This window comes from Diadema antillarum, unplaced genomic scaffold (genome assembly GCF_040938485.1).
Source record: "Diadema antillarum isolate AM-2024a unplaced genomic scaffold, OU_Dant_1.0 seq00000927_RagTag, whole genome shotgun sequence".
Classification (NCBI taxonomy): domain Eukaryota; kingdom Metazoa; phylum Echinodermata; class Echinoidea; order Diadematoida; family Diadematidae; genus Diadema; species Diadema antillarum.
The window spans coordinates 1325018-1397106 of NW_027271778.1; the positions used below are offsets into that span (position 1 = coordinate 1325018).

Sequence of the window (72089 nt, forward strand, 5' to 3'; positions counted from 1 at the left end):
TTTATCGCGTAATCAGAAAGTTGGTGGCATCGAACCCCGATCACAAATGCACCTGTGGAATTATTTTATGCATCCATAGAAAACTGACAATCGTGACCAGTTTTACCAGGAACTCCATCTCTTCCGTGAGCCTCCGTGGTAATCACATACTTCCTTGCTCTTACCCACACTTTTCTTTTCTTTTCTTTTCTTTTCTTTTTTCATTCCCTTTTTCTTTTTTCTTTTTCTGATTTTTTTCTTCTTTCAACTGTACTCACGCAGTAATCGAGGTCCAGAGAATGAGAATTTCAGGGCTGTGGTCCGGAAGTACGTGCTCTAGACACTAGCAACCCATACCCTCGCACCTTACACACACGTTGTTTCGCAGTACGTACACACACACGTCGTTTATATGCGGAAGTACTCCAGTACAGTGTATACTACGCTCGTGAGGTTGGAGTTTCGCTGCTGTTACCAGTGCAATCCTCCCAGGAAACACGCTTCAACAGTCTCCTTTCGTCTCACCCCATTTTAATCATCATGCCGGTAAGAATGTGAAAATATATGTTGTAGCAAAATTAATTGATTGATGTATAATACGATGAAATATAGACCCGTTATATCTGTTTAAACATAACTGCTTCCTCTTCATTTGTTACATAGTGCATGGTCCCACCTGCTTAGAATTGAGTGTGTTGGCCATGACAAGTCTCTACAGTGCAGAGTGGACGGAGCTGAGAGAGGCGGAGCCGAGGCAGCAGCTAGGCTATCCGTTTCCACGAAATGAGAGTGCAATTTGATGACTGACATTCTTAAGTTAAAGTTAGATACTTATCATCACCAGTTTCTATAAAGGGAGATTATTTGTATCGAGATAAACTTCTTTGGATTAGAAAAATCTATCACCAGGGCCAGGCAGGGGTGTAAGGTTTTATAGAAAGAAGGTGACAAGGAAATCAAAAATTCCAGAGGGAGTCATGACCATGATGTGAGTGAGAAATGACAGATTGGATTTTCTTGGAAAAAGGAAGAAAATTCGTCTAAATTTTAGTGGTATTGCAGACTGCATACGTTTAAAGAAATACTGGTACTTATACGCTCACATGTACCACATGTTACCTTTAACTGGTGAAATGATTACTACATTTTTTCTTTTTTTCCCCTGTGATATGTTTTATGACTTCTTTGCTGCAGTGCAGTGTAGACTCTAGATGCATGGTAGACTTGTAGTCCAGGTATAGTGGTAGTAAATGAAAATCTCTTTAAATTTTATCTGGTCGATCAGTTGATATTTTGTTTTGTCTTCGACTTTGCAAACGAGTGAATTAGTGTCAACATCGCTTTATATTTACTGCCCATAGTATTGCTATTACATGTTTCATTCATTGTGCTCAATGTTGTAATCAGTTGATGCTTGACAATAAAAGAAATGACACTCTCTTATTTTCACAGAAGTATTGTGCAAATCATAATTTGATACCTTTCAAAGAATTCATGTAATAGAAAATATATCAGTTGGAGTCACTTTATGCTGCCAGCTGTTATAAAGAATAAGCTTGACCAGTGTAAGTATTCCTCAGGTCTCATACTTGTCTTCTTTTTTTTTTTGTCCCCCAGGCATATCATTCACAAATCCCTCCAGCTGACCTCTCTCTTGGGAATATGTCATTGCTGCCACTGAGGACACAATTCAGAGGTCCAGCCCCAAAGTGTAAGTCCATAATTACAGCTGATAAAGGTTTTCTTGAGAGGTAACACCACAGTGTGGCAAACAAATGCCGCACTGTGGTTTTATCTCTCAAGAAAACCTTTATACTCTATACGAATAAATATCTAAGATTTGATGAACAGAAAATGCTGGATTTTTATTCAAAATGGTAACAAAGGAATAAACTTTTAATGCTTTTTCCCCCCCAAAAATATAAAAAAATATATATACAGCTGTATATATATATATATATATATATATATATATATATATATTAGCATCATTTGTGTGTGTTCATTCCAGGCTTGAGATTTTATATATTCATATTCCAGGCAACTGTTCAAACTTCTATCTTCGTTGCATGGGATTTACTCAGCTGGTTGATGCACGTCTGTTTCTCGTATTGATACAAGCATGAATATTATCATATCAATTAAAACATTGTTTTTTTTAAAGGTAGCAATGAGTGGAACAACAGAAAATTTAGAGCTGAATCCCCCCATGTACCAGATACAATAAAACTTTTTGTATCAGCCAGCCATCTGGTCAATTATGGCCACAAGCCACAACAAGCTCCCCTGAAGAGAAGTTATGTATGTTGAACACATGGCACATATTATACTGACCACCCAATTTATCTCCTGTGTTCAAAATATTATTATAGCAGCCAGAAAAGAAAGGTGCAGCTCTTCACTCTCTCTCTCTCTCTGTGCACTTTGTATAACTACTTTTAATTTGGCATGAGTTTCTTTGCTTCACATATAGACCCTTTGTAAGGGTCAACCAGATTGTTAACTGAGAATTAGAGAAGATGAAAGTGATACAATTTCTTTCTTTCATTTTTTTTACTCAGTTGTATCTGTAATGTGACAAATAAAAATCTCTAGTGACATTCAGCATGAAGTTTGTATGTACACAGGAAACATGAAAGAGAAACGTAAGAACAGATGTCACATGATGAAATTGAATCACAGCATTTACTGAATTTCTGTTGTTTGAGCCATATGGGAGAAAATTCCCAGTAACTTTATGTGTGTTTGTTTGTTTTTGTTTACCTATAGGTGATGGCAATGACATTATAGATGAGGCTCTCTACTTCTTCAAGGCAAATGTCTTTTTCAAGAACTATGAAATCAAGGTGAGTCACAACATGTTTAAAACAGGAATCATGAGTGGAGTGCATATGATTGAGCCAGGAATGATCATTTCTTGTGGCTTTTAATCTGTCACACACATTTGTCGTGGCAGGAAATTATCTTTCATACACATTACAAGTCTACACATTTTGTTTCTTTTGTAAGATACAAGTCTTGTGCTGTGTTTGTAACATGCCAAACTGTATGGCACCTAACTATGACAACAGACTAGAGAACTAAGTGTACAATGCCTGTCATATTTATAGGCTGATACCTGTTAAAACTCTGATGATGTTGCATACAGCATGTGTACATGTATTGCTGCTTTCTCATACTGTATGTCACACAGAATCAATGTGACAGGGTCTTGATCTACATCACACTGTACATCACTGAGTGTCTCAAGAAACTACAAAGGGTAAGTTCCTCTGTTTACAATACATTTTCTTTTTATCTTACTCCCTCTTTCTCTCTCTGTTTTTCTCTCTCTCTCTCTCCTTCCATTACTCCTCCTTTTCTTCTCATTAAGCTGAATAAAGGAGTCAAATGAATAAATACCAGTGATTGCACTGTATATTTTCTGAGACTGGATGTTGTGGCATATCAAAACCGAAAGATTTTAATTTTCCATGATTTGATGCTAGGGATGATGTAATAGCTAGCCGCACTTTGTTGCATGTTTAGTGGGAAGGAAAGCTGGAACCCTGTAAAACATTCCTCTGATCCCCAGTGCGACTTGTTTGTGTCTCTGCTATGAAGTGGTACCTTTGTACCTATAATGTGTTCATAACTGTAGGTTTGTTTGGTTTCTGCTTCGATGTACAACCTTTCAGCAGTCAGAAACACGGCCTCACAACTCTTATACAGTAACAGGTTTGGTCATACACATAATGACATCTTGGTAAGAGAACAAACTGCTAGAAACATCTGTTTGCGCCAAAGAGCTTGTATTATATGAGTAGATACAAGAGTGCTTACTCACCATACACCCTGTATGATTGCTCTGTGATTGCCCAGAGATAGACGTGAGGCGCTAGACTTACCCCTCATGGCTAGCATGCTAGCATATGAGTGACCAAGGAGCAGCCATATCAAGGAGTGTGCATAAAAGTTCAAAAGTTCAAGTATGCCCTGTAAAAAATGTTGCTTGATCTCATGGAGAGCACATGCTCGGAGTGAAGTCTGCCATTACTGAGTAGGTAACATGTGCGGCTCTTTGTGATCACAGACGTAATTGTATAGTTCTCCCTCTACAGGTTGTGAGAAAAAAAATCTCTTTGGTGAGCATTAACTCATGTATATTCATTATGTGTGTTTGTTTGTGTGATGTTAACCGTGCAGTGCTCTTCCAAGAATGCTGGTCAGAAGGAGATGACATCCCTTGCCATTGCCAAGTTCTGTGTACCAGGAGAGGCAGGATTCCCACTCAATGCCCTGTATGCAAAACCTGCAGACAGGGGAGAAGAGGGTAGGAAATGCTATTGGAAACACAAAAATATTTGCGATATATTAATTTTCATGATTTTGTGCTACTTTTGGCTAGTGTGAACTCTATAACCCGGGTAAATATCTTCACGATTTTCTCTGCCCATTTTGAAGGGGTTGAATTGTGCGCTTTGTCAGTGATCCCTCGCGGGTATGAGTGTGTGCCCTAATACTGTTATTAATATTCATTTGAGCGCATGTGTGTATGCAGTAGTTTCTATGCAGGCCATACATTCAAATGGCTCAGGGCAGCACTTCAGTCTACATACATTTTCTTTGAACTGGATGAAAACATACATGCACAAGTATGAAACAATTATGCAGTGTGAATTCAAGAACCAGTCAGTATGTTTTTAAGCCACAAAGCACAAAAAGTTAATTGCGTGAAAATATTGACATTTACAGTACTCGGCAAACTTTCTCCTTTTCTCTGTCCCATCCAGCCTAGTAAATGGAAATTTGAAATTTGGGTAAGGAAGGTTGGAGAAAAGAAATCTTATGTAATGATGGAATGAACTACAAAAGGAAGAAGTTATGAATGGGTTCTCTGTGAAAGATGCAGGTGGAGGCAAGAACTTGTAGATGTTTTGTGACTGCTTTGGTTACATGAGAAATATAGGAAAAAGCAGAATTTAATCTATGTCTAAAGTTGTATGATAGAGTGAGAGATGTTCTCTACAATCAGAGGAAAACACTTTATGCAGGGGCAGATCCAGGAATTCTGTAAAGGGGAGGGGGGGGGGGCGCAACTAAATTTCTGGTGCCACTTCCGGGTTTCATTTCATTTTCTGTTTTAATTTCTTTTGTTTTTAATGAAAAATAAAGGGGGCGTGCACCGGTTGTGCCCCCCTCTGGATCCGCCACTGTGATGTAATCATTTCCCAATTACATCTGTCATTTTTAGTTTCAGAGTGAAAATGAATGTGTTGTGTGCCGGTGTCCATAGCATTGTGCATGGCTATTCATTCTTGTACCAATGTTGTTTAAAAATAAACCAGAAAAGGAAAATAGCCTTATGTCTTGCTGAAGTGTATTTGAATTATAAAGTCAGAGAGGAAATTACATGGTTAGAAAATGTTTGGATGTACTGAAGGATTCACTTTCTTCTCATGATGGTATGACCTCCGCCCTCAAGAATATGTTTCTCTCCTTCTCCAACATCTCATCGTCATCTCCCTCCAATTCCTCAGAGCAAATGCGATCCTACCTGCAGCAGATCCGGCAGGAGACTGGACAGCGTCTGGTGGAGAAAGTCTTTGATCCAGCCACGGACAAGCCCACCAAGTTCTGGATGTGCTTCGTGAAGAGAAAATTCATGGACAAGAGCCTATCAGCTTTCGGCCAATGAACAAGATGTAGCCTAACTCTTCCTCGTCTTTTCTATGCCCACACCGTATGTAGTTGCGTAGTCAAGATTCCATAAGTCAGGAAAACTGTTTTTGGAATACTGGTTAGTCAGGTATTACCCTCTCTGATAGCTTTTTTTTTTGCTTTTTGTAATATGGGGCAGTACATGTCATAGCAATTTGATATCACTCAGTTCATTAGAATGACAAAGGAAAGTGTTAGAGTAAGCTTATCTTCCAAAACCCACTTTTTCTTTACATATTGACACATTTGCATGTAGTCATGATATCTCAAAATTTTGATAGGATGAAGTAATATGATTAGATATGAGATGTTCTGATGATGAGAAGCATTTTTTATTATTAGATATGTGGTAAACTTAAAAAAACAACAACAACAAAAACATAATGGATATTAATTGACCTATCCTTGGACTCAGGTACTTTGCTGTTGCCTCTCATGAATTCAGAGAGATATTCCTTTCTGTGGGAAAAATATTCTCAAATTTGTCATCCAATTATCGCCATGCAATTGTCTCAAAATGTTGCATTAGGCCTTGTGAGAAGGACATGTACTCCAGGAAGGTGTTTCTACGAAGTCCATGAAAATGCAAATAAGACAAATGGCTAGGAACTGTAATGTCACAGTCCCATTTGATGTGGCATAGTATTGGGTGCCATGATGTCTAGCCATGATGTGTGCGATAAAGTACTTTTTCATGTACTTTAATATGCAAAATGATCAAGCTACAGTATATGGTATATATCGTTGTTTAGTTAAACAAAAGTTATTATACATGTATCGGTCTCATGTAGAGCTTGTTTAAACATAATGCCAAATGAAAAAAAAAAATGATATTAAGCAGAATAACGGAGAAAAAAAAAGTTTCTCTTGAGCAGAATAGACAAAAAGTAAACTTTAGTGACATTCCATGTAAAATGAGAGGGGAAAACTCCAGATGAGGACCGTCATGCAAGCATATTCAGGGTCTCATGACCATGGGTGTTGATTTAGCATATTTCTAGGACTCTTCTATAATCACCACTGCACCACCATATCATATCACTTTTAACACAAAATTGTACTCATCTTTGCTTTCATGATTAAACGTCTAGAACACCATGACAACTTGTGCCTCATTATTTATGCAAGTTGAAAACATTTCTTGCTGTCTGTCCAGCTCTCTGTTTTTTCTGTGTAATCCGTATGTATACCCCATTCATCTTTATATTCCATTCTTCTGTTCAGCCCATTCATCTGTCAATCCTATCATCTATGTGTATTGATCCTTTACTCGAATCTTATCTGTCACAGACACATACAAAGATACACAGTCACAAGGAGGGAGCTCCTAATTTACCCTTTACGGAATTGTCCATTTGACATCGTTCATTCTGTCTGTCATGGAGAGTGAAAGATTCTGGACTCAATTTACAACATGTGTACAGTATGTCAAATGCAATCATGTTTTATGTATTTACTTAATAGCTGGGGTTCAACAGGCTTACCAAGTACATTATGTGTACTGCAGTGCTGTTTGTACACATGCCCAAGTTCTTATATAATAGATGTAAATTAGTATGTGTTTCATGTAAGAGAGGACTTCCTATGAAGCATACAATACAGTATTTACATGTTGACATATGATTCCCCAGTCATAGAGAGAGAGAGTGAGATAGCGAGTTATGTAAATACAATTTTGTATAGTTGAAGATGTTTTCTTTCAGATTTTTTTTTTTCTGTATGTAAAACTCACTATATGCTTGTTTCAAGCGTATTTGTAATGATTCTTTCTAATGACAGATCACAGATGCTTATTAAATTCACAAAGTGCAAACCATGAAACTGTGTACTCTGCTGTGCTACTCTGTGTGTGTCATTGTTTTAACCCATGTGTCTGGCCAAGTACACAAAGAATGAGGAGACCCAATTTACAGTTTTCAAATGCCAGATTACAAACACAGCTATGCATATGTGGGAAATTACGTGTCTCATTTGACAACATGTGTGATGATGTCCCACAATTCATGTACCAGGATTTCTTATGATGAGTTGTTCCTGTGCAGAACAACAATATTTTATGAAAGCATGAGAATATTAAGCAGAGGTCACCCAGGTTGAGGTATAAGCTTTTCTTCAATTTGTCATCCTCTATGACTGAAATTTGTAAGATTGCATTTGTACAGGGAGACAAATTGAAGAAAAACTCACACCTCAACAATATTTTAAGTAATAAATCTTGTGTATTGTAATACATGTAGTATGGTGCTAGTCAGGTGTGCACATGAAGTCATGATAATGATGATGATAAGGATTATTCACAGTACATGTGTATTTGTATGGTGTCATATATCTATTAAAAGAAAGATCAAAGGTGCTGCAGACTCCCCTCCAAGACAGACTTCCCAACTGACTGCTGAGAAATGTGAATCTTGAATGAAGCTTTGCAGCACACCAAATTGCCCCTATGAATTGATACCATTGAATGGCTGCTTGTTAGATTGCTTGATTGCTTGCTTGATTGCTTGCTTGGTTGATTGATTGATTGATTGATTGATTGATTGATTGATTGATTTTCTTTAGCACTTGATTGAAAAAGTTTACCAATCAAATGATGAAATCCAGGTGCTGCCAAATTAGCGAGTTTGATTTTTCTCTTCATAACAAGCACATCACCATGGTTACCAAAAACTCTTTGAAAAATCTGCCCACAAATGTTATACATAATTGTATTTTAACACTAATCTGTTTTTTTCTCATTGAATGTATAACAGGGATAGAAGGAACAATTTAGAGATGGTCAAATGTTTTGTCTCGATCAGACACCCCTCAGTACAAGTTCTGTGTACTGCTCTAGGGTGCCTTTTAAACTAGTAATTGCATGACCTCAGCTTCCACAAAAATGTAACTACATGCTAAGTACTCATTTCATGAAGATGAAGCTTGAAATGTGCCAATAAAGGGTAGATCTTGTGCTGGATCTTCTTTGTATATGTCTCTTTTATTTTGCAATTCAGTTGTAAAAACTTTTGGATATAAAATAACATTTTATTTTTATGATGCACATGACTCAGTTGACCCCTTTCCTGCAAAGATATTCTGCTACATTGTACAGTCTGCTATGCCACATCAGCAAATTTTGGAGAGCCAGTGCTTTGCAAGAATAAGACACACTGCACACAATATCATCCCCGCTAAAAAATTAATCAAGCTCAGATCAAATCAATCAATCAGTCAATCAGTTCAATGATCACACATGCATGCAAAGATATGTACATACAGACTTGTGGAGAACCCCTACCCCTCCTCCCCCAAAAAAGACAAAATCAATACATATAAAAATATAAGAAAATTGATTGATATTTAAAAAAAAAAAAAAAAAAATGATCGGCATTGGAGATATCGGGGATCGAACCCGAGGCCTCTCGCATGCAAAGCGAGCGCTCTACCACTGAGCTATATCCCCTTTGCACGGCGGAGGAAGACAATAATAATTTATAAAGTCTAGTACAGAATGTGGTGCTCCTACGCAGTGCGTGGAAAGGATTATCGTGTAGCACACAGGCGAAGTGTTATTTCCGTGCGATCGGAGCCACCTTATTGCCTTGGATCGCCGTGTGGCTGGCTGGGAAGACCGCCCGGTCGGTGTCACGTCTGGCTCCGGAGCCGGCGGCCCGGCTGCTATGCGCATACACACTGCTGGCGAGCTTAGGTAGGTAGCTAGTGAGGCAGAGCCTGCCGGTACGAGGCCTCGGGGATACGGTGTGTGCGCTGCTGCTGCTGCTGCCCAGCTAGCAGAATTAGGCAACGGAGGTTAGCTCAGCTCAGCATGCAGGCAGGCCGGCCTGGCAGTGAGGGCTGCAGCGGTCTGCGGAGCGCGCTGATTTGAAAAAGGAGAGTTGTAACTGAAAGTGTAATCCAGATTTTACATCGACGAGATCAAACGGAAGACTACTACGAGTACTATACTACCGTACTGTCTTCATATCATTGCTGAGCTGATTGGTGGGTAGCTGATAGTCCGAACAAACGAGTATGCAGCGTGACCTTCACAGTTTTCCTATTCCCCCTTCGTACAGAACGAAGTTGAAGGCTGCAGGATTCAGTGCAGTCTCTGATGTTCTAGAATTAAAACCATCTGAACTGAGCAAAGGTCAGTGTACGATGCGAATAAGACCACTTTCATAGTATTATAAGATGCATGTTTTAGTTGTGACAGTAGCACCATTGCAAAATGATGTCAATAATTGTTAATTGTGCCACTAGCAAACTAGACTACTTAAACATCAGGTAATTATGAATATAATATTCAACTTCAAGATCTGTATTCAACAAGGTTGAGGTCATCCACTGGCACTGGACGGGTGTATGCATGCTCCCTGAACTGTGCACAGATGGTATCTGTAATTTCACGGTGGACTTCTTATCTGATGATGTTGGAACATGTAGGCCCTACGGTCAGCCCTCCGTGAAAAGACTGATACCATCGCCGATCGGTCTAAACAGTAACACAGTTTCTAGACAGAAATATCCGTCTGTCCGGAGGAGTCTTTTATATTTTTTGATGTTATCGCTCTCCTCCGTAGGGGCGTAGACAAAAACTATAGGAGGGGATCCGTGAAGCCAGACGCAGTCTCTGTGGAACATTTCCCCAACAGGAACATTTCCCCGACGACCAGATACAGACCGATCTTTTGGTCAACACAGTTTCATATTCCCAAACCCCCCTGTACAGTGTCAGTAGATCTATATAAACTGTTAAATATGTAATGTACCAGTACATATATTGTGTGATAAAATGTATGTTAGACTGTTAAGCCAGATTGCCACACAGACAGAAAGATCCATCTGTCTGGAGGAATCTTTTATGATTTTTGACATTTAGGATTCCGTGAAGCCAGACGCAGTCTCCGCGGAACGTATCACCGACAAGATAACAGACCAATTAATCTTTTGGTCAACTCAATGGCCTGCATAAAGTGTACCAAGTTTGAACTTCGAAGTCTGAATAAATTATGAATCCAGGAGGCAATAATGCACTCCCTGTTTTTCGTGTAGGCCTAAAGGCTATCATTTCAGATGGACTCTCTAGTTCATATTGAATCGCCTCGCGTATTCAAACCCTCTATAAAATAGTATAATTTTGATTAAAAAATGTACCGGTAGTCTCTATATTGCTGTAAATTGATGGTACAGTACCGGTTGAGATGAGTATATTTCAGGTTTCAACTTTTTGTGAGATAATTGGAAACCACTTAAATGAAATGTTTTGGTGAAAATCTGTTAAAATGGCTGAGATATCCAAAAACAAAGTATTTTCAAAGTGGTCCTTATAAAAGATGAGACCCACCGCCTTTTATTAGCCCTGGCCTCTTTGTATTTGATTATCTCAGACATTTCAAACTGATATTCACCAAACAAACTTTATACTGACTAAGGATCATATGCTATCCAATATTTCACTTAAGTGATTTCCAACAGTCTCACAAAAATTAAAACCTGATTCCGACATCTCAACCAGAACTATACCATCCCTTTATTAAGTTCAACTAAGAGCAATGCTGAAATGAGAAGGATGATCTGTGGTGTCCAGTTGTGTTCAAGACTGAAAACTTTAATGGACTAATTTTCTACTAAAAAGAGCAAAGAATTCCTTTGGTGCCTCCATTAGGATGGAAAGAAAAAAACAAAACATGAACACTGCATGTTTTGTAATTAATTTCCAAGTACGTTTCCCATCTTCCAGGTGATGAAATATCTAGATATCAGCCTTCCTCCTAGCTCTGTTTAGGGTGAGGAAGTGCATTTATTGCCAAATATCTATGTATGGGACTAGCTAGCAGATATACACAGCACATCATGAGTGTTGTGACTGATATGCACAGCACAGTGCAGTTGTAAAAGAAACAAAATGCACTACCAGGTATTGACTATTATTGGGCATATAATGTATATTGATATGCAATAAGTTTTGCTTGTGCAATTGCTTGTGCAGGTTTAGTTTTTGTCTTTTAACCCCTTGATGGTGAGAAATAAACTTAGTAATTTTAAAAGAAATGTTTTTTTTTTTTTTTTCTCAGTTTTATTGAAAGGGTGTCAAAGCCACAGATGCCATTTTATCTCATTCATGAATGGACACAGAAGATTTTGTAAAATTTGGCATTCAAACATTGATATTTTGCATTGTACAGAATTAGGCATAAGTAAAGAAGATGCTCTGGAATTACTGAGAACCTTCAAGTCTGGTAGAAATTCTGCTGAACAACATGAGCCGCCTGTCTCTTCAACCACAAGCTGCCAAGCAGCAGCATCTGGCACCAGTACTTCAGGAGAAACGCCAAGCCAGCCACGACTACATGCATGCAGTCCAGGTACCGGTAACAAGACAGTTTGTGCATTTGGCTGTGATACCAAAATACATTGCATAACTTAGGCTTGACCTCGCAATGGGTATCAAATTCTGATGTGGCTACAACTTTTTCCATAATACTTATACATAATATAAGTGAAAAATGATGTAGTACAGTTTTCCCCCACCTGTCTAAAATTGACAAGGAGATGTGAAGAATGTTGATGTCATTCATTAAACAATGTTCAAACCAATTTGATAACGAATGAAAAGGAAACTGAAACATCAGTAATGGTCGTCCTAATTGTCAAAGTGTAAAGAAATGTGTAAGATTATATCATTCTTGTAATGTGTTTGTAACTATGCAGAAGCTGAACAAATTTGATTACTCAGTATTGTTTCTCACCTTTGTATGAAGACTTTGAAACTGTAAAGTGTCAAACTTGTGGTTGATTTCCTGCAGCTTGGTATAACGATAAGAGTCAGAGAACGGTTACAGCCTTTGAAATGCTGCGACAGGACCAGTCAAAGCCACCGATCATCACATTCTGTGAGGAGCTAGATGACATACTTGGGGGTGGGGTGCCCATGGGAAAGATCACAGAGATATGCGGTGCCCCCGGGGTGGGCAAGACACAGCTATGGTGAGTATTGCAGTATCTCTTTGATAGTTGCTGATGTATCCACGGCCGGTGCCACATTTTTTAAAGTGGGGAGTGGGTAGTTTATATTTCTCGTGCCGCTTTCAGGTTTCATTAGCTAACAAGTGAAAAAAGAAAAAGGCCTTCAGTGCAATTTTATGGTGCCACTTCCAGGTTTCTTCAGCTGACAAGCAAAAAAAAAAAATAATAATAATAAAAAGTAAAATAAAATAAAATAAAACCTCTGGTATGACTTCTAATCAGCTTCCAATCGACATCCACTAAAACAAGCAAAACAAACTGGTGCCACTTCCGGATAAAAAAAAAAAAAGAAGGGGGGGGGGGGCAAGTGGTTAGACCCTATGTACTCCTCTGTATTATGCAAAAAAAAAAAAAAAAAAAGTGGCAGGGGGAGGGGGGGGGGGGTGGGATTGCACCTGCCCTGGTATCGGTAGTGTTTGATAACTGGCAGAGCTAGGGAACAGAATTCCTGTGTTGCACATTTATTTTATCACAAAGTGATATAATATTTGTTTGTTTTCATGTGGAATCATGAAACATGTTATTTTCTAGTAGAGAGGTGTGTGTGTGTGTGTGTGTGTGTGTGGGGGGGGGGGGGGATAAACAAAAAACACACTCTCTAAATGTTGTCTGGTTCCAAGAATGTCTAGACATTGTTTTATAGCAGAATACTTCCTTAAAACTTGAGGGATAAAGCATGTACTTTGTATTCAAAATTTTTATGGGTTTCGCAGAAATTTGTAAACTTTCTTCTCTCTGATAGGCTTTTCTCATAGGATTATGTTCCATCAAAGCCCACGTTGTGTTCTGTTGTGTTCTATTGTGTATGTGAACCTCATTCACAAACTTGAGCCTTTGACCTCTATGTTGACCCCTAGTATTCAGCTGTCTGTGGATGCACAGATCCCTGTGTGTCTAGGAGGTGCTGGAGGGGAGGCCATCTACATTGACACTGAGGGCAGCTTCATTCCACAGCGGGCCTGGGAAATTGGGCAAGCCGCAGCGGAGCACTGTCAGCGATTGCTGGATGCGGGGAGTGCAGCAGGTCTGTGTTTTTTTTTACTGTGTTTGTGTATGTGTTTGTGTGTGTGTGTGTGAGTGTTTGTGTGAATAATGTCCAGTTTCTCGTGATATATCTAGTTTATACAGTTGTGTTTGTAAATTTGTGATACAGTACTATTGTCCATTTTCTCAAAACATATCTTTTTGCGCATAATCTTTTCTTGTTGTTTTATAGTTTTATTTGTCCTTTGTATATGTGTAATGTTTCGGTATTGCACTTTGATTTGCATGTCAATGTATATATCGCTGTCATCTATTTTCTGATAGAATTCCAGTTGTGTTTACAGTAGTGTGCATGTACATGGCTGTTGTTCATCTTTGTTGTTGTTGTTATTTTTTACTCAGCATTACAATATATTATGCCTTGATGCATCAAAATGCAGAAATGCTGATGTAAATCAAAATGTACCACAGAAGATATCACAATGAAACAGAAGAGACAAGTCCATGAGAGTTTGAGACACAGCAGGGAAATGAATGAAGGGGATATGTATTTTTGAAAGAATGTAGTTTCAAGGGCTTTTTTTTTTTTTTTTGCTCTTACTCTTCGTAATATGTGCTTTTATGAACACCAAGTGAAAAAGAAGGAACAAGCCTCGGATTTGCTGAGTAACAGCTATAGCAACAAAATTCCTGTGGGTAACAGTGAAGAAGAAAACCTGATCAGCAGGCAAGTGATTAAGAAATGTCATTGGTTATCTATACATACTGGTCAGTGGGCAATAGCAGAGACTCAACCACAAGCACCTTCTGATCTGGAGATTCTCCCGCCTGAAACCCCTAACAAACAAGACTCCAACTTGATGTGTGCGAGGCACACATCACGAGCGCAAAGTCCCTTGCGGTCTAGGGTTCTAGATGCTCTCTCGTGCTATTTAAGGCTTATTTTTCAACATACAATGAAATTAAGTAAGAAATCATTTCAAGCGGGAGAAATTAAATCTCAAGCGGGAGAACAGGAGATTCTGCAAAAATGGCCTTTCGGCGGGAGATCTCCCGTCGAAAGCGGGAGAGTTGGAGTCTCTGCAATAGCTTGGTTGTGTAACTGGGTAGTTGCACAGTACTTGGGCAGTACTCAATATTGTGTTGTGCTTGCTGTGCCATTTCTTTCATACTTTTTTCAGGAAAGCAGCTTTGAATCTGGTGGAGAGATGTGAATCTGACATTGTAACAAATGTGTACCATGCTTGTTTCTGACTTCATTTCCTTCCCACCCTTTGCAGATGCAGACGAGTTGAAAGCTGTCACTGTTGAGAAGATTCTGTCTGGTATTCATTATTTCCGCTGTCACAATCACGTGGAGCTCCTTGCCCTCGTCAACCTTTTACCTGACTTCCTGTCTCAGCATAACACAGTAGGTACCAGGACTTGGGTATAAAGTTGATACAGTTTTTGAGTATGAATGTAGTATGTTATTACCAGTGCCCAATCAAATACCCAAGTAATGATTAATTTAATAAGTGAAGAAAGAATGGGGGGGGGGGGGGATCTGCCCCCTGAGATCTTGGCTATGGAGCATGTGACAGCCATCAATTTTGCGTGCATATTGCCTTGGAAATAATCTACAATGCTGTATAATTGGATTTCTGAAATGAATTCATTTAAAATCAAGTTAATTAATGATACAATACTGTTGCGTCGATATGAAACATGTAAATAAAAGTGATGTAATATTGTTGGATTGAGAGAAAAATAAGTATTTCAACCTTTTAGGTTGTGCTGGTATACATCTGTTCACACAGGGAAGTATGCTTGTTTTAATCCATTGATTGCTTTTAGGTAAAGCTCATCGTGGTGGACAGCATCGCCTTCCATTTCAGACACGACTTTGATGACATGTCTCTACGCACCAGGCTGCTGAATGGCCTCGCGCAGAGCCTGATCCGGATTGCAACTCAAAACAGCTTGGCTGTAAGTCTAATGTGACCCCAGGGTGCAGTCAGCACTCCAAGGTGGACATGGTGTAGTCACTGTATCAGAGTAGAAAGGAATAAGGAGTCTTGATTACATTTACAGCATCTTTTAAAACCAGAGATATGACATGCCCCATATGCATACCACGTATTGACCAAAAGATTGAATGCTTCCATGAAAAATTGCATAATTCAGAGGACAAATTTGGAGTTGTAGTTGTCTTGCTCCTTTTTGTCGAGCCCACCGGAGGTGTGGGGAGACTAAGGGATCGTCCATCCATCCGTCCGTCCGTCCGTCCGTCCGTCCGTGCTAACGAGAGTATGCTTGTGTGGCTAGGAGAACAATAGTGCACAATAGATGGCCTTTATTCCGTCAGGCTTGTGTGGCTAAAATTTTTGCTTGTGTGTCTATTTTAACAAAAGGGAGAACAAAGGGGTAGACACACAAGTATATCACCGTGAGGTTGTACGTCCGTCCGTCCGTCGTCTGTCCGTAATGCTACAAAAACTTCAATAACTCTTTACTCTGGACTTCAATTGCAATCAAACTTTGAGGGAAGAGGGGTCATACAAAGTTTCACATTTTATAATTATGAAGGTCACCTCAAAGTCAAAGCTCACAGGCAGGGGTCAACGAACTTTTAGAGCCCACTGTTAAGTTTTTATGGCGCGTTATGGGTCATAACTTTTGATCCATAACTCCATTTGTGACTAAACCTGGATGGTAGATGTTCCTTGGGGAGTGGATGATCACCACAAGGTCAAAGGTCACAAGCAGGGGTCAACGAACTTTTAGAGCCCAATGTTAAGTTTTTATGGCGCGTTTCTATTATGGGTCATAACTTTTGATCCATAACTCCATTTGTGACTAAACTTGGATGGTAGATGTCCCTTGGGGAGTAGATGTCCCTTGGGGAGTGGATGGTCACCACAAGGTCAAAGGTCACAAGCAGGGGTCAACGAACTTTTAGAGCCCAATGTTAAGTTTTTATGGCGCGTTTCTATTATGGGTCATAACTTTTGATCCATAACTCCATTTGTGACTAAACTTGGATGGTAGATGTCCCTTGGGGAGTGGATGATCACCACGAGGTCAAAGGTCACAAGCAGGGGTCAACGAACTTTTAGAGCCCAATGTTAAGTTTTTATGGCGCGTTTCTATTATGGGTCATAACTTTTGATCCATAACTCCATTTGTGACTAAACTTGGATGGTAGATGTCCCTTGGGGAGTGGATGGTCACCACAAGGTCAATGGTCACAAGCATATGGTCAACAAACTTTTAGAGCCCAATGTTAAGTTTTTATGGCGCATTTCTATTATGGGTCATAACTTTTGATCCATAGGTCTGTTTGTGACCAAACTTGGATGGTAGATGTCCCTTGGGGAGTGGATGGTCACCGCAAGGTCAAAGGTCACAGGCAGGGGTCAATGAACTTTAAGGGCCCAATGTTAAGTTTTTATGGCACATTTCTTTTTTGCCATAAATTTTTACCCTCTCATATCTCTTTTTATCTGTTATATCTCTTTTCTTTATCTGTTATATCCCATTCGCGTACAATTTTCTGTACGCGAATGGGCGAGACACATTATGGCACCTGCCTTGTTATACCCCCGCCAAACGAAGTTTGAAGGGGGTATATAGGAATCAGCGGACGGTCGGGCGGTCGGGCGGTCGGGCGGTCGGTCCGTTGCAAATCTTGCGTCGCGAACTACTTCCTCAGTTTTCAACCGATTCCCATAAAACTTGGCACAGATGTGTGCCTTGGGTTGTAGATGTGCAAGACGTATTTTTTGACAGTACCCAAAAGTACGTTGCCATGGTAACGGCATATTATGGGCAAAAATGGGTACAAATCTTGCGTCGCGAACTCCTCCCACAGTTTTTGATCAATTTTTATGAAATTAGGTACAGATGTTCATCTGAATATGTTAATGTGCAAGACACATATTTCTGCAGTGGCAAAAAGTGCGTTGCCATGGTAACGGCATGTTATTGGTAAAATATAGGGCAAAATGCTTCATGGCAAAACTGCTTCATCAGTGTTCTTCCAATTCTCATGGAATTCATATTGAATGTTTGTCTTAGGATATAGGTCAGCATGACACATTTCTTGACAGTGACAAAAAGTATGTTGCCATGGTAACAGCTCACATATTATGAGCCAAAATGATGGAAAATTTTGTGTTGCAAACTACTTCCTCAGTTTTTGCCCAATTTCCATGAAACTTGGTACAGATGTGTGCCTTTGGTTGTAGATGTGCAAGACGCATTTTTTGACAGTACCCGAAAGTATGTTGCCATGGTAACAGCATATTAATGGCAGAAGATCAAGGAAAGATCTTGCGGATTTAACTACTTCCTCAGTTTTTTGACCAAAGCATATGAAATGTTGTTTTGACCAAAGCTTATGAAATGTTGTTTGGCGGGGGTATAACCAGTCGCTGTAGCGACATTTCTAGTTATATTAAGGGGGTAGAATGGAAGATAATTTAGAATATTTTATATTACATGGCAAGACACCACTGTCGTGCCTAAAGAGAATCATTTTTTGGAACTGTAGCAATAAAGCCTACATATTATAGGCAGATAAATATCTGTATTTGTACACTTGTGTTAGGATGTCAGAAGCTTCAACACATTTCTTTTGATTTGTTCTCTCACACTCTGTTCATTACAGAAAGCTCAACAGCTCAAGGAATATGAATTACTGATTAATCATGTTAATCATGTATGGCTTTTCCTTGTCTTGCAATGACCAGGTTGTCTTGACCAATCAGATGACGACCAAGATTGGGGATGGGACGTCCCACCTCGTCCCTGCCTTGGGAGAGAGTTGGGGTCATGCCTGTACCATTCGACTGATTCTCTACTGGAAGGAGGCTCAGAGGTAAGGGTTTGTAGCTTAGATGATGGGGAAAGGCAAGAGGGGCTTAACATGGCTAGACTTACAGAAAAAAAAAATCCAGTCTGGAAGGAAAATTGTTTTGGATAGCTGTGATTAAAAATTGTCACAGAAAAGCATAACATCTCTGAAAGTTTGAAGGAACATTGACAGTGTTTGTTGCGACCACTGAAATGCTAAACAGTTACATTTATATAGTAAAATTATCAGGTTTTAAGATTGAGTACTTCGTGATGTTATTCATTGATATTCTCTTTGGAAACAAAAGGTGCAGTCTGAGAGCCTAGTCTACCTATGAACATTTCTAATCATCAAATGTGACATTATTTTGGTGCTTCAAAATTTAATGTCTTTTTCATGGTACTGTAATGCCACTTGCACTAATCACCTTATTGTGTGGTAAACAAGTTTCCTATTCATTCATTCATCTTTTCATTTAGTTCCCATTGTTCTTCTTGTGTATGAGGCATCCTGCTACACTGATTCACAAGGTTGCCATGATCACTTCATTCATTTTCATAGGACAGCAGATTGAGATTTATGGATTAAAATGATGGAAGAGTGTGGAGTACAATTATTCAAGGTTCTCTTCCCCCATTTTCTTCTCTAGGTACGCCAATTTGTACAAGTCTCCTTCCAAGAGAGAGGCCACAATCCCCTACCAGATTACAGTAAGTTCTGCACTTCTGTGTTGTCAGTTTCTCTCCATATATTTCTTGCAGCCAAAATGATTTTCAATGAATTATTCCAGATGGTACCATAATTACCTCTGACGAATTCAGATGATGATTTTGCCCAAATGTTTTGTACTGTTGCTGTTTTGTAGTTTTGCATGTCAAGACTAAAAATTTCCCACGAATAAAAAAAGAAAAAAAAATCGAGAGAAAATGCCACCATTGAAAAACCCTAATCCAATGAGAAAACCCAGAATTTTATTGTAGTACTATTCTAATAACAAGTGTATGCGTGTGAGTGTGTGAGTTTTTCTAACAAATGCAACTTCAAAATCTCATGGAAAGGAACAGTTTCTGGTTTCTATTTTTATATTCATTTTTTTCCCCAAAGTGATAATATAGCTCATGACTTTTGGCTGGGAGTCAGTTATCAAGAGAATATTCGTCGCAGAAATAGCATTTAATTACTAGGCTTTTTGTTTTTTTTTTGTTTTGACAGCTGGCTGGAGTTCGAAGCATTGGGAGGCCATCCTCTCCTTGTAGAACTGTGCAGGCCTCATCCATGGGACCTGCTGGAGAGAGTCATGTACTGGCTCATCAAAATGAGAATACTGAGAGTGTGGCGGCCAATCAGCATCCAGTGGAGGATGCAGGAAATCCTAGGAAGAGACCTCGTCAGGACAATTATGTAACTTGAAGCACAAGATACATGATATTGATGCGTAATCAAGCGTGTTGCCTTTCAACGAATCAGGCAGTACTCGGAGGGAAGAACTAAATTTGTTGCCATGTCCCTGTTTATGGTACAGGTGAATTTTATGATGCTTCCATTCCATGAAAGCAGCTGGTAAATGTTTGAAAAGTACTATACTTCATGCCAGTATTATTTGCCAGGGCATCTTTGATAACTACACTTCCTGTTCAAACAAGCCCAGTTTTACATACAGAGCTATCACAACAGTGCCTTCAATGCTTCACTATGCTGGTTTGAGTCCACTGTCTCCCACATGGCTTAAAGTGATTCTTCATCATGAAACCAAATCCTAGCATGTTGTTTGTGGCCATGGTGTGAGATATCTGAGAAGTGAGTTGTCTCTTTAGCTTGTGCATGCAACAGGAGCTGGTAAGTTATTATCAACTAATTAGTAAAGGTCAAAGTGCACAGTATAAATACAACCACAAAACAAGGAGAACTTACGCTCTATGTCTTGCCAGTGTTAGACAATCTTGTGTAGTGGTAAGCCAACTTCTAGTGGACCGTAGGAAGGTTTGTATGTAAGCAGTGTTGAACTCATATGTGCAGTCATATATTGATTCAGAGTAAAGCCAAGACATTTCTGGAAGTGTTTGTGGGCAAGCTAGAGTGTATTCAGATTTTATGCCTACAGTGCTACGTTTATCTAGGGCAATATTGCTGAAGTTTTCCAGGGGCTCACTGACTTGGCAAGAACCAATGTATTCCACCACTACAATAGCTATAAATCAATAAAATGGAAAGAAATGGGCAAAATTGAAAGCTTGTCACCAGACATTTGGAACAGAAACAGCCATAACTTACTCTTAGACTACAGTGTAAAACCCACTTGAAACTTGTGTATTTGACATATGAGCCACAGACCATAACTTTGAAATGAATTAAATACAGATTGATGCACTGTACCTTCAGAAACATTGGTGTGTGTTTATTTACAGAGTATTTGCCAGCACATTCTTTGTACAAAGAGAGGAATAACTGATATTAATGGATACATTAATAAACTTTATGATAGTCTACCGGTACATACAACTTGATCAGCTTGGAGAAAGTAGTCAGTAGATATTTCCACAACTGGGTATATCCACAGGTGATGGGGGAAAAAAGGCTGTGGAAAGTGAAATTGCTCTGCATTGTGATAAAGTATGCTTCACTCAATTTGTGTATGTTTGTGTGTGACAGTGTCTACAGTCAAGGCACCCCTGCTTCTTGTTCAGTTTGTGTTTGATTCTCCACATTAACTAGGGATAAAAAAAAAACAAAAAACAAAAAACAAACAAACAGAGAGGCACAGCATGGAAATGCCTGGAAACATATTGTAACTGAATAAGATGTAGGGTTTGGAAAAGCAGTACAATGTTGACAATAATGAATAATTTAAAGTACAGTACCTGGTACCTGTAGATACATACTGATACTAGACTTGTTCCAGCTGTCCCCGAAAAAGGAAACAACTGCAAAGAGGAGATGCAAGCAAATTGAGATTTGACAAAGTGAAGTAAATAATTGCAGAGAGAATCACAGTCACAATGCTGACTGGCATGCTTCCACAGACATTGTTGTATAAAAGAACTGGTAATTTTAAGTGCACATCACATAAACCTGTAAATCATTTTGCCCTAAATCTGTTGAGGCAATGGCCTTGCAATAGTGTTAAGTCTGCAGAAGCAGAGGGGGAAAAACCTTCCTGAGGATAGACGAAGTTCTGCGACGTCAAATGACGCGTCGCCTGAGGGGTAAAAGCAAATCGTGTGTATTAGGCACATAGTTCTAGGGCGCGGTATGCGAACTGTATACCTGCGTGCCTATCATGGGACGTGGGATGTAATGCTTAGACACTTGCCCACATGTATGTGTGCCCCCATATGCAGTTTTTGCCCCTCAAGCATGGCTTAATAACATCATTGGAACCTTGTCTATGGATACAAATAGAAAAAACTGTCATTAAGTGCATGCTTCCATAATGTAAGATAATCATTCAGGGCCTAGCATCTGCACATTTAAGTGTTTTAAAACTTTCTGCCAAAGATGTTCCAGGATGAACTAGAAAAGCACTCTGAGAGCGCAGACCTCCGCCAAGCATGCAGCTCATTTCCACCACTGATCTTGTTCTTCTATTATTTCCATCCATACATACTGCATTGTGTGCAGAGTCGCCCGAATCCCAATATAGAAGCCTTATGTTGCGTCGTAAACCCTCAGCTGCACGACGCGCCTCGCCCTAACAGAAACTAGAGCACGCACTTTAATACGCGCATGCAAACCTCAAATGCGCGCAGCCTGAACTTGCAAGTTCATTGACCCTACCTGCTAAAATATCAAAAATCCTTCATAAATTCCCCCAAAATTCTCAGATCACTACCAAAAGTTAATCGCTTGGTACTTGTGTCATTCTCAACCTTTCCTGCAAGTTTCATCCCAATCCGTTAGCCACTTTTTGAGTTATTTTGCGCACGGACAAACGAACGAACGAACGAACAAACCAATAGTAACGAAAACATTAACGTCCCCCCTTGGCGGAGGTAACTAGGGGTGTACTGACCCATCTATTAAGATGGAACCTGCCACTGGATGGATTCTGACAATATACAGGTCGTCTGATATCAATCGTGTACTACAAGCAAATGCATGATATTGTAAGAAGCCTACTAGTTTTGATGTCATGAGGCAATGTTGTATGACACGTATTGACAATTTATCAAGGGTTTCCATGGGTTAAACAAACACACCATCCTTATCGAATCTGCTACACACATGCCTTAAGGTCTAAACCCAGTCAACCCTTTGAGATCAATCTTTTCGTCATCCAAACCGCCAGTCATGTAATTCACAAGTCCAAATCCAAGAATCAAAGCTGACGTTACTGTATCCCATTGCTGATCCTCAATAATGTTCTCAAGAAAGTAGTTTCTGCAGTAGTGGGTGCCATCTACTTTTTCTTGCCCTTGCTAGACGTCCGCCCCTTGCCGCTGCCAGGGACATCAGCCAGGGATAGCTTCTTCTGGAGGGACTCGTTGTTTTGCTGGATCTGATCTGACAGGGAGATGCGGAGCTTGGAGAGCTCTTCGTTCAGCTGTGCTGTGATCAACTTTCGAAGCTCTTTGGTGGTCTCTGACTCTTCCTCTGCAAATTGAAAAACAAACAAAAGAATAAGATTAAGCTTTCTCACAATCATTTCATTTTGTAGATACCGGTAGGTCTAATGTTCATTTCAGTATGAAAAAAAACAAAAAAAATCATTGACGAAGTTAGCCTTTACTTCAAATTTTGGCATTTCACATTTGAATCCTGCTTCTCTTTACATTATATGCCAACTATATACTCAAGGACAAATCTGCAAGCACTGAGTCATTGTTACATCGAAAAGACCTGTTTGATAACTTTTCACTGCACTAGCAATAGTAATTATGATGAGGATTACCATTATCATCACTTATCAATACTACCACCATCATCATCATCATCATCATCATCATCATCATCATCATCATCATCATAATAGGGACAAGGATGCACTAGGATGGATGGACAGTACTAGTGGGGAGACACTTCAATGATAGTCATACCTTCAGGGGATGGTGGCTTCTCTGGATCTCCTCCCTCTGTAACAGGCTGTTCCTGGTCTTGCTGTACACCCCCTTCTGTTTCTTCCGCAATCAAATTGAGCTCTTCCTCTGTGAAAAGCAGAAAGACAGATTATACATGTAAATGGCATTGCGACCCAAAGCTTACATATGGTCAGTTTCACGGTAAAGGGTGTAACTTTCAATTTTTAGCCTTTTGGCCCACCCTGAACACATAGATTTACAGATCTCAAAGATTTTTTCCCATGTGAGTCACCTTATGAGTAGCCACCTTGGGTAGCATAATCAGGTCCAGGTATTGATGTGTTTTGTTTTGACAGTCACATATGTACCCTAAAAATGACTATTTTGTTGCATTGAAATTTATATAACATTTTTGAAATGTTAATAATTTTCTACAGCAACTGCAGAGATCTAATTTTTTATGTTAAAAGCATAGTTGTATGGTCAATTGAAATGACCAAATTAGTTTGGTTTGTATCTGGCCCTTTGTTTTAGAATACTATGACTTCAAATTTGAGGTTTCGGAGGCTTCATTTTCCGTTAACAATTGTTTACAAACTTTGATGGACAGTAATGATCAGTGGATGTGTTTTGGTTACTTTCTTTTATGCTGAAAATAGTAAGGTACAGCTACAACTTTAGACTTACATCAAATTTTACTTGATTCTAGGGCTATTTGAAATTTTGTGATAATTTAATTCCCTCAAGTGAAATTTCCGTTAGCAGTTTTGAAGCCTCCGAAACAAAGTGTTTAGTCAAATAATATGAATATAGATAAGAGAAGCGACCTAATCTATATGTCAAAATGTAGGATATGGGGCCCTAACCTAATAGACCAAAAATAGTTAAGATCCGCCAAACTCTCAGAAAATAGAAGACAATACAAATTTTCCGTTAACACATGAAGCCTCCGAGACGCATTGAAGCCTCCGAAACAGCAAAAACATCTAATTTGACATTTCTGATAAATTCTTTGAGTGTCTGCCCCAAATTATGCCATGAAATCATCAACAGACATGGACAGACAACAAAAATAATAAAAACATTATGATACTGCAATAATTTTTTGAGCTGATACACTTTATAGAGAAAAAGTGGTTTCGGAGGCTTCAAAAGGATGTTAACACTGCATTTTTGTGATTTTCTCTGGACAAAATCAAATTAGATTTATTGTTCACCCACCCAATGATCGCTTATGACATATCTAAAGATATTTAATCACATTCAGTTTTCTGGCGGCTTTGTTTACTCACCAATATAGATTTACTATACGATTTACCTATTTTTCTTAAACAGTGCAGACGTGTCACACATAACTCACCTTTTCATTCAGCAATAAAATATTGGCAGATGAGGATGTTGCCCCACAAATATGTTTAAACAGTGTGTATCAACCAAAAAAGACACAATTTACCCATCACTTTCTACATAACATACATGATTTTCATAAAAACATACGGCATACCAAATTAATTTTCCAGATGTTTCGGAGGCTTCATTTTATGTTAACAGCATGTAAATGGAATGTTTTGATTACAATTTTGTAATTTTAAGTCTATCAAATAACTGTTTGGACTGAATGAGACTTAATGATTCCCCAAGCAAGGTGTAGATAGTTGTTTAAATGTATGAAAAACATTTATTTTGTAGGTTTCCTTTTGAAACAATGGAACAGGCTAGATATTGTGAGTAATGAAAGTGACTTCCAGCTTGCGTGCATGCCCACATCATGCAACAGTAGTGCAACAAAGCAAGTAGTTGTGGATACATCAATGTTCTTAAGTTGGATAACTCATTTTAACTCTTGAGAGAAGTTGAAGCGTTGTGACCATATTTGTATCACTCTTTTGACTGGTTAGACTTTTTTAATGAAGACCAAACAATTACTTGATTATTTAGTGTTAAATACACTTTTTTAAAAGAACTGAACACTATTCCTGTCCTGAAGATTCCAGGACTTTAATAGATGGTTATTCAAGAGGGAAGCATACACTTAACTAAGAAATATATTACTTTTGAATTTAAGGTTGTATCTTTTATGCATGATCAAGAGCAAATGGTGGAATATACTTTTTGGATTTTACACTTTCGACTCACTATCATCTGAGTGTAATACATTGTAGTTTCGAAACACAATCTTTTACATGTCCATTTATAACCCATTGACAAATCCATTCCATTGTTACTCACATGGCATTTGTTTTTGCCACACTAAAATCTTGACTTTTTCAGCTTTCCATTTCTTAACAAGTTCTTTGGCTTTCATTTCCAATACTTATTTGGAGGAAAGTAATTAATCAATAAATTTGTGATTGGATTTGAAAATAGCTAACATCTTGCAGATTATCATTTCTGTGGTGTGACTTGGATCACAGGGTACTGTTTTGGAATTTTGACATTTGATTACTTCATTCAGACAGTTTTTCATGTCAATCTGTATGTCAGATTTGATGCATGCTACGTAGGTGCAACACAATCTTGATACTATACCCTATTTTCCATACTTTATTATGCTGGCAGTGACCACTTGACTATTTTTGATTAAACAAAATGTAACTTGTGTTACGAAACATCTCTTCACAAACATGTTAGAGACTCTATGACATGTTTGCGGATGTAGTTCTCAGTGCAGTAAATGGACAGTAATGGTTGGGATAGGATTGTTTATAAATGACATATAGACCTCTACTTATAAATAGCCTGTTGCCATGGGGTACATGTAGTTTACATGGGTGGGTGACTGGAGAAGTTATGTTCATGAAGAACAATATTGAAATAATTGAAATCTTTATAATCTGTTTAGTCCTGGCTTTTCTGGAAAAAGTTACAAGCCCCTAACTATTTTGAAATTCAAAGGGTTAAAACTGTAGTCTGTGGGTTTACTATTTAAAACAAACTTGTGGGTTTCTAACAAACTTTTTAATTTTTTGCCAAAAAGGTTGTCATTTTTAGAAACAGTAAAAGTTCTGTTAGCAATTTCTCAATGCGTACCTTCAAAAACAGGCCTCCTAGCTGTCACAGGAGTCACACAAACTGGAATTTTATAAAAATAACTATAAAAAAAGAAGCCTTTGAAGAATTAAAAAAAAAATAAATAAAATGATATGAAACAGGGGTGACTTGTATACCACAGAAAAAGAAAGTAAAATTCTAACTATCATATATTATAGGGAACTATACATTTGGTGAACATTTTTTTTTTTTTTTAATTCAAATTCATACACAGTCATGGGTAGGGTATGTACATTTATCTTTTCCACAGGCAATTCAAAAAGATGAATGGGATCTTGACCATTTCAATTTCTATTGAGCTCCATGATAATATCACCAATATATTGATTATTCCAACTCCATTTTGATGATGACAGTTTGATGATGACCCTTAAATGGAATGGCTGATCAGTGTTTAAGATTGCTGTTCAATGACCATGATCACTGCATTTGATATAGTAGGGGATATCAGGCATGGTCCATATGCAAAAGAATGTTTATAAGCCTTTTTTCCCCTTTCTATATTTTACAATGCTATGTTGTAATCTAACGGTCATGCCATCACATAGTCTATTTTCTATCCCTTTCTCATCAACAGTTGAAATTGATTTCACATGTATATAAAACAATTATGATGGGTGGTTTATGTCGATATACATCCCACAAACTGCACTTATAAAGCAAGCAAACATAATCTTTGCATTAAGTCTAAAGCTACAGTTCTACAATGTGTAACTCATTGAAAGTAATTCTTACTGCATTATGATGAAAAGTTTGACAAATGCATACAGCTGTACATGTGTGTAGCCTAATCATGTTCTGCATTGCCAAAGTCATGGATATGCAAATACAGTGTATGTAATACTATACAACTGAGCATAAAGATTTAAATATATTCTTTGTCTCTTAAAGGTACTAGCCCACATTTGTAAACCTGCAGCAATTGGTCTCATAGTTAGCATGGAGTTTGGGTATGATTGCAGTAACACCTGTGCAAAATTTGTTCCAATTAGTCCATTACTTTCATAAAAATAAATGAAAATGCACCGTATGCATGCGTATAACGCTCGCTATAGCTCCAGTCCGCGTACGTACTACATGCATGCGATACAAGTGTAAGTTACATGTACGTAGCTAGCCGGCGCTTGTAATTCGATTTTGGGTCGGGTTGACCCGGTTTGAAAATTGATTTTAAAACAATAAATTTCTCTCTTTTATCGAATGGTATAGACAAAGAGCAACAGGTGAGGTATGTTACTGTTATAACTTGTACTTGAAGTCATATTGGACCTATTTTATGCAGTTTCGATTTTCGTGGGTTTGCAAATGTGGGCTAATACCTTTAACATATATGTTGGAAAGTCTTTTTTCTGCATACAAATAAATACTATTTTACGTGTTTACAACATTGTTAGTTATTTGGAAACAATCAGCTGCATTAATGTACTTCATATCACCTTAAAATGGACCATTTTTGCATGTTAACAGTCATGATGAAGCCTCCGAAACATGCTTTGCTGCTAACTTTAAGCCACAAAAAAAAAGATGTTCCTCATCAGTGTACTTTTATTGCTACTGTTGCAGTTTCCTTTAGAATCATATTGCCTCATGTAATGTCATAAATTCGAACTGAGCATTGCTCACAGTGTACACAGTTTGTTATTCACTTTTGTGGAAGCCAATTTCCTAATGATAATAAGTATGAAGAGTTAACATTATGTACTGCCATAAAATGTACATCTGTATACTGTTATTCACATTTTATTGATGCCCTGTTGTTATTCTAGCATGTAGTGATAGTTGCTTACTGTGGTTTTATTATTTTAAGTGAATACAGGACTAGAACTTTGTGTTAGCAGTTTTGAAGCCTCCGAAACACACTAGTTTGTTAACTGAAGCCTCCGAAACTCACAAGTCTGAAAATTTCAACTTTGTCAAAAATAATCCAATTTCTTTGGGATTTGGGTTGATAAATGTTTGTTACCAAGAGATAATTTAGGGCTATGTTTAGAGTGGCTCTTGCTTCTAGAACATTCTTTTAACTTAAAAATAGTTTGTCAGGTACCATTTTTACCTTGGAATTTGAAGTTCACATCCAAATAATTGCAAGAGCGAATATCTGTTGGGGGAAAAGTGTTTTGATATTTCAAATATATGTTCACAGCAAATGAAAAGTTGCATTACATTCACCATTTATCTTCATTTGGTTGCTGTGGGTGACCAAAACATTCTTGTTGTGTTTACCTAAATTTATCTAAAATTCCATAATAGTCACTTCATTTTTTATATTTAGCCTAAGAATTAAGCTCTGGAATGGCAAAATATTGAAAATATAGACATTCCTATATAAAATAAAGGCAAAGATAGAAATGGAAACACAATTTCAATTTTTGACCCTTGCCACATCAAAGTTACACCCTTTACTGTAAAACTGACCATATAACAAATATCACCTACATAATACACAAAGCTTTTGTCACAACTGTTACAATTTAGATTTGAACCAAACCAGTTGAGCAATTCATTAACTAAACAGTAAACAGACTACTAGTAATTTAATGCCTTTGGCAGTCTATGGACCCCCCCCCCCCCCCCCCGAAATTTAGAGATTTGCAAAATGAAGGAATGCTACAGTGAAAGTCTTTACATAATGTGGCAATACATTTGTGCATGTATTCATGTGCCCACATGTGCTTGCTGCCACCTTATGTAGGTTTAGAAGTCTTTACCTTGTGCCTGGGGCTCTTCTTCTGGCATCCCGTCATAGGTCATGGAGAGGTCAAGTCGCACTAGTGGTGTGAAGACGTATTTGTACAGCTTGAAGTGACGAAAGTATGTGTTCACCACATAGTCGATGATCAGCCGAACGTGCTCATGTGTGAAAATGTTCACACTCCAAGGTGGTCTCTACATATTGAGGAAGTTAACAGTTCATATTTTCTTAAAATTTATAGAACTGCACCTATAATGTACTCTTGTACAAATATTGACTTGTACACACAATAGATAATCAAATCACTACCACAAGTATAGTAAACTTTGCATTGAAAATCATAAAATGAAGGCCACATGCTCAATGAACAACTCATATAAATTTAGAGTGCTGCTATCGTATTAATAAGAAAAGAAGATTGTCCCATCAGTAGACACAACCTTTCATTATGTAACTTGTAGCCATTCATTGTTAGAATGTACATCTCCTTGATTTCCTACATTATACGTAATTATATGTATATGGGTTGTCCGATATAGTACATACATGAATCACAGGACACATTGAAGACTTACCAGCACAGCATGGCATAGCACCAGTTCCCTGAAGTAGTCATAACACTGCTCCACATTGCCGAATGGGGTTTCTGCAGGATAAGTGAAATGCAATCATCTAAGGACAAAAGTTACTTATAAGCCAGCCACATAATGCCTAAAGTGCTCGTTGGCTTTAATGAATAGAGTGCCGGGTATATCAAAGCATGCAGGATGAAAGAAGTTTCATCAAATTAGGGTATCAAATAAAGTCAGAGAACTGTTGACAATTCCAATGTCACCATAAAAGAGTGATATTAGTTGCAACCACATATTCAAATCAGATACTGTATACGCCATATATTTAGCGAGTCTAATTTTTTGCGAATCGGGACTTCCCGACAATTTTGCAAGTGGTAATATTCGCGATAAAGGAGTATATTACTGAACGAAGAATGTATACGGCATGTCACATTCATGTCGGGATCGGAGTGCCTCTTTAAAGGACAAGTTCACCTTCATAGACATGTGAGTTGAGTGAATGCAGCAATGTTAGTAGAACACATCAGTGAGAGTTTGAGGAAAATCGGACAATCCATTCAAAAGTTATGAATTTTTGAAGTTTCTGCTCAGTCACGGCTGGATGAAAAGACTAAGTAAGCTTGTGATGTCACATGAGTACAACGATATAAAGAAAGAATAAAGAAAATTCAACATATTTCCATTTTTCTCGCATAACAAAAGAACACTCGACTTCTCTCTTTCAGAAGGCAGGGGGAATAATATTACCCTTAACATACGTCAGTATCAAGTCGAAGAAATGTGCTCTTTATTCAAAAAGTAAAGTTTTGTGAAATTCTCTTTTTATTTTCCGTATATAGTTGTACACATGTGACATCATACACTGTAGTAGTCTTCTCATCCAGCAGTGACTGCGCAGATACTTAAAATATTCATAACTTTTGAACGGATTGTCCGATTTTCCTCAAACTTTCACTGATGTGTTCTACTAATATTGCTGCATTCTCTCAATCTTAATTTATATGAAGGTGGACTTGTCCTTTAAATTCATGAACAGCACCTGACTTGTGAAATTCGCGAAAATATAAACCTCGCGAAATATTCAGCATACACAGTAGGTGATGATGCTATCCCCTCACACCTCTCCCACAAGCCTGCAAAAATTTTTCATTAAATTTCATTTCTTGAAATGAAATCACAAAGAAAAACTGGTGTCCTTCACATAATGGTGAGATAATCTACCTGTGATGACTGTTCAGGGGGAAGGGGCTGATGTTATTTAATCATTGACCAAAAACTTACACTATTTTGTGTACAAACCAATGGGAGTCATGAGGTGGAGTACCACTGCATCCCAATTTTAGACAATACTTAGAGGTAAAGCTTGCTTTACATGGCAAAACTAGAGAAGCACTTTGAGAGCGCAGACCTCCGCCAAGCAGCTAATTTCCACCAATGATCTTGTTCTTCCATAGAGATCAGTGATTTTCACCCAGATTATGCATGCTGGAAATCACCCGATTTCCCAATATAGAAGCTCTTTGTTACATCATTGACTTCCAGCCGCACCGTGCGCGTGCGTGCCTCGCCCTAGCAGAAACTAGAGCATGCACTTTAGTGCGCGTATGAAAACCTCCAAAATGCGCAGCTTGAACTCCTAAGTTCATGAAGTTCGTTGACCCAACCTGCCAAAATATTGAAAATCCTTCATAAAATCCATAGAAGTTCCTGGATCACTACCAAAATTTAATCATCTGTTCCTTGTGTCATTTTCAACCTTTCCTTTAAGTTTCATCCAAATCCATTCACAACCTTTTGAGTTATTTTGCACATGGACAAAGAAACCACCGGTAATGAAAACATAACCTCCTACCTCGGCGGAGGTAATAACCCAAATTCATAGGTCTGTTAAACTAGTCAACAGCAAACATGATACACACAAAATTATACTTTTCCAAAGAATCATGATGAGCAAATTACTGAGTTAAAGCTTGTCTTTGATGACAATACTCACCCACACAAACCATGTGAGTTTTCTTCACAATGGAAAAGAACGCAGATAGCTGCTCTTTGGAGAAGTTGTGGTTGAGTGCATGCTGTGTGGCGTAGAAGTACAAGTCCAGCAAGGCAGCTGACCGGGGGTTTTCTTTGTAGTCGCTCAGACTGAAGTGATTTGCTAAGATGCTAGGAAAAAAAGAAGAAACAGTACATTGTCATAAGGTTCATCTTCTTGGCTAAGCTTTATACTCACATATATGCTTGTTTGTTTACTACTTTGTTTTGGCCACGTGATTCATTACTGCTGCAACAACTTTTTTCTTCGATCGGAGCAATTAGTTTTTGTGGAGAAAGTGGTTATATAATGTAGATGTTTAACTTGCTGTCACTGAAGTACAAACTTAACAAGTTGAGTTGTATGAGTGCTTGTCTAATGCATCACACATCCAGATAAAACAATTTCTTCAAACAAATGCCAAAAAAAAAGAAAAAAAAAAGATCAGGTACAGTGTATTAAAAAAAAAACGAAATATGAAGGTAAAGGCAAGAAGGTAAATCTAAGAGATTTAACATTTCTTTCTTTGTTAGTGTGCTGAAATGTTATGCAAAATATTTAAATCTGATGATTTCTAGTTGATAATAAATTGTAAGTACAAATTTTGTCAAGATAAAACATTCCTGCTTTGACCCACTTAATGTCCAACAGCTAGCAGTGTATGGATTAGAGTCACCATTTCTGTTGAGGCAGACACCAATATCACTGGAAGAATTCATGTTTGCAATCTGACATTGAGAAATTCTTACATCTTGACTTCTTCCATGCTGGCAGCTTCCTTGATCTCCTCTGATTTGTGGACATCCAAATCCGCCCTGTCAATCAAAGCACAAAGTTTTAGGAAATGAATACCCTGATCTATGTTCAGTGAATTAATCAGATATTCTGTACCACTACCACAGATGACTGCAAAATTGCTAACAGGTCAGAGGATGGCTAGGCTTGTACTTTATTTGAACCATTAATATAGCAGATGTGTAGACAGTCAGTAATCCATTAATGAACATGTACACGATGTATATCATCGACATCAAGAAGTCACAAGAAAGGAAATAACATTTTAGTATTGTATTATTACTAAAGTATTAGTCTGCATACTGGCACTGAAAATTGCACACACATACACCCATGCAAACACAAACTCCTTTTTATGAGATGCCTCAACTGGGGATATGATGGTTTGCTTAAGGTAATCGGACATATTCCATTATTTGTTTCTAACACTTTATTCTAGTTCTTTATTCCAATAAAATGATTAATTGAAATTGAACACCATCAGAAAATAATACCTAAATCAAGTTTAGCTGCTAAAAAAAAGAGATTAGGCTTCATGTGGTGTATAGGTGTATACACAACAAAGATTTGTATTACATTTTTATAATTCTAATAGAAATTCCCAAATTGGCAACTGAATAATGTGAAGTACTAGTTGCCAACATGCAGGCACTAGATATGCAGAACGGACAGGTGCATTATGAACCACGAAGGTGCCACAAGGGCCTAAACAGGGCACTTTTTCACTTGTTTTGAATATTCTGAACAAATGGGCATATGCCTGGTATAAAATATATGTCCAGTTGCCTGAAGAGACACATGAAAATATCCCAATTCAAGCCTCTCACAAGAACAAGGTAAACACACACACACACGCACACATAAACATTACAAAAACAAACAAGCTAAACTTACTACATCTGTAACAACTTACAACTCTTGTCTTCTTGTCTAAGGTTAGATATTATCAGACATATAAAGGTTTAGATATCTTTAGTATCAACAACAGAAGCAACAACCACAACAACCACAACAACAACAACAACAACAACAACATCAACAACAACTTTAGGTGCCTACTGGTAATAGGTATACAGCTGTATTATATGGATAATGATGATAATTAAACAGTAATATTTTCCTTCATATGAAACTCACCAAAGACAAATCTTTGCCTTGTGATCTCTGGGCTAAAGTGGAAAAGTGGAAGAAAATGAAAGAGCATTAATGTCATCACAATATCTTCACTATGGAAAATGGCATTCCAATCATATGTTTGGAGAGTCTAGGTCCTCCCATTATCTCTCATTTCCACACATAAGCCTCCCTATATACTTAGGTAAAATGACTAAAGTTTTTATCTAGGTTGTCGTTGCTTTGATTTTTAAGGCGCGTTTCAATTGTGAATATTTACGCCTAAGTCTACATAATCCTGTTTTCATTAAAAGAAAACAAATTCAAATCAATAAGCAGGGCTGCACACTAACCCATTTTTTCTGCCGGTCCGACCTGTCTCTGTCGGACCAGTAAATGCTCCGTTTTACCATTTTTTACTGGTCCGAACAGAAAATTTACCGGTCAACAACAACCTAAAAAACCCCAAACAAACATTAAATGACTTGCAAACTTATTTTCTTGTTTTTGATGGACTACTATTACCCCCCCCCCCCCAAAAAAAAAAAAAAAAAAATTACATTTTACAGATTAATATTTTGTAATCTTGCATTGCTGAAAAAGATTGAAATTGAAAAAGAATAAGAAAAAAAAAAGAATTGAATGTTTGTTTGTGAATTACAGCGTAAAATGATAATGATCAAAATCAGGTGTGACTTTTTCTAAACATCGGCGCACGTATGCGTTACTTTAACTTGCTGCGTAATTCACACTCTTGGTGCTCAGTTGGATTGCGATGATTTCATGAATTATTTTAGCTGTGATATTTTCTGATGCACGCGCCACAAGGGGTTCTTTATTTTTCTCCCGATAATCTCTTTGCATTTGTGCATGCGTTCTTGAAAGCTACACGCATACATGCAGGGCCTCAAATACCTCAAATACCTCAAATATTAGCGGGATTGTGACGATGTCATGAATTACTTCGGTAATATTTTATGATGCACGCGCCAAAAGGGGTTGAAAATGTGTCCTTTATTTTTCCCGATAAGTACTCTTCGAATTTCGTACGTGCGTTCTTAAAAGATGTACCACACGGCCGAATTCATGATACTTTTTGCGCCTATTTCTACCTCAAATATCAGCGGGATTGTGACGATTTCATGAATGACTTCGGCTGTAATCTTTTATGATGCACGCGCCAAAAGGGGTTGAAAATGTGTCCTTTATTTTTTCCCGATAAACTCTTCGAATTTCGTAAATGCGTTCTTAAAAGATGTACGACACGGCCGAATTCATGATACTCTTTGCGCCTATTTTTACCTCAAATATCAGCGGGATTGTGACGATTTCATGAATTACTTCGGATGTAATCTTTTGTGATGCACGCACCAGCTAGAATGGTTGAAAATTCGTTCTTTATTTTTCTTCCAATAATCTCTTCGCATTGCGTACATGCGTTCCTAAAAGGTACACGACACGGCCGAATTCACGATCCTTTTTTTGCGCCTATTTCTACCTCAAATATCAGCGAGATTGCGATGATTTCATGAATTACTTCGGCTGTAATCTTTTATGATGCACGCGCCAAAGGGGGTTGAAAATGTGTTCTTTATTTTTTCCCGATAAACTCTTCGCATTTCGTAAATGCGTTCTAAAAAGATATACGACACGGCCCAAAATCATGATTCTTTTTGCGCCTATTGTTTCCTCAAACTTCAACGGGATTGCGATGATCTCATGAATTATTATTTGGCTGTAATCTATATGATGCACGCGCAAAAAGGGGTTGAAAATGTGTCCTGTATTTTTCTCCCAATAGTCTCTTCGCATTTCGTACATATGTTCTTAAAAGGTATGCCTATACGACACGGCCGAATTCACGATCTTTGTAGCGCCTATTTCTATATCAAATATCAGCGGGATTGTGATTATTTCATTAATTATTTCGGCTGTAATCTTTTGTGATACACGCACCAGAAGGGTTGAAAATGCGTTCTTTATTTTTCTTCCCGTAATCTCTTCGCATTTGTGCATGCGTTTTTAAAATTGTACACTGCATGCACGACCGAATTCGAGATTCTTACTGCGCCTATTATTGTTTGCTCAAGTTTCATCGGGATTACGATAATTTTATGAATTACTATTCGGCTGTAATCTTTATGATGCAAGTGCCAAAAGGCGTTGAAAATGTGTCCTTTATTTTTCTTCCAATATTATCTCTTCGCATTTCGTACATGCGTTCTTAAAAGGTACGTATACGACACGGCCGAATTCACGATCCTCTTTGCGCCTATTTCTACCTCAAATATAAGTGGGATTGTGACGATTTCATGAATTTATTCGGCTGTAATCTTTTGTAATGCACGCACCAGAAGGGTAAAAATGTGTTCTTTATTTTTCTCCCGATAATCTCGTCGCATTTGTGCATGCCTTTTTGATAACCAACACGGCATGCAGGACTGAATTCAAGATCCTTTTTGCGCCTATAGTTTCCTCAAATTTCAACGGGATTGCGTTGATATCATGAATTGTTATTTGGCTGTAATCTTTTATGATGCACGCACCAAATGTGTCCTTTATTTTTTTTTCCTCCTCTATAATCTCTTCGCATTTCGTATATACATGAGCTTTTGAAAGGTGTACGACGCGGCCGAATTCATGATCCTTTTTTGGACGATTTCTACCTCAAATATGTCAGCGGGACTGCGATGATTTCATTATTTTTTTTTCTCCCGGTTATCACTTCACATTTTGTGCATGCGTTCTTAAAAAGTACACGGAAGGGCCGATTTGGGGATCCTTTTTGCGCCTATCTTCATTATGAGACCATTCTGAATGAATGAAAACATTCATTAGTGAAATGACTGTGTAAAATGAAAATGAACCCAATCAGATCTATTTACTGTATTGCTGAATATGTTGTCACTTTTTCTAAAAATCGGCACAAGTAAATTAGTAATAACATGTCAACTGCCACGCTGCTGCGAAGCCGGAATCGGATCGATCTTGCGTTAAAAAAATCATGAGTAAATTGACCCAGAAATGCGTGCGCTTCTTTCAATGCTCCTTGTCTGGCATGACTGCCGATCGCAAGCAAACGAAACGGGGGTCGGGGAATTACATGCATTTCAGCAGCTAAATTGTACAAGCTTTGCATGTATTGCATGGCATGGCAGTGCCTGAGCAGCGCCAATGTGCAAGCAAGCATGAATAACCATCTGGTCGACTGCTAGTGCTCAAAACTACTGAGTAATATGTTTACTGTACAAATTGCACCGGTAGACATGAACGAAAACTTGCGTAAAACTTGTTGAACAATGCGATATATTGCATTCTGTTTCTCATTGATCGGGACTGCTCTTTTTCTTTCTACTGACCCCTCCGATGCTATTTTTTTCCGGTCATATCGGACCGGTAACTTGTGGATTTCCTGAAAAGTTACGGGTCCGACAGTGACTTTTACAGGTCTGGGACCGTCGGACCGGCGCCAGTGTGCAGCCCTGCAATAAGGGAGAAAAAAAAAATAACTATGTTGCATTATTGCCTTAGATCTAATACATGTTAAACTGGTCTTGTCTGTTTAGATTGGGTAAGCGGCACCTTAACCCCTCTAGTGCTCTAGTGGAATATGCCTCCTCTGACACTGTGGTGTATGGGATCCATCAACTGCAAGGAATATCAGCAAGATTGAGATGATCCAATGCTAATGGAGGGTAGCTAGATATGCCCTGTACTGACACCGGAATACATCAAGTGTATCACCAATGCCGCAGGAGCTCGGATGGACATCACTACAAGTACAAGAGTGACGTAAACATCTCCGTCTTGTGATGTTCTACAAGATCCACATACACACCCAGTTTGTTTGTAGTTGTATGGTTGGGTGTTCATAATACCGGCCACCTAACGTTTTGCTATCAATAGAAACGTGAAAAATCTCACAATTTGCCTGAGATTTTACTCATGTGTGGAGAAAATACTCCGCCGATTCACAAGCGCGCACTGAAAATGCGATCTGAGGTACGCGTTCTTAGATGGCGGCTTCGAACGCGTGGGGTGTCATTTTTTCCACACTCAGTTGCCCTGCTCATTTCAACCGACCACCCTGACAATACGTATAAAGGGCACTTAAATGCGTTTTTTTCGACAGGCCGCTGTTTTTTTTCTAGCCGTCATTTTTCCCCAAATAATATTTGAATATATTTTGAATCCTTCGATATTACTTTTGAAGGACTGTTTGATGAATTTGAATTGATTTTCATTAGGAAACTTTTCATCGTAATTGAAATAAATTAGATGAGGCGGTTTGTTTTTTCACATTCATTTCTCGTTTCTGCATCAACTCGTACGGTCATATGGTAGCAAGCGACAAAATGTTTATGTTATGTGTATGTGTAACATGTGTGCACGATCGTACAAGCGGCGGTGACAATTTTGCGGTCAAAATCGTCAAATTTATTACGGAAGGATACTCTACATCTAACAACGAGTCAGCAATGGTAGGCCTAGTTATATGTAGTTACACGATAAACCTTATTCGATTTTGCTAAATTTCGGTAATTTAGAGGGAATACTTAGACCTAGTTGTTTTCGCCACATTTTACTCGGTAGCGTAGCCCAGTGAAGAATCGGACACCGTTGCGCGTAGACCCATGCGTACATTTTCTTTCTGTACACGCAATGCCATTATACTAGTAGTGCGCGGTCGGCCGATATGGACCCGGTCGGTGTGTTGAACACCTACCATACCGTTCAAATTGAACTGTGAGGCTTTCATCACCAAATCCACCAGACCATTCAGAGAGCTAGGTGTGAACACTCACGGTTATCTCAACCTTCCATCCTGGACTCGACAACATCAAAACTCATTCTTTCCTTGAACGATTAAAAGGTCTTGGAATGCCCTCCCAGATCCAGACAATGCATGTTGTGATCCATGTGACGGCCTCCTCAGCTAAGTCAACACCTTTCGTCTCCTTCTCAATCTGACGAATGAAAGGCAGCTCTAGCTAGCAGCTAATTTCGAGGCAGTTTTTTACTTTCACCCTGTAAATGATTGTCACATGCACCTTACCCCTATGACACACACTGTCACCAAGTTCTGTAAGAATCTTCAAGGTTGAAGGAAGCAGACTACCGACAAGAAGAAGAAGAAGGCCGAAGGCTCCACCACGCAGCTACAAACCTCCATTATAACATGTAAACAAATGTATGGGACTACACAGACTGGAATTTACCGCTGGTTCTCTTACCTGAGGTATTTTGGGCACTTCTCCCGGCATTTTGGAGTATACTTTGAAGTTCAGTGAGATGATATAAGGGAATCAGTTGGCAAGAGGAAAATTTTCTCAAAAATGTGCAAGAAAACAGAAAAATAACGGAATTGTATCACACCCGACGACTTCGAGCGAGTGGGACGACAGTTCCACTATGAAAACTTCCGGTGGTAGCCAAGCAATATTGCATTGTGGGATCGAGATGTGTTGATGTCGTCTGCTACATTCTCTAGCTGTGAGTGGCCGATGGCTGGGCAAAGATTTGTTTTATTCTCTTTACAACTTTTTATATATGTCTTTTCAATCTCAGTTGAGCTTGAAATAAACAGATTTATGAGATTATGATTATCATGGCAACTAAGTATGGATCAAACAAATGTGCACACTGTAATTTTGTTCGAAAATTAATTACAAATCAATTGTCTTACTCTGTGAGAGGGCTGTTTGTTCTGTATTTGTGGGGTTTGTCAATAGTGTGCTGAAGAAAAAAGAAAGTTAGCAAGAAAGCTAGCCATATATTAGTGAATATATATCACTCAAGTCAATGGATCAACATGCAATACTGAGGAGGAGCAGACTGGTCATTTCTTTCTTTCTTAATTTCTTTCTTTAAATCACTGTTGAATCTACAGCAAGTGAAAGTTGCTTGGATATGATTTAGTGCTGGTAGATTAAGAGCGTGAGAAAATCCCAAGCCAGCTCGGTGTTGGAACTAAAGGGTGGCGAGGCTACTGCATATAATATCTAAATAGAACGCCACTACATAGACCAATTCAGCTGTTTGTTGGATTTGGCCAAGTTTACATTACATATATATGTCATATCACTGTGATATAAGCATTTACAAATATTTTCTTTTTTTTCAGTTCAATTCAACCAATACTATTATTTTCTTTAATACATCAAGTCATTGCGATCAAAATTTTAAATGCAATAACGCTAATTTAAATATAGGCCTACACATTGAAGGAGGTGTGGCACCTATTGAAACAAATTCAAACAAAACACAACTTAATGAAATGAAAAATGATATGGCCTATGCCATTGTAACAGCGTGCAGGGAAGGGGAAGAGAAGACTGTAAAAACTGATGAAGAACGACTCGTTGGTGATGAAGGGATGTGACTTGAACGGGGGGGGGGGGGGGGGATGGATTTGCGGAGATGATGGAGGGGGAGGTTCCCATTTTGTTGTTATTGTTGTTGCGCAGTGTTATGTCACGCTGTGTTATGTATGGTGTACAAAGCAAAGGGGTTGTACCAAAATGGGTTGTACGCTCTTCGGTACAAAGAGCGCAGAAACCTACGCTCTCTGTGATGTGGATGTAAACAGCGCGCAACCTTACTGTAGAAGCTAACCTGATTTAGCAGTGCAGTCAGCGTAAGTCTCGTCCCCAACAAATGAACGAAGAGATGCATCTGTCAGAAATTATAGTATCTAAGAGCTAAATCAAGATGTATTTCGGGACATGTGTCGTCCTTTCTGGCTCGCCGTGTAGATTGTCAAGGTGCATTCGTCCGAGATTTGAGAGTTCTGCAGCACGTTTTGTGGTGCATGATGCACCTGACAGAAAAACGCAAGAGCGAGCGGAAGAAACCCACCGTCGCGGTCGGGGCGCTGACGGCCAATCACACCCTACGTTTCGCAGGGCTCAGTGTGGAAATTTCTTTCAGAGTAAACCCCAAATAGGAAACGTCTTTTCACAGGACTTGCCACTTCGCTCTTATCTGCGACGTCTACTTCCAGCTGAGGTACATTCACATTTGATTAATTTCAATTGTTATGTAGGCCTATGTAGACTTCTACTTTTTTTTTTTTTCAAAGAAAGCAACGGTCTTTATTTAAAGTTTATAATTTGTAAGTAAATTTATTTGAGTTGAATGACATGAGAGTGAACTGATCGACAACAGCCACTACAAAAATTCTTGTAAAATTACAACAGACCGATGGAGATAAAGCCACCAATTGCAAACTGTTAGATAGGTAGTAGCTTTGATGAGAACTCATTTATTTGTTTTATATATTTTCTATCAAGGACTCGACTGTTTAAGCAAATAATTTTTTTTTGTCTTTGTACATGTGCCATTGGCATTAATGTAAATGAGTGGGTCAAGCAACCATCATCACTGTAAAATAGTACCAGGGTGGTCCACGAGGGGTTTCACCATGTCGCTGCAACATGCTCAAATTCTTGTGCAACGTCCTCAAAAGCCAGCAACATGCTGTGCAACATCCTCAAAAATTTCAAACCAGCTTGAAATGTATATTCACACATGTGAAAAACATAAACATCAAACTATTGTTACAGAGATATTTGTGTGCAAATCAGAAGAGAGAACATAAATGTAAACAGCAAAAAGAGAGATAGGGCCTATTAAAGCTGCAAAATGTTATGTGCTCATGATGTGTGCGCTGTGGGCACATACAATTTCTGCAATATTCTCAGATTCTGAGCTTGCAACAAGCTCAAATTTCAAGTTGTGGACCACCCTGATAATGTTCTCCTTTTGGCTTCCCAAGCCCAGAGAACATGCATATATTCAGGGTGTATATCCATGCAAATAGGAATATTTTGACCAGATATGGAGAAACAACTAGTTATAAAAATGGATTGTAAGTCTGCTTGTCCTCTTTTTTTTGTCTTGATTGCTATAATAGATAAAAACAAAATCTGACTATTTTTTAAAAAGATTCTATATTGAAGAACTATATTTTGAAGCTGGCAAGTTCTTAGATTATGCCCTATATAAGCAGCATGCTCACTGAGAACACAACAAAGCAATAGAGAAACAAAAAAGCAAGTGACAAGATGAATTATTACACACAGCAAATCTGATAAACATGAAATGATTAACAAGGCAGTCGTAACCTAGAATATGACTGATCAAATTAAATGACTCTTTTCCCTTCACAGGTTCTTGATGCTATAACACCAGATCTTCATAGGTTTGGTCAGCGTGTTGAGGATGAAATCACTGATCTAGCTCGCCAGTGTGAAGAGAACCCACCACATGTCAAACACTTTGATGCCTGGGGCAATCGGGTGGACGACCTCGTCACCAGTGATGCTTGGAAGAAGCAAAAAGTTTTGTCTGCAGAAGAAGGAATGGTTGCCATCCCTTATGAGAATAAATTTCATGAATGGAGGTACAGTATGCAATGATTTACTTGGTTGAAAGTGCTGAATAATTTTTTTTTTCTATTTTTTTCCCCAGTGGCCCATTCTTCAGTAACTGCATTCCAATGTCAGACATATTCAAAGTACACTGTTTTAAAGCTAACTTGGTATACGACCATATTTGCACCATGTGAATTATGAGAAGGTATAAGCTTATTATAATCTAATTTCTGCAAGATGAAGCATGGAAGATATTGCTTCAAGATTTGAGCATCAGAGAGCTTCTCCTCTGACATAAGTAAATTATGCCATGCAGTGGATTGTTAGCTTTGAAGACCAGAGGATTTCCTATCTTGAGTTGTTGTATGTTCTTTTCATTCTTAGTATTTAATCTATTATAAATGAATGAACTCCCATGAAAGAGAAAGCCAATTGATGCTTGTTGTTAGTATAATGTGATGATTTCTCAAATACCCAGAATAGTTCAAAATAATTCCTGCCAGAGCAATCAAGACGTACAAACTGTATGAAATATATATCTAAGCATTCTGGCAAATTATTCTTGTTTTATATTACACCACCTGGAGTGATGATGTCTTTCAGTGATATGCTTACAAAGGTCGGTCAAGAATCAAGCAATACCTGGTTCATGGGAGATGATTAGATGTCAATGATAAGATGTCAATGTGATTATGCAATGCCAAAATGTTAGTGAGATTATAAATACTCATGGTAAGTGTGAAAGTTATGAGAAGTTGATTTTGATACCTCAAGTTGGGATGAGAGAGAAGCTGCTTTGACAGAGTTTCTCTGTATCTCTTTGATGTACCGTGTCTGTTGAATATTTAGCTGTAGTTTCAACCAGAAATTAAGAAATTCTGCTGGAATTTTTACAATAATCCAGTCGACTGTACCAGGCTGCCAAGCTGTTGATGTACTACCCATCTTCAGGCCTCTACTACTGCCCACTGGCCATGACTGATGGAGCTGCCAAACTTCTTATGGTCAGATCACATGTTTGGTTGTTTGTTTAATGAATAACAAGCCACTTATATTGCATACATTCAAACTATTTTCTTTTGTCTTTGAAATACAGATCTAGATAAACAGTAGCTTCATTCTGCTGGTCCAATATCAAGTTAGGTCATGCAGATCTCATCTCCTCCTCCTCCTTCTCCCCTTCCATGCCTCCATCTCATTTTCCATCCCTCCTTTTCTTCTTCCTCCTCCAACCCCAGTAACTTCCATCTACTGGTCCAATAACTAGTTGGGTCAGTGAGAATATCTTATCTCCTCCTCGTCTACCAGCCCCCTCCACCTCTTCCTCATCTTCTTCCTCCTTTTCCTCCTTCATCCCTCCTCCATCTCCTCCATCCTGAGAAGCTTCAGTCTACTGGTTCAATAGCAAGTTAGGTCAATGAGTCATATAGCTCTTATCTCCTTATCCTCCTTTTATTCAATCCCTCCATCTCCTCAATACCTCGTCCTCCTTCTTTTCCTCCTCCTCCATCCCCAGTAGCTTCAGTCTGTTGGTCCAATCACAAGTGAGGTCAATGAGTCATATGTCTCATCTCCTCCTCTTCTATCCCTCCATCTCTTCCATCCCTCCATCTCTTCCATCCCACCTCATCCTCATCCTCCTTGTCCTCCATCCCCTCCTCTTCCTTCTCTTTCTTCTTCTTCTTCTTCTTCCTCCTCCTTCACCCCTCCCCCTCCTCCTCCATCCCTCCTCCTCCCCATTCACTCATCTCCTCCATCCCTCCTCTGTCTCCTCCTCCACCTTCTCCTCCATTCCTCCTCCTCCATTCGTCCTCCTTCTCCATCCCTCCTCCTCTATCCCTCCCCCTTCTCCTCCAGAAAAAAGCATGGTGTCTTTCTGACTGTCCCATAGTCACCAACTGTAGATAATTCCTGGAAACAGCCTTGACAATGAAACATTTTTGTAGGATACTAGTAGTACCACATTTATTACCTCCGCCAAGGGGGGAGGTTATGTTTTTGTTACCGTTGGTTTGTTTGTTAGTTAGTTAGTTCATTTGTTCGTTTGTCCGTATGCAAAATAACTCAAAAAAGAGTTAACGGATTGGGTTGAAACTTGCAGGAAAGGTTGAGAATGACACAAGTAACAAACGATTAACTTTTGGTAGTGATCTGAGAATTTTGAGGGAATTTACGAAGGATTTTTGATATTTTGGCAGGTAGGGTCAATGAACTTAGGAGTTCAGGCTGCGCGTATTTGAGGTTTGCATGCGCGCACTAAAGTGCATGCTGTAGTTTCTGCTAGGGTGAGGCGCGTGGTGCAGCTGAGGGTTTATGACGTAACAAAGGCTTCTATATTGGGAAATCGGGCGACTTTCAGCACACAATGCAGTACGTATGGGTGGAAATCACCGTGCTGATCTCTGTGGAAGGAAGAACAAGATCAGTGCGGGTGGAAATGGGCTGCATGCTTGGCAGAGGTCTGCGCTCTCAGAGTGCTTTTCTAGTTGTAAAATGTTCTTGTAAATTATGTATATCTTCTTGTTAACGTCACAATACGTCATTACTTAAGCCAGATGTTTTGGTTTTAGATTAACTTTTTCCCTCATAATTAATTTTTACCCGTCACAGGAAAGGACCGACTCTGAACTCCTCTCTCATGCGTACAGTAATCTGACATCTCGTGATCCCGCCAAGTTTTGGACCTCTGGCCAGTGGATGACAGAGATGAAAGGAGGATCAGATGTAGGTTAGTGTGTATGCACATCAGATGGATAGTCTAGATTGAGATTTGATTGGTAGATGGCTTGATTGATAAATGTATTAGATAAAGGAGCAGAGGGATAAGAAGAAAAATCCATTTAAAAAGAAGTATATACTGGATGACAGAAGATAACTTTATTTGTCATATTTAGGCTGTAGGTCAGCTAGGTATATACCCTGTATCATAAGATATGGTGTTTATGTTATGCATGTATATACAAAAGGTGTAATTTGTTTTGAAAGGAATATGTTCTGATTTGCAATAATACAGTGAACTTGTTAGAAATCTATTGCACATATATGAAAATAATCCTGGTCATAATTGCAGGCTGCGTTAATTGTCTATGAACATGAACATGAACATGATTTTTTATTTTTTATATTTTTTATATTTTTTAGCCTGCAGATATCATAACAGTCCTTACAGCCATCTTTTATTGCAGGCTTGCTGTAGAAAGGTAGTCATTACATAGACTACACTGTCAGAGACATTCTTGTCTGTATAGGTCAACGTAGGGCAGTCTGAACTACTCTGAGCCAACAAGATGTATTTTGTGAAGGTTGATCACATGTTCCATATCCTCTTAATGACACTTCAGCTGGAGGCACCGAGACGTTGGCATATCCACAGTTTGATGGCTCCTACCGTCTCCGTGGTTACAAGTGGTTCTCCTCAGCCACCGACAGTGACATGGCCATCGCCCTGGCAAGAGTGGTAGATGAGCACGACTCCATTACCGAGGTAATTTGCCATGATTGGAGAAGGATTCTTAGACTTTCATAAAATGCCGTCATTTCTGATGTAGCCCTACTTTACATTTGATAGCGCACACATATATGTGGGCTCATTTGCACATGAAGAATTCCACTTTAGAAGTGCTAATTTTTATGCGACAAAGGTCTACAAGAGAAAAGTGCTCTAAGACCACCCCCACTAATGTGTTAATTGAAAACATTTGAAGCGTACATTTTTGCCCCCCCCCCCCCGAAAAAACAATAAATAAAAAACAAAACATGTTTACAAATATTTGGTATCAGTGAACTTGATTTGATGACTGAATGAGAGGATGATGAATATGACACAACATATTAGTAAGGTGAAATAAAACTCTTATACAAAACAAACAAAAAACTATCTCCTTTTTTCATGCATTGATGTGACAGAAAGATGTGTAGGAAGCTATAATATGTCATCCTATTTCTTATCATGCTGTTCCTTTCAAACCCTATCTTTCTGACAGGGAACAAAAGGAATATCGTTATTCTATCTGGAGACTAGGAATGCTGATGGTAAACTGAATGGTATTGAGATTCAGCAGCTGAAGAACAAACTGGGCACCAGACAACTCCCCACAGCAGAATTACTTCTGGATGGGACCAAAGCATATCGTGTAAATATTTCATACTCCATGGGTGTCATGTGATATAATGTTAAGCAAAAACTTAGTCTTGCACTGCAGGAATGTGACTTCAGTATGACTTTCTATCACGAGCCTCGTGAAATATTGAAATAAAGTAAAAAAAAAAAAAAAAAACCACACACACAAAAACTCATGCAGATCATATGGACTGTAATATTCTTCTGTGGAATTACCATTGGGTACTAGTAACACCCCCCCCCTTTTGCTTTCCATAGATGCCATTTTGCTTTTTCCATCTTCTTTTACTGCAGATCCTGTCAAATTCCTTTGTAACGTATCTTGTCATTAATGGAGCATGTCTTGTATGTACTCTTCATTTATGTAGTGACTCCATCTCCAAACATCCATGTTGTTACAAACATCACACTGCATACCTGGTTGAAATCACAAATTCATTCAGTTTCCTTGTAATACTTTTCATGAAGCAAACCTCGTCCAATTTTAGAAAAGCCTAAATGATGACAAGTGGATGTATGTCGTCGTTGTTCATTAGGTGATACGCTATCAGCGTATCACCTATTGTGATTGTCAAAATCTCTCTTTATTTCTTTTTATTCTTCTTTCTTTCTGGACAATTTTGTGTCATCAATATCTCAAGAATGACATTACGGAATAACATGACATTTTCAGGGAACATGTCTCATGACAAAATCTAGCCACAATAAGGTTTTCATGACAGTAACATATCTATGACGTCATCTAGGCGCCATTTTGTGATTTTCGGACCATGTTACATGATCGATCATAACTTCATATCTAAAGGTCATGTCTGTATCATTTTCGGCGGACATTAAGTTCAGGTCACGCTCTATCATACATTTTAATGCTAATTACCTAAGACATTATTACGCGCGCGTACGCGCGCGTCAAACTTTTAAAAGGCTCAAAACAACTTACCAATGGGAAATCTCGAAGTTTCAGACAATTTTAAGCGTTTCGCGCGTTCGCGTCCGTCCGCACATTTTCGCGCGTAGTGCGCGTAAGCAAACTGAAAATGCACATTTTTTGACAGATTTGGATTCCTGATACATTAAGTAACAATATCCATTGATTTCCGATCAATTTTGACCTATAACAAAGGAATGCGTTGGCGTCAAAGTTGAAATTTCGTGTGCGCGTCTTTGTGCAAATATAGCGAAAAACATGTCTTTGTTTATTTCGCCATAGCTCTTTAAAACGTCTGGTTACCCTATGTTTTTATTGCATATTACAAAAACATATGAATTGGAAATAACGTTTCAAGTATTAATATTTCCATAATTACATTATGACGTCATCATATCATCATCTGAAATCAAAAAAGTGGAATTAATTTTTTTGAGGTACTGTTTCTGACATTCATTTGCTCGTATCTCTGTTGTTTAAGCTCAATATTATCCCAAATTCAGATATGTTGTACTTTGAACATTTGCCTTTCAGGTCCATGTCATGGTTTTGAAATTTAATGACGTCATCATACTTTAAATTGTGATTAAAGGTAAAGACGCAAAATCGGACAAGTTTACGTGTTATGTCTATGGGAGGGGATCTTTTTTAAAACCATGCATTGACTTGACAACGTTTAAGCACCTTTATCTCAGCTGATTTTGCTTCATTTCCTCTGAAACTTAAGTATGTTGTAGCTGAGACAATAAGCTTCAGTAATCATGCATTTTATTTTTTGAAATCTCATCATCAGGTTGACAATTTTGCAGTTTGAAACTGAAAATGAGAATGGAATGTGGACAAAACGATTCCCGATTCAGCTTTCACATACATAAGTTTACGTTCCTCATATTTTCTCGCCTAGACGTATGGCCGAGTGGTTAAAGGCGACGTCTCAGAGATGTGAGGTTGCGGGTTCGAACCCCACAAGATCACGAAACAAAATACTTAGCTATTTTACTTTTTTTCTTCAATTTTGTATTACATATTCGTCCATGTAGAAATCACGTTCGTATATAAACGCACCTATACACACACACAGACACACAGACACACACCATATCCCTCTTTTTTGTGTTGGAGACCACATTGCTTCGACTGCTGCAAAATTTTGCAGGCTGACTTTGTCAAACCGATCATAGTATGTAATGACGACGACGGAGGTGTTGTACTTTGAACAATTGTCTTTCAAGACCATGTCATTGTTTTGTACTTTGATGACGTCATCACACTGAAAATTGTGATTAAAGGCAAGGTATCAAAACCAGCCGATTATAGGCTTTATGTCTACGGCGCGTATTTTTCCCAAGTTGCCAGAAATGGCATAGCGACATCAGTCGTTACAAGGCCACATTTCCGTCTAGCAATGCAATACATGTTCACGCGGCCATGATTGTTGAGTGGGCATTGACTTTTTCCCCCTGTAATATCTATACATTTCTTTTTTGCCTTACCATTTCCGGGGATGTCCCGTGGCCGAGTGGTTAGAGAAACGGTTTTGCATGCACGCTAAATATAACTTCAAGGTGCCTATATCACATTCTTTTCTTTGTCGATCACAGATGACCGACACCTGATGACCCCAAGCGTATCACCTAACTCGTCAGCGTGACGAGTTTCATATCTCGTTTCTTTTTATTCTTCTTTCTTTCTGGACAATTTTGTGTCATCAATATCTCAAGAATGACATTACGGAATAACATGACATTTTCAGGGAACATGTCTCATGACAAAATCTAGCCACAATAAGGTTTTCATGACAGTAACATATCTATGACGTCATCTAGGCGCCATTTTGTGATTTTCGGACCATGTTACATGATCGATCATAACTTCATATCTAAAGGTCATGTCTGTATCATTTTCGGCGGACATTAAGTTCAGGTCACGCTCTATCATACATTTTAATGCTAATTACCTAAGACATTATTACGCGCGCGTACGCGCGCGTCAAACTTTTAAAAGGCTCAAAACAACTTACCAATGGGAAATCTCGAAGTTTCAGACAATTTTAAGCGTTTCGCGCGTTCGCGTCCGTCCGCACATTTTCGCGCGTAGTGCGCGTAAGCAAACTGAAAATGCACATTTTTTGACAGATTTGGATTCCTGATACATTAAGTAACAATATCCATTGATTTCCGATCAATTTTGACCTATAACAAAGGAATGCGTTGGCGTCAAAGTTGAAATTTCGTGTGCGCGTCTTTGTGCAAATATAGCGAAAAACATGTCTTTGTTTATTTCGCCATAGCTCTTTAAAACGTCTGGTTACCCTATGTTTTTATTGCATATTACAAAAACATATGAATTGGAAATAACGTTTCAAGTATTAATATTTCCATAATTACATTATGACGTCATCATATCATCATCTGAAATCAAAAAAGTGGAATTAATTTTTTTGAGGTACTGTTTCTGACATTCATTTGCTCGTATCTCTGTTGTTTAAGCTCAATATTATCCCAAATTCAGATATGTTGTACTTTGAACATTTGCCTTTCAGGTCCATGTCATGGTTTTGAAATTTAATGACGTCATCATACTTTAAATTGTGATTAAAGGTAAAGACGCAAAATCGGACAAGTTTACGTGTTATGTCTATGGGAGGGGATCTTTTTTAAAACCATGCATTGACTTGACAACGTTTAAGCACCTTTATCTCAGCTGATTCTGCTTCATTTCCTCTGAAACTTAAGTATGTTGTAGCTGAGACAATAAGCTGCAATAATCATGCATTTTCTTCTTCGAAATCTCCTCATCAGGTTGACAATTTTGCAGTTTAAAACTGAAAATGAGAATGGAATGTGGACAAAACGATTCCGATTCAGCTTTCACATACATAAGTTTACGTTCCTCATATTTTCTCGCCGAGACGTATGGCCGAGCGGTTAAAGGCGACGTCTCAGAGACGTGAGGTTGCGGGTTCGAACCCCGCAAGATCACGAAACAAAATACTTAGCTATTTTACTTTTTTTCTTCAATTTTGTATTACATATTCGTTCATGTAGAAATCACGTTCGTATATAAACGCACCTATACACACACACAGACACACAGACACACACCATATCCCTCTTTTTTGTGTTGGAGACCACATTGCTTCGACTGCTGCAAAACTTTGCAGGCTGACTTTGTCAAACCGATCATAGTATGTAATGACGACGACTGAGGTGCTGTACTTTGAAAAAATGTCTTTCAAGACCATGTCATTGTTTTGTACTTTGATGACGTCATCACACTGAAAATTGTGATTAAAGACAAGGTATCAAAACCAGCCGATTATAGGCTTTATGTCTACGGCGCGTATTTTTCCCAAGTTGCCAGAAATGGCATAGCGACATCAGTCGTTACAAGGCCTCATTTCCGTCTAGCAATGCAATACATGTTCACGCGGCCACGATTGTTGAGTGGGCATTGACTTTTTCCCCCTGTCATATCTATACATTTCTTTTTTGCCTTACCATTTCCGGGGATGTCCCGTGGCCGAGTGGTTAGAGAAACGGTTTTGCATGCACGCTCAATATAACTTCAAGGTGCCTATATCACATTCTTTTCTTTGTCGATCACAGATGACCGACACCTGATGACCCCAAGCGTATCACCTAACTCGTCAGCGTGACGAGTTTCATATCTCGTTTATTTTTGGTTTTTGTTTCAGATCTCAGAGGAAGGACAAGGTATCAGATCCATCATACCCATGCTGACACTCTCACGCTACCACACAGGGGCCTTTGCTGCCAGCTTGATGAGGAGGTATTTATAACTGGTCTGTGATCTCATTGTGGTGCAATGTTCATACCCATCCTTGTCAAAAACATCAGCGTCTTTTAGCAGTAAAAGAATGTATAGAAGTAATGGTCCTGTTTCTAACAAACATCTGAAGGGTACCAGACAAAAGCACAATGTGATGATGGTGAGGGTAAATGAAAGAGGCTGCTACACTTATGCATGTCCTTGAAGAATAGATATGCTTGTCTGAAGCCTCCAAAAATACAAAGATGCTGAAAACATTTTGTCAAGCGAGAAAAGAAATGATTTGGCAAGAGATAGTTCTTTGCCACATTTACAGCTTTAGGAGAGAGTGTTCTGCCACAAATCCGAATAAAACAATCTCTTTATAGGGCCAGGAGGGGTTGCAAAATAGATCCTGAACCTTCAGCCTTTACATGATAATTGAACTTAGTGCACTTTCCTGTTTGACAGAGAGAATTAGTTTGGATATGGTAGTCTATTTATTGGCATTTGGGTTTTTGTAATTCTCATTCAGGATAGTGCACTATGCTAGGGACTATTCCCAGAGAAGAAGAGCCTTTGGAAGGTCGATAGGGGACTGGCCACTTCACATGCAAACCTTGAGCAGGATGGAGGTAGGCATTCCTTGATGAGTGCTTTCAAGTCTTCTCTCCTCTCCTTCTCTCCTTCTTTCAATCTCTATCTTTCTTTCTCTCGTTTTCTCCATTCCCCCTTTCTCTCCCTCTCTCTCCTTCTTTCTCTCTATCTCTCTCTCTCTTTTGTTTTTCTCCCGACCCATTTATATAAAAGTTTTTTTTCACACAATTTTGCAAACATTATGTATCTGTAGTACTTTGTCTTCTCAAAAACCCCCAAAACAAACAACTTCAAAATCATCATCATCATCAACAACAACATCAGCAACAGCAACAACAAAAACAAAAACAAGAACAGACAAAAGAAAAACATATTTGCATTAGCCTAGTTAAGTTACTCAATGACTTAAACGGATGTTTGAGTGATGCATTAGTTTTTATGCCTCCGCCAAGGAAGTGGCCGGAGGCATTATGTTTTCGGGTCGTCCGTCCGTCCGTCCGTACGTACGTCCGTCCCGTTTTGTTTTTGTCGATATCTCAAGAACCGTGTGGTGGTTTTACATCAAACTTGGTATGAGGGTATATCCTGGGGGGATAATATTTCGTGTGGATTTTAGGGTCACGGGGTCAAAGGTCAAAGGTCACAGATTATTTTGTGAAAAAAGTTGAAAATTCATGTTTTTCTCCATATCTCGCAAATGGTTCAAGGTATCTTCATAGAACTTAGTATATATGCTTGTTCCAATGGGCAGTGATTATCTAGGGAAGTTGGGGGTCATGGTTCAAAGGTCAGGGGTCAAAGGTCAAGGTCAACTCCTCAAAATATCACTACTTTCCTTATATTTATGCAATGCGTGAAGGTTTTTTTTTTTAAACTTAATGTATGCCTGTATTACTCAATATATATTCTGTGGGAAGTTTCTTGCCAAAAGGTCAAAGGTCAAGTGAAAGTGCTGAATTGCACTTTTTCTTCCATATCTCAAAAGTAACTCAAGGTATCATCATGAAACTTACATATTCATGCATGTTCAACCTAACAGTGATTCTCTTTGGAACTGTGAGGTCAAAGGTCAAAGGCCAGGTTTAGATAATGCTATTTTCCCATTTGATACTGAAATTATACTTTTTCTCAATACCTTGAAAATTATTCAATGCATAAACTTATAAAAGGGTCAAAAGTCAAGTAAAAATCATCAGTTCCCCAAATACCTGCACTCTGACATTTTAATCATTCATCCAATTGAACCTAGTTCTAGGAAAGTGAACATTCAGCACATTTGTGTCAAACCTGTCATTTTAATATTTTGCCAATTGTGTGAAACTGTCATCACACATTGTCAAGACATTGTACTATAGACCTATCAGGAGAACCACACATTATGGCGGAGGCATATCATTCGCCGTAGCAATATATCTAGTTTTTTTTTGCCTTGATTTGCATGTGTTGTGCTTTCAATTGAAATAGCTCAGGTTCTATTATTGAACCCTACACGAAATGACCCATAAAGTCCCCTTTTGCTGTATTTCTTTTGAGGAACATTTAGTATTCATCACATAGACAAACAAAGACAGAAACATGACTTTTTTTCATTAGGCTGCAAAGTGCAAAGTTTGTCCAAACTTAATCTCCTTCGAAGGTTGAGTCAAGAGGAGCTCTGGCACTCCTCATGGAATCCGCTCGTCTCCTGGGCCGGCAGGAGAATGGCCTGGCAATGGAAGAAGATACCAACCTGCTCAGGCTTGCCACGCCCATCTTCAAACTGTACACAGGGAAACAGGTGAGGGGGTAATGATGCTTTCCTGTCTGTTGCCATTGGTGTAATCTGGGTAAAGGTTGATGTTACAGTGGAAGGCATAGGTTGCTGTCTGCTGGTCTTTGCCAAGATGCTTACAAAGATCTATCTATTGCCTAGCAAAATGAATACTGCCTCCAAATTTTTTATACGTTTGTGAATAAACAGATCAACATTATCTGCCTCCATAAAGATCAATCCTTTTCTGAAATATGGCCCATAAAAAAAAGAGGTCAGGTTGGAACACCTTTCATATGAGATATGGACTGAAATTAGTCATAACGGTTGGATATGCACAATGAGGCCCTTCACTGGGTATTTGTTGTTCAGATAAGTGAGCTGGATATAAAATCACAGAATTTGCAGAAAATCATTGGTACTACGAATTTGTAGACAAATACATTGATGAGTCTGTTGTCTTAGCTTTGGTCATCATGTGTAAAAATCTTCCATCCCCTCTTGGAAGTCATTTTTTTTTTCTGCCAGTATTTTTCTGTACTTGAAATAGGTAAACGTAATGTCTCGACTGAGTCAAGTTTATGCTCTATCTAGTTGTCTTCAAAAGATTTTCAGAAACTCTATTTTGGCTGATAAATGGACCCAGTCAACCATTGGATACTTATAACATCAATCTGTACCAGAAACTTTGAAATGCTGTTTTCCTTCCATGTCCAATCTGCACTCAAGGCTGTTAGTGTGTGTTCTGAAGGACTGGAGAGCTTTGGGGGCCAGGGCTACATTGAAGATACAGGCTTGCCTGTCTTCCTCCGAGATGCCCAGGTAAGTTTGATACCACAGTTATCTGCAAACTTCTCCCTATGGTTTTTAGATGTATCGTATCTGCTCTCATACAGAATGGTTTGACTCGTACAGAAATATCACATTGTATTACAAATACTGTCATAGCTTTTGAGAGTAAGATATCATGATGGATCTTGGCCGAGTAAAACCAAACAGATCAGTGATGGTTAATACTGTAAAAGTGGAAATTTTCGCGGTTTTGAAATTTTCGCGCATTTCGCGCAAACAGAAGCTAAAGCGAAAATAAAAGCATGCGAATATTTTTGCTTGCCATAAGTTCCTGTGCGTGATGTCTTGATTCCGCGGAATTAAAAACACGCAAAACTCTTCTTACCCGGCCAAGCGCAAAAAATTAGTTACTTTGTATGCGAAAATATCCATGTTTACAGTAGCAAACAAAATATGAGAACAATGGAACTTAACAGTTTTAGAATTTTTCAGCCTCAGAAGCCTGTCATAAGTGCATTTGAAAATGGAGTGGAGTTTGCCTTTAAGCTTTCAAGAAACAATGAGAAATTCCCATTTTTAAAGAGAGACATATAATCATGTCGAACCCTTCCACTGCTTTGAAGATGTGATATTGGAAATTCCACAGAGATGGATTGTAAGAATGACTGTAGTTTGCTGATGTAAGGGGCTGGTACTGTGTGAAATTTGAAGTATCAATACACCGGTTGTATCTGTGGACCTTGTTTTGATATAATGTGATGTAATCATGTGAAAGCAGGCAACCAGTGACAAACTGTATCTATATGGTTACTGATTGGTCAGCCTGAATTCATGATTGTGAGGAGTTGATATTCAGTGCCAGGATTACTGGATTCAAGACCTGGTTGTTCCTATGTATACTCTGTAGAAGTGCCTGCTATCTGGACACTGTTTCATAAAAGTTGTCAGCCCAGAGAAGTTGTCAGTTTTTAAAATTTGAGTAAAATTCTTGATTTCTGTTGGCTGGTTGCTGAGTGATACAATGGTGATTGTCAGATACTGGCTCCTTGTCGGGGCTGACAACTTTAACCCTAAAGAGACTGGGGTATTTTGGTAGCTGGAAAGACTGGGGGGGGGCCTTTTGAGATCTCGGCTGTGGATCACGCAATCACCGCGAAAATTTGCACAATGGTAGTGTGCGATGTAATCTACAAGATCACATAATTAAATTTTTCAAAATAGTCTTCTTTTATTTTATATCAATTAATTATGCTAATTTATGCAAAAATCAGACTTTTTGCTATAAATCAGTAAATAAAGTTCCAAACGTGCAAATTTTTGGTCCAAATACTCTTTGTGGAATTCTTAGCAAATGTACTTGAAAAAAAATTCGGTATCAAAATTAATTTCTTATGTATTTTATTGTTTTATGAATTTCTTATGTATTTCCTTGTTTTTGTCTTTTTTTTCAGCAAAATTTTATGTCGGACGTTTTTGAAGAACAATACTGCTAAAACAAATTGATTTCAGCCATTGAGAATAAAAATAAGCATATTCATATGAACCATGTGAAAAATATCAATTTGCATTCACTTTGTACACAAAATCACATTTTGGAGCCATTTTCAGTCCGATGTGCACGTACAAAAAGTTACATAACATCAGAACCATACCCCCGGGCGTCACAAATTTGGTGTCAAAATGAGCGAAAAGAAAAAAGTCATAGAGCGTCGCGGTGAAAGCAGTGCGCGTTGCCGAGTAATCACACAAAATGTCTAGGGGGGGGGCCTTTTAAGCCCCCCCCCAGTCTTTTTAGGGTTAAAGAAACAGTGTCCTGAATGTTCTCTTCTTCTATTTGTGCATACTGTCTTCTAGGTGCTGCCAATCTGGGAAGGAACCACCAATATCCTATCCCTGGATGTCTTGAGGTCAATTCTGAAGAGCAAAGGTCAAACCATGGAGGCATTTGTCAGTCAGGTCCAGACACGCATTGCCCCATATGTGGATGCTGCCAATCAGGACCTCCGTGCAACGGCTGATGCCATTGGACAAGCCTGTCATGCTCTGCAGGGATTTTTATCAGAGTCAGCCAATCGGGATGAAGCTTACATGAATGTCGCTGCCAGAGACTTTGCCTTCAGTATCAGCAGAATTTACATCGGTCTGTTACTGCTGGAGCAAGCTGGATGGGAACATGCCACAGAAGAGGATGTTGCTGTTGCAAGGAGGTAAATTTGGCTTATCAGCAGCAACACATCATGGCACACCAATGGCAGCCAATCTCGGCAGGGCATTTCTGTCTCTATCAAAGTATCCTGTAACAACGTGTATCAATGCACAGTTATTGTAATTGTTAAACCTCATTTTTGCATTACCTTTTTGCACCCAGTCATAAATCAAAGTAGAAGCTTGGTTACAGTACTCTGCTATTTGTTATTTTTTTGTCTTTGGTTTTTGTTATTGCATGAGTATAAGCAATGACGGTAGTGTTGATAATTTCAGTGTTACAGTCAGTGGAGGTATGAATGAATATACCTGTTGGTTTTTTTTTTAAAGCAAAAGTCTTATGGTTAGGCACCCAGTGGTACGTAGAGACTGATTGCTGTAGTGTTTTATTGATTGTTTCAGTGAATGAAAGGTTTCAGCATTCTTCACGTTAAACTCCAAGGCCTATCAGAAAGGTCTGTATGGTTGAAAAGGGTTATCAATAGCTTTTTTAATGTTTGCTCTTTCATGGAGTAGAAATGGTTCCTAACCTTTCCAGATCCGGTTTCCATAAGGTTTAATTTTTCCATCCCAGCACCCCCCGCCTCTCCAGAAAACGCTCCTTGCCACTTCCCAAGTTGTGTACCCCTAGTACTTCTTGTCAGAGATTCTAGCCTTGTAAACAGCATTGTAGTATTTCGAGGACTGAAAAAGTGTATATTTGGTGGAAAAACAGCAACAGCATTTTCTTCTTTCCTATGATAGATATGTGTCGTTATACAATTTTGGAAAAACAGTACTGGGGTATATTCCACAAAACCTGCACAGTGCAGTACTTGTTGAAAAAAAACCCAAACAAAATGTTACCAAAATTTTTACTGCTAAAAAGTAAGAGTCGGCATATCTGTCTCATGCAATATTAATTTTCTTGTTCATTTCCAATGACATGATTATTCTGAGTAACCCACTCCTCCCCGAACAAACCCAGGAAGAAGTTTCCTTGAGGACCTTCTTTGAGCTGATGTCATTGTGATTCTCTTTTTGTACCCACAGATGGTGCCTCCAGGACCTGTGTCCAGTGTCCACTCATCATGAGAGAGGAAGCTACTCCAGGGACTCCTGTCTCCTGGACTACAAGACTGTCATGGCGGGATTCCCTGAACGGTGAAATTCCCTGGACAGTGAAGAACATGATACTCTACGCAGAGATGCCAACCTCTCAGACCTCAAATCAGTAATGCTAAAGCTAAAAAGCAGTAATTTGAAGTCAAAATCAGTAATGTTGTGCACAATGCCATTTACAAAAATGACAAACATCTCCCACACGCATGCGCGGCAGCAAAGTTAACAATTGCATTACCTGTGTTCTTTACTGTGCCATGAAAAAGTTTTCTTCATGCTAATTGAGTGGAAGTGTTCTTGCATACACTCCATCAGATTAAAGGGTGTGTACAGTTCTGGTCGAGGTGAAGATTTAGCTTTTAACGTTTTGTGAGATATTAAGAAACACCTCTATGAGATGTCAAAGACCATGCAGTTCTAAGGGGTATCAAAAGTTCATTCGATGAAAATCGGTTTTGAAATGGCTGAGATATCCAAAAACAAAGTGAAACAAAGAGATACTAATAAAGTTGGGGCATGTCACCTTTTATTAGTAGCACTTTTTTTGGATATCTCAGCCATTTGAAAACCAATTTTCATCAAATAAACGTTGAATCCTTCTTAAAATTACATGCTCTTTCATATTTCATAAGAAGCTTTTCATTATCTCACTTAGGAATGTTCAAAACATGAATCCCTACCTCAACCAGTACTGTACAGTCCCTTTAATGAGCATATTCAAATATATTTACATAGAAATGTTATTCCGATGCTAAAGGGAACATTCTCAGTACACTTAAACGCTTCTGCTGCAGCAGGCCAAAATATGGTCCACTGGGTAGTAACTCGCTGAGACGACGGGCCCATATATGGCCCATAAAACAAACATAAATCGTAAAGCCATGAAAAAAGGTAGTGTTTTCATCTTACAATTATGTGCCTCATTTTCCACAAATCTCTTCCTTATTACATCAAATGACAGGGGAAATATTACTCTGTATATTTTGTGTTCAAACATTTTCATTATATTTAAAATGAAGAAAAAAAATGAAATCATCACCAACACTTGATCATTTCAAACAAAACTTGAAGACCTACTTATTTTGATGTCCCTTTATGTGCAATGGACTTGTAATGTCGCTGCCTGGTAATTTGTATATTATTTTATCTCATGTGGCGACCAGGGATGACATCTCATCACGCTTTGTATCCAGCGGAAAAGGCGCTCTAAAAATGTCTACTATTATTATTTTTCAGAGAAATACAAAAGCTTTTTAAGTAAGCAAGAGTAGTTGGAGTGAAAAATTCCTGTATCATAAAAATGAGTTGTATGCATGTACCTTGATTTGTTCATCGATTGTATCGAACTAGATTGCAGTCTGAATTTGCACCATAGCATGTTATTTAGCGAAGTCATATCACAAAAATAAAATAAAGAAATGCATAGGAGGAAACTGTCGTTACTAATGACACTTTCCTCAAAGTTACCAATGAACTCCAATACCTTGAATGTTCAAGCCAACTCACTTTTACTAGGTCATTCAGATGATCAGATGCAGCCATTGAAATATTGTGTTCGATTAGAAAATTAGCCATTAGAGTCTCGGCTCTAATTACAGAGTAATAAGTTCTGTGTTGAAAATACTGCCCAATGTCATGGCTACTCCCAGTCCGTTTGGCCATTTCAATGTGTTTCTTTCTGTGGGCTTGTATGTCGTACGCTTCCCCGTGGGCAATGCTGAAGTCGCATGACCACACTTGACACCTCATGGTAAAATCATCTTTTCGCAATCGAATGATGCATTGCCATTTCACAGAGTATTCTGAACAAAATATTGCCTTATTTTGGCAGATTTTCCTCACGAAGTCAATGCCATTTACTTTTCAACGATGTCCTTTTCAACATTGAAGTCTTCGTATCCGTGGTACTGCAGATCGAAATGGTCCCAAAATGATAGATGTGCTTTTATGTTGCACGCATGTAAATGTACAGCAGAGTACCCAATTATCTGATCAACAATGTTGAGAAGATTTTTAAAAGAAAATGTGTTTTTTTTTTTGTGCAGAAGAGAAGAATAACTCATATGGCTGCACTGTGTTTGTTGCAATTAGATGAAAAATGACATTTTGAAATTTAATTGATATATCGTAAGTGAGGGAGGTAAGAAGTACTTAAACAAGCTTTGATATGTTTCATTCTAATTGACTTTGATATTGCTGTTGTTATCCATGGATTCCTTGCCCCTTTCTGCTTCACAAAACATTTCAAAATTGGAGCATGCTCATAATAAATGGTTCCAAAAGTATGTAAAAAAGGATTATAAACATAATTTACATTGGTCCCATTTTTTGTATTTCTCCCGTCTTGATCAGAAAGCTTCTTGCAAAAGTTAAATCCATTATATCATTTCTGATTTCTTTTCAATTCTGTTTATAACTTTATTTCTTCAATTCATCCTCAAATATAGCATGAATGGAAAATGATCAAACATATCAGTATATATTGTACCAGTATGAACACATTTAGAAGAGATATTTGCGTAAACACAATCAAGCAAAAAACTTGATAAGTCATTCACCCTTGTCAGAGCCTCAATAAGTTGTTGAAATTGCATACACTGTAAAGCTGTAATAAAATCATCTTCTCTACTACCGCTTGATTGGAACCATAAACCGCTTTATCGCGACAAATTCTGGCTGAAACAACAGGAGATTGCTGATTTGGTGAACTGTCGGGGCTAGATTCCAAGAGGAGGTCTGGGCTTTTCCTATATGCTAACTAGGGTTTGTGATCATGGGTACAGTGAAGCTTGGTGCACTTTGAATGTACATATATCAATATGTTCACATGACGCCAGGGCTTCTCTTTCTGTTTGGCTATACACTCCACACACGTAAGTGTCTGGCTTGCGTAAGCCACAACCCTGTTATTCTGGGCAAGGATGGCACCCAGACCGACCGGGCTAGTATCAGTCAAGATTTCTGGTGCCGCTTTCGGATCATAGTTTGCTATGGTTGTGATACTGGTGAGGCTTCCCTTGAAGGTGTTGTAGGTGCGGTCTTGTTCTTTTCCCCACTTCCACTCCACATCCTTGCAATTGGTTGTGAGATGGTGTAGGGGTGCACTGAGCTTGGTAAGGTCTTTGATAAGGCATGCAATATATGTCAGCATTCGTAGAAACCAAGGAATTGAGGGCGTTTGTGGGTGGGAGTGCATTTCTGGATCGTGTCCACTTTCTTTGGATCCAGAGAAATACTGTCTTCTGTGAAGACCATAGAACTCCAAATTCACACTTTCTTCTGTTAACTGTGAGTCCACATTCTTGGAGTCAAGGTACTAGTACTACACTTATTGCACACTCTCCTGGTGGTAAAACACATAACAGACTGACGGGCCTTTATTCCTCCAGGACCCTTTTCTCCAATACGATAGCACGAGGAGATGATTTTTTTTTTCTTGGGGGGGGGGGGGGAGAGATTTCGACCCCCACCTCCTTGGCTAGTGTGCACACTTTGTTGACCAACATATCTTCAGTCTCTTCTCCCTTTCCCCCCTCATTAAGGTGGGTTATCTGCAGGTTCTCCCTCCGCATGTGCTGGTTGAGGTCATCCTGTGTATACTGATTTTTTAAGAGAGTCGGATTCAGCTCTCCCGTCACTGCCTGGATGCAGGCATCCTTGACAGCCACCACTATGGTATGGCAGCTTTCACGGTAGTCTCCACGGCCCCAGCGATGGCCTGCGATATATCACTGCTGTTCTCTCCCTCATGCACACCAAAATCATAAAGGTTAATGAAAAATACAGCTTGGGAGGGTTTGGATGACTCACCCATTCATGCTGTTGTTTTATCTCCTTGTCAACCTCTGCATTTCTCGCCTGCTGTTGCTTTTGAGTTTGCCAGGAATTTACCAGGTGATGATCCCTTTGTCTTTTTCAGCATCTAGCAAGTATGTAGAAAAGCACTGACAAGAAAAAACAATTTCAGGAATCCCGAATTGGATTAAGTTAGGACAGTCATAAGTTAAGAAAATTAGCTCACGAGCTAGTGCATCATGGATTGAAGTAAAAGGGACAACACTTTCACCATTTCCCCCTGACTCTTGAAGGTAGGGTCGTTCTTTGCAAAAATATCACTTTTTTTTTTTCTCCTGGAATCCAAAATGAAACGGTGTCAATTAGAAAGTAAGGCATCTCAGCAATTACAAAAATCCAAAGTAGTGACACAAAATTCACTGATGAAGTAGATTTTGTAGATGTTGCCCTGCTGTGGACGCATTACACACATCAACTGTGGTGAGGAACAATCCTTGTTGATGTGCCCCACACCACTACATGCATTAGCTCTTTGGAGGTATAGGGCAATCCTTCCTGAGACATCCCATTTTTCTTGCAGTTGAAACATTTCATAGCCTGCTGGGGCTGTCCTGATGATATGTTTCACTTCAGTTGCATGGCCTGTATTACATGTACCTCATGCAAGTGTATTTAGGAGTTGACTGATTTCTCATTGCATTGTCTTTAGCGTAGGTGAGTCCTGATCCTGTCTTTGCCCAGGATGCCTCAACCACCTCACACTCACAAATGTTTGTCCTAGATCAAGAGTAGGATCAGAGTCCCGGAAGACATTCAAAACCTCATGTCTCATATCAAGAAAGCTCCTACCCTCACAGCAAATTGAAATCTGCCTCAACTTTCTTTGTACCTGTCTGTTGCATACACCCTTAATGAGTCTCTCCTTCAGCACATTGTCCTTCAACTGAGACAAAGCAGCCTTTCCACTCCCAGTCGCTGCACCCATCATTCTGTCATAAAGGCATAATAATGCACTACTTCAATCAGCGAGGGACTCTCCCTCTTGTTGTACCCTACCATGGAGTTCTGTGCTCAGGGCCTGCACAGATTCATAGACACCAAATCTGGCTTGAAGTACTGCCTTGAGAGCCTCACAGTCCTCTCTCACTGTGCCATCTCTACACAGGACTTCATCTCAAGCTGCTCCACCCAAATGAGAAGCAAGGACCCGAGGCTTCTCTTGGCTTTGTAACTTGTAGTAACTGCCACACTCTTCAAACTCATCAAGCCACTCACAAAGTGTCAGTTCCCCTGCCTTCTGTACAACTCCCCGAAACTGCTTTTGAGTTTGATACCTGAATATATGCAGAGTGACTGTTGTACCGGTTGGAGAGGCAAATGTGTAAACTTCATCTTGTACACGTCAAAATTAATGATGGACACTGCTGTTCCTGTGTTCAGCTCCATTTGTAGATCCGGCCGGTCCATCTGCAACATCACCTCTGCTGGTACAGGCATTCCTCTGACTTGTGATGCTGTCCCATTTCTGAAATCAACTGCTGTTGCAATGGTTGTTGATGAGGGGTCTTTCCACCCTGTCCAGCGAGTCCCTAAAATAGGATGGCTGCTTGATCCGAAAACCATCTTTGGTGATTTCTTGTCCCTGGCATTAGGATGAGCTTTAATGAGCTTTGACGATCAAGTTGGGACGGTTGCTGCTTATATGATGCTAAGCATCATGTTTGTTATGATAAAATTTCATCGTTGAAATTATTGCCTACCAGTGACAATTGCTCATACGGCCTTCAGCATCTGCTCCATGAATTCCATGTTCACCGTCTTCTGCTTCTTCGGAGTCACTTGCCTCTGGCTCAAACATGTTCGGCTGAATGCCGTCGCAATTCCCAATTTCAGAACTATCACCAATATCTCTGTCAGATTCTGGAGAGCTTGAGCTAAATCTAGAATCCTCTGATTCTGACTCAAGTGGCGATGCCATTCTCCGTATGACTGATGGTCGAAAGCAACAATTAATCAGTAGTAATCGGTCAAATATCCCGCCAAACGTTTGCGTCCTCATGCCTTGTTGTAAATGATATATAGTGCAATTAGAGCAAGCTAGAGTGAGACTGCCTTCCTTTAGTGACATAAATTCCGTCACGTTGATTGACAGCTCGATTCCAGAGATAAGGGGCATTTTGAAGGGGGCGTGTCCTGTCAAGTTCATTATTCAGCAGCAGCAGTAAATTGAAAGCGTTTGATGAGAAATAATCACTAGATTCATGTTCTACAGGGAATATCACATATACAGACTGTAAGTATTGAAATTTTCACAGATTTAGGTTTATAGGCTGTCCCAAGATCTTTAAGAAGGGATAGTACCTATGTTTTACCATCATGATTGCTGTCTTATGTTGGTCTTAAATTTCTTTCATCTACCTTCCTAGGTCATCTCCGAACAGCTGCATCGTTACCTTGTCGAATGGTTTGCACAAATGTTGGTACTGTTGGTTCATGTCTTGTTTGATGAATCCTGTCCTTTGTGAGTTAAGAACATTGCACAGCACACCAAATGCATTTTACTTATTTTCTGTCATCCAAACTGGTACCACAGATTTTTTCAAATTGTTCAATTTACTTGAGGGCACTCCAAGTAAGGGCAGTTTGATGGGCAAGTGTAATTTGTGGCCCTGTCCTCAAGGGATTTTACGTCCAGTTTTTCATTCATCATGAAGTTGATCAAATAAGTTGCAACACTCCCTTGTAAGATTGAGAAAGCTAATTCATACAATACTTACCTTGTTTGGAGTGCTGTTCCTCCAATGCTTAGGTAGTATTTCCAAATGCCCAAGGCCCAAAGAACTAAGTGCATCTTGTTCTCTTGGGATCATAGTTCTCTCTCGTTCATTGTGTGCATGCCTTCGGATGCTGAAGGCAGTCCGTCGGTCATCGAGTCGGTCGGAGTCAGTCCGAGTCAGACCGAAGTCGCTCCCCACTACACTCTTCCCCGTCACATTGAAGTTTCCTGGCAGGGACGTGAATCCCCGAGGTAGGCTCCACCCCTGGTAAATGTGACTAAATTGGGAAGAAATAGGGGGATAGGAGTCGTGAGGGATATCATCTATATCCCTCAGTCGGAGAACCTGTGATTACCGAACTGAATTAAACCTCAAAAAGAATTAAGTCTTCAATGTATAAATGGGATAACTGGCCCCCTGTGATTAACCGCCCTTATGAAATAATTAAATCCTCCGTAAGGATATAAAAGTGACCCGAATAAATTGCAAAAACTAATAAATGCTCTCGATTCTCCCCCCATCTCACTCCCCTTCTGCGATGTGAAGGGAGTACAACCTGGCAGCATTTTGAGCCGTGGCTGTGCATACCTCCTTCACCATCTGGCCGCGGATCTTAGCGACCAGATCAGCCGTCTCACCTAAAATAGGCGGACGTGCTGGGCTTTCCCTTTGCCGAAGGTGGTGGCATGTACAGGGCATCCGTCTCCAGCAGAAGACGGTCCAGGGGAACTTCCTGTAGTCCCCGCTTCTGCTGTTCCCTGAAGACTTCTACCACAGCTGTAAAGCCAAAGTAGGTCTGGGGAAAGCAGTGAACCAATCCTTCACCACATTTGGACTGGTGGTGGTGCAGTGGAGATGAATCCGCTGCGTCTTCCCATCCCGGCACAAACTATGGACAGGCAACCCCATGGGATCATTTCAACTCCCCCGCAGATGTACCACCAACACCTTCTGAGAGATGTGGGACAGGAGAGGATGCTCTGGAGGAGCTCAGTCTGATCCTTGTAGCGGATCGTGGGAACTGAATGGTCTAGTCCAATCTCGCTCACTCCGATCACTGCTGGATCTTTTAGCAGCTCCCCAAGTTGGCTGACAGTGGCCTGGGACACCTCCAAGGCATGTTTAGGATGGATGCCCACTGCCACACGCCAATTTAGACAGTCGGGAAAGGCGATTGCTGGATCCGTTAGGGATCACAGTAATTTATGACCCCCCCGGCCACCTCCACACTCACCTGGGGTTTCTACCCCGTGATGGTCGTAAGGCACTGTAACCCTGTCTGGCCCAAACTGCGCTCCAGGTGGTCGTGATGAGCATGGGAGTCCACTACTTCCCTATGTTGAACTCCTCCTGGGACACTGAGGACTAGATTGCTGATGAGCTTGGATCCTGGAGATGGTGAGTTGCCCAGCTGTTTGACTGCTCTTTGCGGGATCTGGCGGGTACACTCCCTGGCCATGGTAATGGGAGGCAGGACCACACTGGAAGAAGCTTGGTCACTGTTTGCTGGTTATGTCCTGGAGGTTGAGCACGAGGGTGTGGGAGGACCCTCTGACTTAACACCCTCACCTTCAGGCAGGGGTGGGGTTGGAAGGGGTGATCTAGAACTCGCAGACTCTGGGGCAGGCTCCAAACCACTTTGCTCCCAATTAGCAAGAGGGGTCAGAGATCCTGCAGGGACCGTAGGACTAGATGGTGCAGAAATGTCCATCGGTTCCTCTGCAGGCTCCCCCCCCCCCCCCCCCCCCACCCTGAGGTCCGGTCTTGAGCCCCAGCCAGCTTCAATGGAGAACTTCTAGAAGTGTCTGTATTCCTCACCCCAGTAGCAGCACCAGGATTTTCAACCCGAGCAGAGGCTGCTGGAGGTGCATCCACTTCTGCCCGGCCCTCTTAGGGAGGGGCACCCTGAACCGCTGGTACATCCTGAGTACGGGCTGCAAACCAAAGACCAAACTCTTGGTTGCATCCATAGCGGTGCCTGATAACAGCGACTGTATGGGTAATACAGAATAGCTGTTCTTGCCAGGACTTGGGGATAACTGCTGAGGTATCTTTGTCAACTGTATTATTGCCACCTCTCCTAATGGCGGGCTTCTTTCTTTCTTTCTTTCTTTCTGTTTTTTTCATTGCCACTGTCAGAACACTACTTCTGAAGAATGGTATTTGCCGAATTAACGGAAGATGATCTATTTTTTGCGTTTACTCTATACAAGAAGTCTGCCAACTTGTCCCGTTCGGCAACTGCCAATGTATGCTAAACACAAACAAACAAGCAACCAAACAAACGATCACGTAGTATGAACGATGTGCATTGCTTGTCACAAGCAAAGAAGTCATGTTGGCATGACACCTTGAAGTGATCCTTACCATGAAAGCATATGTACTGACTGCTTCAGGATGGAAAGTCGACAACATTGTGACTACATTGAATGATCCTCCCAGCTTCAGTCCATACATCTTGCAATTTGTACTGAGAGAAACAGTGATTCCACTCTCTTTAGGAGCAATTGACAGTGGCTTTGCAGTATCTTCTGTTGCACACGGACAGATTCCAATGGTGTTTTTTTGTAGATGCTCATTGACAGGTCTCCTCTCCATGAAGCCTACTTTCTCCATTTCTATTTCTGTATACTTCTTCTTCGTTGTATCCAAGATCTACATAGTCATTAGATAGTTGGCCTGGACTTGGCTCATCGCAGAGCCTTCTCATTTGCGGCCATCAGGTTGTTTTGGCAACACTGTTCCTCAAGGCTAGGGCACTGGAGAAGGTGTGACACGGTATGCGGTGTGCCACAGTCACAATTTTCATGTCGGTGCTGGCAAGGACTGAAGATCAGAAACCTTTCTTCCTATGTGATACAACGTCAGAAAGTTAATTTCTTTTCTTTGTCTACCTCAGGTTAGAACAAGCACAGAAAAATAACAAACAGTGACAAAAGATTGAACGTGTTGGTCAGAGCTGAGTATGATTATTAGCTTGCTGTTTACTTATTCACCGTTGTACTTGATGTAAGAGTCCCTAGCTTTGTCCGACTTCCAACGGCCATGCTGAGAAATCAGGAATGAAGGTACGCGATTGTTGCTAGCTGAGGATGCTCCACCTGACCGGAGGCTATGCAAGCCAAACTTAGAAACATCCGGAACAAAGGGCTTCAAAGCCTCTAGGACTACCTTGCGGGTTCTAGTGTAACTAAGGCCGTGGGAAGTTGCGATAAGGCCACCCTTGGAAAGAGTAAGCCTGCGAATCACTGGTAGGGGAGAATGAGGAGAATCGCCAAGTGCTGCAAAGTATCGTTCGGCTATAACGACGGGGCAAGTCGGTTAAGATGTCCTGGCGATGATTACATCTCTGCCTTGACGAAACTGGTCGGTTTTTGAAGACGAAAAGTGTAGAACTAGTCGATCGTGATGGGTGGTGCAATCCTTCCTCCTCAGCCTGCTGAGATCGTCGAAGCGCAAAAATCTGGCGTAAGAAACGAAACATACGAATAAAATGCGGAGGTCGGCTAAGGATGCATTGAGGTGACCATGAGAAGCGAGAAGATTTGACACGATCTCTGGAGTGACAGGTTCTTTGCGACAAACGGGGGACGAGTGGATGCGATAATAAGCCTGGACTGCTGTTTTTACCATAGGATCGTCTGTAGGAGAAGGAAGGCCCGCGAGATTGTGAGCCCATTTGACTGAAGCGACGAGCGAATCTGCTGCGGTCTTGGCTCCGTTGACTGAAGACAGGTGACAAAGGTACAGGCAGAGATGGTAAGCTTGGACTGGAAAGGTTGGAACTTCAGGTTTGGAGATGGCCCATTGGACCCATCTGGCCCAACAGGATTTATATTTAGATGTGGTAGAAGAAGCTTTAGCGGACATGAGGAGAGACGGAAGCACGTCAGAAGCCAGGTTGCGTAGGTGGGGATCGGTGACCGACTCTTTCTTGATAGACCATGTTTCTATAAGTTAGCTCGTGAGAGCAAAGAATGGGAAAAAAATCAATAGGGAGAAATAGACAGTCGAAAGACTGACAAAATACGTGAAAGGTCAGGATAATCAAATAGAGATTTTTAATTAACAAAATTAATTATGCTTGATAAAACATGTAAATAGCGCATTGCTCTTTCACGAAAGAAACATCAATATAATAATTTAATCAAAAGAATATCAATGGGGAAGGGAAGTGAAGAAAAACTGAGAAGTGAGTGAAAGGTAAGGATGCAAGGCTAATGTGCGAGACACTAGTACTCGGAGGCCACGAAAAACCCCCATATTTATTCATGGAGGAAACGTGGTTGCGTCCAAGAATACTGAGCGAGGGCGCACTCCCATGCTCCTTGCTCCTGATTACGAAATAAAGTGAATGCAACGGGGGAGGGGGGAATTCGTGAAGAACCAACAGAGGGGGAAGGGGCGGGAAGTAGAGCTAATGATGCTCAACCGAGAATGAAGAAAGAATGCGAGCTAGCACTATAAGTACTTTCGAAATTCACAGTTGCGTAACAAACACAAAAGGCAACACCTTGCGTTTGATACCGAAAAGAAATTCCACTCTCTTCCTATGTGATACACGTCAGAAAGTTAATTTCTTTTCTTTATCTACCTCAGGTTAGAACAAGCACAGAAAAATAACAAACAGTGACAAAAAATTGAACGTGTTGGTCAGAGCTGAGCATAATTATTAGCCATCGAGAAACGCAAAAGAAGGCAATTATAATTTAGTGGAGGACTGCACATCACAATCATCATTTGCACGCAAGTCGACCTGTAGGCTCAAAAGGAGGAACTATGCAATAAGGACATTGTTTTACTTCTACCGCGCATCTGTTTGTAGCAATTCAGAGATGGCGCTTTCAACAAAATCTGGGTGATCCAAACTGGATCTGTTGTTCTTACTGTAAAATGTAGAAGGTACTGTATCGAAAGGAATTTTATAACCATATTCAATTATGTCACAAACATATTTTGAAGCCTTCAATTCACTTTTCCAGAAGGCTAAAAATTCCTTCAATTTACTTTGCACGCCTGAAGGCGGGTCGAGAGAAGAGGTGGGGTGAGCACTAGAAGGGGGCCTTGGAAGGCTGGTGCTGGTTGACGGCACTTCTGGCGGCTCGAAGGAAGGGGCAGTTGGGGCGGACATGACCGACGATGCCGCATTGGAAGCAGACATGGGTATCGGGACGGTAGGGGGTGTAGGGGCGAAAAGTTCCAGGCATAAGGCGAGGAGGTAGAGAAGACCAGGGAGCCCAGAACGGTGGCTGCATCCTTGACTTTTTCGCTGTTTCAGCCTTCTTGGCGGCTGCGGCCTTCTCCGCCTTTCGAAGACGTTTTTCATCATCGGAATTCTCCGCGAGGTCATCGGTGACGTACTCCTTGACCGTGGCCCAGCCCAAAGATGAACGGTCTGCAAGGCGGATTAGCTTCTCCCTGTGAGAAAGCAGGCGGGATGCCTCAAGTAGGCGCTCCTTAGCGGCTTCTATATCGAGGTCTTTGAGAGAATGAAGGGCGTCGTCGATGCACTGAGAAGCCTTCTGAGCGTGGTCGAATTGTTGCCTGTTCCCCTCACTCTTGAAGGAGGGGGACTCGGGCTTGGCGGACTTCCGTGTGGTGGAATCCACCTTACGCTGTAGGACCTGAATGGCCTGCAATATCTCGTTGGACGTGGCAGGGCCGGGCGTGGTTTCCTCCACGTTCATGCTGATTTTTCGGAGTCTTGGCGGGAACAAATGTAGAAGCAAGGCAGGACTCGTAGAAAACGTGGAGAAGTGGTGAGAACCGTGTGCGAGCTAATAATGCTCAACCGAGAATGAAAAAAGAATGCGAGCTAGCGCTATAAGGACTTTCGAAATTCACAGTTGCCTAACAAACACAAAAGGCAACACCTTGCGTTTGATACCGAAAAGAAATTCCACTTTTCTGGGTCTGGTTTGATGCCATCATTGGTGTACACATTACCAAAAAAGGTGACCCTATTTTGCTTGATGTTGCACTTGGATGAGCTGAACGTCAAGCCATGCTTCTTGGCTGTGTTAATGAGATGTCGAAAGTTGTGATCATGTTCTGCTTCAGTGGCTCCGTATACCTGCTTGTGTTTGAAGCCCATCGATGCAATGTTTGCTGTTGTCAGTGTTCAGGAGGCTTCAGCTTCGAGTGACTGCAATGCGTGAATGTGAGCCTGTGAGTGATGCCTCATATGTGCGGCCTAGCTGCAATGCCTGTTGTAATGTAAACTGCTTGTCCTTAGTCAAAAACTCTTTCTGATACTCTGGGATTGGGGTGCTGTTAATTATGAGTTTAATCAAGCACTCACTCAGTTCAGGCTCAGCCTTAGATCTGTGTACTTAGACTTCCCAAATCCTTTAAGGCTGTCCACGAGGTCATTCCACTACTTCTTCCTCCAATCCACTTAGATATCTTGGAATTCATGCTTTCACAGTCATTTGTTGTGAATTGGCGTGGAGGATCATCTAACCCTGTCTGTTATCATATTTGCTTCACAATAAGCATGCACTAGCTCTTTCACCTCTTTTGACTTGTACTACTTGAATCAACTGGCAAGCTAAGGTTGTTTGCCTGTTGTTATCTCTCTATGCAGTTCCACTTTGTAGACCAATTCAGTTTTCTCATCCTCTTCGCATGCTCTCACAATCCACAGGTCCCTCATAGCGTGTTCAATTGACTTAATTGCTTCCCATAGATTGATTTTGGTAGTTTTGCAGTGTTTTTGCACACTCCTAGCTTCATAAGCTTGCTCCCAATGTACATATGAGGGAAAAAAGTGCTAAATTTTACTTCTTCCTCCATATCTCAAAAGTGACTGAAGCTATTGTCATGAAACTTGAGTATATTTTTATGCATGTTCTACCTGACAGTGATTCACTTGGGAATCTTAGGGTCAAAAGTCAAGGGTCAAAGGTCAGGTTAAAATGCTAAAATGTTACTATTTAATACTGAAATTACACTTTTTCTCCATACCTTGAAGATAAGTCAATGCATAATCTTATTAAAGGGTCAAAAGTCAAGTAACAGTCCTCAAATTCCCAAATATCTCTGCACTCGTAGACAATACATGTATAGCCAATCATCTGATTAAACCTAGTCCAGGGAAAGTGAACATTCAACACATATCTGACAAACCTGTCATTTCATTATTTTGCCAATTATGTGAAACTGTCATTACATATTGTCAAGACATTGTACTATGGACCTATTAGGAGAACCATGCATTATGGTGGAGCCATACCAGTCGCCATAGCGACATTTCTACTTGTTGTTTTTCTTTTCTCATTTGATTGCACAAGAATAGCAGGTTATGTACTCATCTGGTTTGTAAGTTTCAGCTTGGCAGTCTCTTCCAGAGTGTTTTCTTATAATTGATGAGTCAGCGTGGACGTGACCAATTGTGCGACATTGTCATCAACAGCCTCACCAACCTCACTTGGGCATGCAAATTTTGCTGCGAGAGAGGGCATACTTGCATCGGGATCCATGTCATGTTCCCCTGTGGGGATAGACATACAGTGTAGTACTACCCTCTTCATCGTACTGATCATCATAGTCACTGTCATGCTCTCTTTTATAGTCATAAGTACCTCCTTGATAGGTAGAGCAGTGGGCATCGTGGCCCGCAGAGGCTGACTGACGTGAGCTTGAAGCCGATCTGCTGCTAGGCGAGGGAGTCGACGGGAGATGATCAATCACTTTTGCTAGCAAACCTTCCAAGTTCTGAAGTCTTTTCTCCATACTAGGAGTGTCCGAAGAAACCGCTGTAGCAGCAGAAATGCTCTTTCCTTAGCCAGTTCCACCAGCTTTTGCCATGGGCACTAACGAATGCTTCGCACTCGATTTGCTCTTCGTGCTGTCTGCGCCCGCGCCTGGCTTTGTCGGCATCTGGGACGAAGTTCCGGATGTAGAGCGCGGCTGTGCCGGCCTCACCTCCACTGCTGCATTCCCTTCCATGTGAGCTGAAAAGTCCGAACAAACCGACAAAAATTTTCCTCTGTACGGCAGAAACATAATCAAAATCAACTTCGCACATAAAATACTAGCATCCAAACAAAACCGCAGCATACCTGCCACCATTTTGAAATGAAAAATCTTACTGTG

General features: G+C 39.8%; 4 protein-coding genes, 1 non-coding gene and 1 pseudogene across 5 annotated transcripts; 3 read left to right on the forward strand and 3 right to left on the reverse strand.

Annotated features, from left to right (window-relative positions):
* The first annotated feature begins 425 nt into the window (after positions 1-425).
* LOC139741419 (actin-related protein 2/3 complex subunit 3-like) lies at positions 426-7494 on the forward strand. The gene is made up of 6 exons (XM_071652005.1): positions 426-525; positions 1597-1690; positions 2749-2825; positions 3173-3241; positions 4165-4291; positions 5499-7494. The coding sequence occupies exons 1-6, from the start codon at positions 520-522 to the stop codon at positions 5654-5656; spliced, it is 531 nt and encodes a 176-aa protein (XP_071508106.1). The 5' UTR covers positions 426-519; the 3' UTR covers positions 5657-7494.
* Positions 7495-9049: 1555 nt separating this feature from the next.
* On the reverse strand, positions 9050-9121 carry Trnaa-ugc (transfer RNA alanine (anticodon UGC)). Its single transcript has one exon. It is a non-coding gene; the product is annotated as a tRNA-Ala (tRNA).
* Positions 9122-9690: 569 nt separating this feature from the next.
* Positions 9691-20062, forward strand: LOC139741420 (DNA repair protein RAD51 homolog 3-like). Its single transcript, XM_071652006.1, has 9 exons — positions 9691-9808; positions 11847-12026; positions 12468-12648; positions 13545-13711; positions 14952-15082; positions 15508-15639; positions 18405-18532; positions 19158-19218; positions 19721-20062. The coding sequence occupies exons 1-9, from the start codon at positions 9691-9693 to the stop codon at positions 19916-19918; spliced, it is 1296 nt and encodes a 431-aa protein (XP_071508107.1). The 3' UTR covers positions 19919-20062.
* Positions 20063-22904: 2842 nt separating this feature from the next.
* Positions 22905-39045, reverse strand: LOC139741421 (cilia- and flagella-associated protein 119-like). The gene is made up of 8 exons (XM_071652007.1): positions 39016-39045; positions 33806-33837; positions 32623-32688; positions 31835-32004; positions 29842-29912; positions 29283-29460; positions 23542-23649; positions 22905-23098 (listed from the first exon to the last, which is right to left on the reverse strand). Exons 1-8 carry the CDS (start codon positions 39043-39045, stop codon positions 22905-22907), a joined length of 849 nt encoding a protein of 282 aa, XP_071508108.1.
* Positions 39046-40492: 1447 nt separating this feature from the next.
* LOC139741398 (acyl-CoA dehydrogenase family member 11-like) lies at positions 40493-57466 on the forward strand. The gene is made up of 12 exons (XM_071651979.1): positions 40493-40789; positions 41953-42185; positions 43061-43160; positions 44767-44884; positions 45498-45640; positions 46140-46289; positions 50902-50996; positions 51511-51610; positions 53209-53349; positions 54052-54144; positions 55969-56321; positions 57352-57466. The coding sequence occupies exons 1-12, from the start codon at positions 40493-40495 to the stop codon at positions 57464-57466; spliced, it is 1938 nt and encodes a 645-aa protein (XP_071508080.1).
* Positions 57467-66980: 9514 nt separating this feature from the next.
* Positions 66981-69679, reverse strand: LOC139741399 (uncharacterized; annotated as a pseudogene).
* Positions 69680-72089: the final 2410 nt, after the last annotated feature.

Excerpts from the sequence above, each read along its gene's own strand:
- LOC139741419 (XM_071652005.1), top strand. Across the intron at positions 1,691-2,748 it reads CAGAGGTCCAGCCCCAAAGT|GTGATGGCAATGACATTATA; the intron begins GTAAGTCCATAA and ends GTTTACCTATAG. Across the intron at positions 4,292-5,498 it reads TGCAGACAGGGGAGAAGAGG|AGCAAATGCGATCCTACCTG; the intron begins GTAGGAAATGCT and ends CCAATTCCTCAG.
- LOC139741420 (XM_071652006.1), top strand. The coding sequence starts at position 9,691 with ATGCAGCGTGACCTTCACAGTTTTCCTATTCCCCCTTCGTACAGAACG. Across the intron at positions 15,640-18,404 it reads CAACTCAAAACAGCTTGGCT|GTTGTCTTGACCAATCAGAT; the intron begins GTAAGTCTAATG and ends TGCAATGACCAG. Across the intron at positions 18,533-19,157 it reads TACTGGAAGGAGGCTCAGAG|GTACGCCAATTTGTACAAGT; the intron begins GTAAGGGTTTGT and ends TTTCTTCTCTAG.
- LOC139741421 (XM_071652007.1), bottom strand. The coding sequence starts at position 39,045 with ATGCCGGGAGAAGTGCCCAAAATACCTCAG. Across the intron at positions 32,689-33,805 it reads AAGGCAAAGATTTGTCTTTG|GGCGGATTTGGATGTCCACA; the intron begins GTGAGTTTCATA and ends TTTGATTGACAG. Across the intron at positions 32,005-32,622 it reads AGCATGGAAGAAGTCAAGAT|CATCTTAGCAAATCACTTCA; the intron begins GTAAGAATTTCT and ends TTTTTTTCCTAG.
- LOC139741398 (XM_071651979.1), top strand. The coding sequence starts at position 40,493 with ATGTATTTCGGGACATGTGTCGTCCTTTCTGGCTCGCCGTGTAGATTG. Across the intron at positions 40,790-41,952 it reads GACGTCTACTTCCAGCTGAG|GTTCTTGATGCTATAACACC; the intron begins GTACATTCACAT and ends TTCCCTTCACAG. Across the intron at positions 54,145-55,968 it reads TCTTCCTCCGAGATGCCCAG|GTGCTGCCAATCTGGGAAGG; the intron begins GTAAGTTTGATA and ends ACTGTCTTCTAG.